Consider the following 67,083-nt stretch of genomic DNA (forward strand, 5'->3'; position numbering starts at 1 on the left):
TTCGTTCGTTTTGCCGTTAATGCTGTGTGCATCGAGAAGTGCTCCGTATGACGGTCAACCGTCAACTGAATGTTGAATTCGGCTGAAAGTGTTTTCTTTGAATATTGTTCACAGTGTCAGTGGTCTCCTTATCCTCTGACTGCGACTACATACGAACGCTTGTGTGCGTGCGTGTCTCTCTCATAACTAGTCTGTCTGTGTATTTCAATTACACTATCCCATCGATGTGTTTAATTTTTTCCGATTTGTGTGCTGCCGTCGCCGCCGCCGCCACCGTTGCCGCTGCCGCTGCTGCTCTGCTCTATGTGTGTATGTTGTTGTTGCCTTTTTCTGTATTATTATTATTTGCCTTTTGCTTACTACTCTACCTCTTCTTCTTCTTCTTCTTCTTCTTTTTCTTTAAAAATTCTTGCCTTTCGTCTGTGGCCTGTTGTCTGTGAATATGTGTGCCGTGCCGCTTTACCACAATCAACATGCGAAGAAGCAGAAGAGTTCGATGGATGCGTCAACATGTGAAAAATGTCTAGCGCACATGTGTGCGTGTTATGCGATAATATGGATGTTAGACCAACGAACCTAAACACACGATATACAACCATACCGAAAAACAACAACAACAACAACAGCAGCAGCAACCAACAAAAAGAACGGGAAAGAACGCAAAGCACAAGGTACTTTTGTGCATTATTATGCAAGTGTATGTTTGTACGTGTAACACACAAAGAGCAACAACAACAATAATAAACAACAATGTAGTGACGGGCACGGCACACGTATGGTGTAATACAGTGACTAATGTCGATCATATTTGGAACTGCCATCGCAACTTTTTTGGACAAAAAAATTTCTATTTTTCATTTTGACTGAACATTAAAGACTTTTCAAGCCCTTTGTTGAAATTGAAAATAAAATGAGAAATTTTCTTCAAGAAAATAATACAAAAGAGCATTTGTTGGTTTATTAATTCAATTCTATTTACAGGAATATTCTCGCGAATGTCATTTTTTGCGTTGAAAAGTTAAATTTAAATATTATCGTCGTTTGAGAAAGTTATTCATTACCCCAATCTGCGCAATGCAATAAGAAAATCTCATCGTCAGCCGTAATTCATTTCGATGTTAGTCGCTGATCCCAAGTCGTGCTTGTAAACAGACCGTATGCGTGTGTGGGTATAGCAGTAAATACCGTGTAGAAGCAGCAGCAGCAGCAGCGTTTTGAATGCTACGTTATTGCTGTGTTGTCATTAACCAGCTGGGGAAAAGGAAACGTGAATTATCGTCATTGTGCCGAGCAGCTAGTATGCACAAACACAAGCACTACCACATTCATACACACAGAGAAAGATATGATCCATATGAGCGCGTATGGGAATCAAACAAAAAATAAAATGCTTCGCTTTGCTTATATACGTACACTTCTTCCTTATCGGCTTTACACGCGGAATAAACATTTCAGATGATGGCTGTGTGCGAGTTTACTCTTATTCGCATTTGAAAATACTCTCTTCTCGTTATGTGTTGTTTGTTGTTGCTGCTGCTGCTGCTGTTCGCTGTTGTGCACACGGCATGGCGGAGTGTGTGTCTCTGCATGTGATTTTCTCATTTCATCGTCAAATTCTATGCTATAGATAATGGTGTAAAAAGCAATGTGTGCAGAGTGTTCGCTGCTTTTTTGGATAATAATGGACCCAGTGCTGAACGTGAGCACGATGCGGCCAGTGTAGTATACAGGGTGTTTCCCTAGAAAATGATTCTCTTCTTCATTGAAAAATCGAAAATTTCATACAAATTTCACTGATTTTTTTCGTCGCTGCATCCAGCAGCAAACGAGAATGTAAAAAATAGGGTATTTTTGCTTATGGACATTTTTTCGAATTAAAAAAATTACTCTGTAAACAGATTCGAAGAATGAAAATGTTAAATTCTCCAAAAATTTTACCTCAGAAAAATATCACAACAGCATGTGAAAAATGAAATGAAAAATTAAAAAAAAAACTGGAAGAAGTACAACGAACAACATAAGCACCTGGTAAATGTATGGTGAAATATTCGGAATCTAAATTCGGAAGGAGCGTATATATACAACACACTTGGTTACGTTTGATCTAGATTCTTTTTTGTAGTTGTTGTTGTTGCCGTTGTGTGTAAATATGCTTAAGCTGACTCTCTTTCGCACCCATTCACAGCCGGGAGCGTCTTGCGTTCGTGGTTCGCATTCACGTTCCGTGTGTGTGTGCGTGTGTATGTACGTGGTGCGTATGTGTTTGAGTGTTAATGACATTTAATGCAAAATCTATCGTAAAAACGGCATGGTATTGTGTCGCGCATTGTTTATCCTGATGTTTGTTGTTGGCACATTGATTCGTTTTACGATGGAGTGCGAGAGAGAGAGAGAGAGAGCTTAAAACACATTATCCATCGGACTTTAAATACATACGGTTTTCATCGTTTGGAAATGTTGGCAAAAACCGCAGAGTGAATGAGAGCTGTGTGAGTCGAGCCATATATATACACTTATCGTGTATGCATTGACATCGACGAAGGTTTGTGTTTTTATTTTGATTTTATTCGATCGGGATTGTTTGTCTGCTGATGATGCTGCTGCCAATGTGAGAGTCTGCTGAGGATGGGGCTACTCATCGTCGTCATCTTTGATTTTTGAAAATGTTGCTTCGTAACGTAATTTGATTGTGAGCAAAATCCAATATCATCATCGTCGTCGTCGTCGTCGTCGAACCTATGTACAAAGCACATACGGCTGGCTGAATCGCCGAAAGAGAGTACTGAGCCGAGCGAGGAGCGGTGGTGTTGGTGGTGATGATGATCTATGCATTGTTCGGATTTTACTTATTCAAAATACTTGTGTCAACCGCAAATTTGTGCCGTGCGCGCTCGTTTACATTCGTACAGCCCATATTATTTTTTTTTATGTTCCACACAAACGTGTATGATTTTTGCGTGATCGTTATTTTTTCTTTGTTCGTTCTCTTTTCGGCCATGCCATTTTTGGTTTTGAAATTGTTGAAAGAGCTATATTTTTCGCTAAAAGTTTTCGCTCTCAATTGCTCTCACGCATACATACACACACACACACTCCTCGACAACGAACGTGAAGCCAAAGTTTTCTTTTTATTCATTTATGCCGTGAATTTCTTGGTCGTTGTTGAGTGCCAACGCATTAAATTCTAATCAAGTGAGGCGAGAGCATGCTAACGCGCCTGTGTGTGTGCATGTAAGAGAAGAAGAAGAAAGAGCGAACAGTTCGAATGCGTCGCAACAGAATATCTCTTCACATCGCCAATATTCAATTGAAAGCATTTTTCAAATGCGCACAAAAATTATCCCATGCAAATTGAATGAACATAAATTACAAATGAATGAGTTGATTTTCATATAGAACGGAACGCGCTATATCGCCTGCACACGTCTTCCATTCTCTCTCATTCTATCGTTGTTCGCTTTCGGTGTGTGGTATATACACATATAGAGAGAACATGGTTCCTCGTTGCTGCTATTGCTTTTTATTCATCATCTGCTTTCGATGATTCTGATTCTATGAATCTCTGCGTGTGTATTCTCGCCGCTGACACACATACACTTGCAACGGAATGGAATGACTGGTCTTAAATTCAATAGCACGCTTACAAAGTTGTACGGTATTTGAAAATTTTACAGAACGAATAGTATATATCCACCGTGAGGCAACCACCACCAGCAGCAGCAGCAGTAACGGCGGCATCGACAACAGCGACCGCAACAGCAGCTATCACCCACACAAACGTGCGAGGAGCCAGTGAGAAGAACACTCATTCGCATTTATCGCATGACAAAAATGTATTTCCCTATTTTCCCATTCATTCCAATTTTCTCTCTCTCTCTCTCTCTCTCGCTCTATCGTTGTAATGGTGTAGGCGAGATTCGTTTTTAAGTTCGATTCCAAAAAAGGAACACTCGCTGGATATTCTTTCGATTTTTGTACGAACATAAAAATATCCGTTCAAATTACATGCACTTAACCAATACTATTGAATAAAACACTAAAATCAATGTTTTGAAGAAAAAATGTTGACAGGGTTTTTCGGTTGGATTTGTTTACTCCTTCCTTCGTTCTTGATCTTTTTTTTTGATTCAGTATGTATGGATGCATTCATTCTCCTCCAGCTGCTCATTAATATGTTTGTGATGAAAGCCATTTTTTTCCGAAGCAAAAAACGCATTAATGAAAGCTCATCAAAAAGAAAGAAGAAGAAGAAATCCAAAACATTTTGAATGAAAGTAGTGAATTCCCGAATGTAAGCGAAAAGATAGTCATAAAATTGCTCGCATAAAATGATATGGTACAAATATTGCGCGTATAGAGTCGTTTTTCGTGCGGCTCACTCATGAGTGTGGGTACGGTGCTGGTTTTTTGCCATCAGGGTGCATTTATTGCGCCATACGTGCTAATACAGACATCGTAGCAGTGAGAAAATAGCGCAACGCATTGCGTGCATGGATGGCAAGTGAGAGCGAAACGTGCGATGTGTCGACGCGACACACCAGCAGCAGCAGCCAAAACCATACGAAACGTAAAATGAAACGGGCAACAAAAACAACAACAACGTCGTTGACGACGACGATGACAGCGATGAGAAGAAGAAGAAATAACAACAGAGAGTATGTTATGAAGGAAACGGTAATAAATATTCGGTAATTGCAACGGCAGCGAACGCCCGTCACACAGCGCACCAGCGAGCACAGCACATTTATTGGTGAGAGATGGAGTAACATAGTTATGTGTGCTGAGGCGCTCAGCTCAAAATGACTAGGGCAAACGTTGAAAGTAGAGTAAACGATAAAAACCTTTGCAAGTGTTTGTTGAATCGCTAGTTTACAACTTTTTTCTTCTTCTTCTTCTTCTTCTTCTTCTTCTTCTTCTTCTTCTTCTTCTTCTTCTTCTCTTCATTCCTTTTACGTTCGATTCATTTTTGTGTATAGAGAGAAGAACCACACTATGACTTGTACATGGAAATGGAAATGTCGTGGAGGAGAACTGTGAAAAAAAAGCGGAGAATCTTCGTTTGGATTCTTTGTGCAGGGATAGAAAGAGAGGGAGAGTGGGAGAGATAGAAACAACGAGTAAATATGTGTCTGTGCATCGATGTAGCTAACTCGTCTCATATTTAGTAGGTAGTTTGGTTTGTTTGAATAGACATTCGATACACATCGAATCACACTGACATGAAAATGAAGAAGAAGACGACGACGGGAAGGCAGAAGAGAGAGTGGGAGAGAGAGTGGGAGAGAGAGTGGGAGAGAGAGTGGGAGAGAGAGAGAGAGAGATAGAGACGGAGACTTGGAGGAAACGGCTAGAGCATCTCGCATTCAACGCATTCTGCTGCGCTTGTGTTTGCCGAAACAAATGATAATTTATGTTTATTATATTACTCGATATTCTTTTATCGACTAATTGTATTATGGGTATTCTGTGGAAGTTGGCATGTTGGTTCGATATTAGCTGCTGCTGTTGCTGCTTTGCTTTGTTTGGTTGGTTCGCTCTCCATATACACTCGTCTTCTATTTCAATGTAATGGTTGTGTATGTGGCGCGCGCGAGTGCATGGTTTTTTTTTCTCTTTATTTCGGGATTTTGGTGTGTGCATTGTCTTCGTCATATTTCATTTCATTTATTTCTCTCGAAACCATTTTCGAATAGAATTCTTTCTTTCTTGCCTCACTCTGTGTCGGTTGCTTTGCTGTGTGCTTCGATTTTGAATGGATCTCGAAACACCTTGATTTCGAATCCATCCGATGACTGAACAAAATGCACGTGCATTGTAAACATGAAAGCGCTGTGTGACATGATAAATGAACGAAAAATTGCGTCTGCATTTTTTCACTCTCTGTCTCTGTGTTCAACACACAAGAAAATAGGAAGAAAAATTGCTCTTTTTTGTTTGACATACGACCAAATGGCCACACGAAACGAAATATGATTACATACACGCTCTCAATTCCAAACCGCCTGCATAGTTTTCTACCAGATTCAAAGGTATTTTCGACGATGGAAGCTGTTTTTTCTGTTTGAGAAATTAGAAAAGAGAAGAAAAAACAGTTAGAATGTAACGAATTGTGAAAAACTTTAAATTCGCATGCGCTGCGTTTCCGATCAAAATATCACTTTTTGAATGATGAAACTTTGGTCGAAATATGGTCGAAGCTACTAAATGCCCGACATCGTTATGTCTTATTTCGCGCTCTTGTTCTTCACTTGAAAGATGTGTGTTCGGTTTGTTTTTGGGGAATATTTTATTGCGGTTCTTGTGACACCGCTCAAATCAATTACAATTTATGTGCATTTTTATGGGTCGTCTTTATTTTCGTTTGTTTCAATCGATTTGACTCTAAAAGGAAAGGAGAGCGCATAATGTACATCGTTTTGAAAACGATAGAGTAGTAATAATCAGTCGGATTTAAGTTTGATAGCGAAGAGCAACTTATGTTCCGCAAAAATGTTGCATTCGAACAAAAGAACAACTAAACTTGACAACACTTCTTATTGAACCATTCCAAGAGTGATCCAGTATTTGGTAGTTCCAAAACTCCTTATTTAAATTCGAATCATTCTCCGAACCCATAATAATATATTGTAATTTAACTGGTAGAACTGGCTTCCCCTCGCTTTTCTACACTCTCCTTAGCACTTTTGCTCGGCATGGTACCAGTTGTGGTGGAAAAGCTTAAAATTGTTGGGGAATGCATCGAATTTAAGTGTTTGATAAATAGCCTCCAAAATTTTTTTTGACCTGGGCGCATGAACAGTGGCAGTGCTATGCATTGGCTAATGCAAGCTGACAGATTGAAAATGAGCCTGATGGTGGTAGCAGCACCAACAGTAGCAGTAAACACCATTGCCAGCCTAGCTGAGTGATCATCATTTTTTGGTTTATGTGTATGCTTGATGAATTGATAGCACATGAATTTACGTCAGTTGAGGCACGTACCCAAGTGCTCACATATCGCATAGTCTAAAAAATGTTTGTTCAGATAACGGATAAATTTGCATTATTAATTTGGTGTCATAATAGCATAACGCACGTCATATTCCAAAAGAAAGAGAGCGATAGAGCCGAATACCAACTGGAGCCATAGCAAAGATATACAGATAGCAGAGAATATGAGTTCATAGGGCAGTTAATAACAATAATAACAACAACAACACCCATACATAGCACGGACATAGCGCTCTTATGGAGCGGCAACGGTACCAACAGCACGGCACCGTATTCAATGCAAAATATTGCCACAATCGCAATAGAAACAAGAGACGGGAATCGTCTTGATTATAAATTTCTCGTCGATTATAAATCTCCTTAGCATGTACATATTCATAAGTTCGTTTATTATTACCATACCACCGTTTTTATCATTATTATTTTGTGTAAAATAGTGGTGTTTGCATGAGTGTGGATACGAATCAAAACATGGATACGAATCAAAACATGGCAATTTTCAATTCACAAATTTCATCAAAACAACAATAATACTAAAGCGCACTATTTTACCGCGCTGGAAAATGAATGGCGCAGAAAGAGTTTGGGCAATGCTGGTGAATAATTGAATATTGAAGCGATAGCGAACGTCAGCTCGCAGAGAAATCATCGTTAGACTATTAATTTATGCGAAAGTACAATTGTTACAAAACATACGACTCAAATATATGACACAAACATTCACAGCGATGATTTTATTTTCTTGTAACAATTGAAATAGCAGCAGAAAAAAGAAGAAATCGCAAGGCATCGTTTTTCGATCGAAAAACCAACCGAAACTCCAACACTCTGAGGTCGATATCAGTTCCACTTTCTTTTTATCAAAGCTGAAACTGATTTTAGCTTGGTGATGATGTTCAACGATTGAATTACATCACATGCCTTGCTCAAAGGGCAAGGAAAGTCCATGATATCAAATGAAATTCCTTGAGAGTGATGAAGAAAAATGAGGCTACAATTTTATGGTATCTCTCTCTCTCTCTCTCTCTCTTGCGTTTTGATATCTGTTTACATATGCACCGCGTCAGTTGCTCCCTTTTAATGACGTTCCAATTTTGTCTATTGCGTGCATTTGCGTCATTACCGAATGCCATGGCAAATGATGAAGTTTGAACAATTTAAAAGTTTTTAACCAGAGTTGACAATAGATGTTGATTAAGCAAATTGTGAATTCAAAGAAATTTCCAACTCAAACTCGAACGATAGTTTATTTTGCTGCTACTGCTCTCAACGAGAGAAATAAATACGACGTCTATGATTTCAAAGCAGGGGGATTTTCAAACGGTTCATAAAATATGAACGTTCATTCATTCAAGTTGCTACAATGAATAATTCGTATTCCGCTAGCATAACGGCGTGGATGAGGGGAGCCAATTCTAACGAAAGCGCACATTTGTACGAGGAACAAACACATCAACACCTGAAAAGTAGAAAAAACAACCACACAAAGTTTGATAGCAATGAAAAAAAGCCCCTAGTCAACAAACCATATGCGAAGCTAAGCTGTAAAATGAATGGAGCAGTTCTTTCGAGCGGTGCGAGACGATGCAACATTCTCCGTTGTTTCTCTTCCATTTTCTTCAAGCTGATCGATGTTTTCCTGCTATTGAAACAATTTGCTGGAACAATTGCAAACATAAAACCGATGGTACAAATGGCCGAAGAGAATAATCGAACGAGAATTGAATGCAGAAGAAGGAGAGAAATACGACGACGACGACGACCGTTGGAAAAATGCCAATATCATCCCGCATACGAATACACAAGCAAAAGCATAAGTAAACATCTAGCGCCAGTATCCAAATAAATTCACATTTAAATGCGTTTTTGTCATGAAAACTAAACAAGACAGCTCAACCACTGTTGACGGCACGGTTAAAATAACACAGCGCGACAAAATACAATACGCCAACGACCGTTGTAATGAAGAAGCAGCAGCAGTCAATACGATGGAACAATAATAATTGAATGTTGCGCCTGCGTAGCATGAATGCTATACGAGAGCGATAAGTATTGATGATAAAATTCGCATTTGGTTTTTATTCACATTGTAAAGAGCATCGTAGCATTTTGTTTCGTTCATTCGCTCGCTCGCTTGCCTCAACCAAAATCACACACAATGACATACAAACTCTTCATTCGTGCTCTCCTTCTCTCTATGCATGTCTCCTGATACAGAATCCAACTCTTGCGATGTTTGTCTCTGCTTTGCTTGGTACCCATGATGATGCCGTACCATGAATGTATAAGTAGATTTTCGTGTGTTTTTTTCCCTTTCGCACTGGATGTGGAATAAAATTCGCTGTTGAAAAACTGTCTAAAAATTTTATTTTCCAATTTTTCGCTGCGTGTGTGTATCTATTCAATAGTCTCAGTTTGTACGTGTGTGTGTGTATGTGTGCTTGTGCGTGCGATGATGTACCTCCGTTTTTCATCGAAGAAGTATAAACTCTTTGGCCAGTTTCACCGAGTCGAAGCCGATTTTGAGCAAATAAGCGAGTGGATTGCAAAGCTTTCCCATTTATTTCAACGGCTACGGCTGCCGCAACAGCAGAAGCCCTGACGAAGGATACATGCTTATATTGTGCATAAATCATTTGACGGTCGCTCTTTTGTTCGATGCTGTTCATTTATGTGGTTCTTTTTATTCGATCGTTTATTTGTTTGCATTTAAGATTTTAGACGCATGCGCCTCTCCTTGATCATTTTCTGCATCAATGTAGTTGTTGGATGAATACATACATACAATCTTCATATTCTGTATTTTTTTTCGGTAGTTTTGCTTTTGCATGAAAAAAAAACGTCCATTTGTTTCGTACATTTGTTACGTGTGTAGGAGACAGGGAGAGTGAGTGATTGAAAGAAAGAGAGGGAGAACGAGAATTGATGCACGCACACGAATGCTGTTCATTCGGAATTTTTTGTTTGTGTATAATGGATACGATTGCGAAGGTTGTTGGTCGCTTTTAGTTCGAACAATTCAATTATTTCCGAGTTTAGCTTGGATTCGCATTTGAAGTTCAAAGAAAAAGCGAAATCCACAACGAACAAACGAACGAACGCACACAACCATACCGTACAATACATCCACACACTTATACACAGTAATTCCCTTACAATTCTTTTTTTCTCTTATGCATTCATACTGCCAGTGCATAATAAAATAGTCGGGCAAGAATGTAATGGTAGCATTTCCGCAGAAATTTTCGTTTGAATTATACAATCGCTTACGTGCAAAGTAAACTAAATAGTAAACGACGGAATTGGAAATGAGTGGATGAGCCGGAGAAGGAGAGAGAGAACGCGAGTGAGAACTGAGCATGGAATGATTGTATTAATACCGATTCGCTGATTATTATATAAGTATAGGTGTTTGCTTCATCTCAAACGTTTTTTTTTTCTTCTCTCAAACTTGAAAATGCGTTTCGGTTTAACATGTTCTGGAGTAAAGAGAAAAAAAGGAGTTTTTTTTTTGTTCGTGAGTGTGTTTGTGCGTGTGTATGGAGAAGAAGAAGTGTAACAGAATATTTTGCAAGGGGTATTCTATACTAATGAAATTCCTTAGGCTCTCCTACCGTTACCGATTTCAGCATCACTTTCACACTTTTTGTCAGCAAATATTCTTCTCTTCTTCAGCAAATATTCTTCTATTGTTGTTGTTGCTTCATTTTTATGACATTGTTCAACATTTCAAGTCAAATTACGCATGAGGAAGTAAGAGATACATAAGTCGATGTGTTCGTTGCATTAAATGTTGCGGTGAGCGTATTTTTTGTTGCTGGTGTTTTGCCAATGGAATATGTTTCGGTGCTTTGGAATGCCAGCTATTAGAAATTATTGACACTTATAACGTTCCCCAATAAACCGTGGAGTTTTACGGCCCAAATTGACTGCCCCTTGGTTTATTCCCTCTTTTCCTCAAATAGCACATGACGGCACATGGCTCATCATCGCATGGTATTGTAGACGATATGACATGGGAGTCTGTTACTGACAAACTCTCTTTCGCTCTCCGACACTCACATTGATCTGACATTCGACACTCTTTTATTGTTGCTATTCACACGTTGATTGTTCGTGTATTATTCATTGTGGCAACAACACACCAGGCAGAATGGTCTCGCCAAAGAGATGCGGCACTCACACACTGTGTGTGCATTACGTTCGACTCAAGTCCACCTGTGTACTGAACGACTACGATGACTGCAACGACGACGACGACGACGGTGTGGAATATTTTCGCCAGATGATTCAGTTTCGAATGAAATCAGCGTATTTTCCCTCGTTCGTCTTACACACTTCGCACATGAAAACGAACAGAATGCGTTGCTTTTAATTATTAATATTCTTGTGAAATGACAGCCATTTCCATATTTCTTTTATACATGATGATGATATTCAACTGTGTGGCTGTTGTGTTGTGGTTTTATAACAAATCCATAAATGAGAAGCAATTTTGGTATTGGTCAATACGGCATTTACTTTTGACTGCCAAAATCCATAAAACCATATATATCTCACAATTACAAGCGTAATTTGGCCGTTCCGCAGCTCGGAACCCTTTCAAACCAGAGAAAAAGAAGAGAGAAAAACACAAAACCAGCGAATTTGAAATGAAAAATCGGGAGACATGCATATATGCGAGAAAGAGAGAGGAAAAAGAAGAAGAGAGATGAGAAAAAAAACGCAGCATGAATATTTGCACGATCCATACGTACGACGACATATTTTTGCTAGACAAATCCAAATAAATTCTATATGCAGGGTGTGGCCTTAATCATAATTTATTATGCACAAAGAGTCCTTATTTTTTATGCCTAAGTTGATGATGGTTGGTTTGCTGTTTTTCAGTCCCGTACTTACACGTACGGCGAGAGAAAGAGAGAGAGAGAGAGAGAGAAAGAGAGAGAGAGCGAGCGAAAGCGAATACGAGGAGAGTTTCGCTTCACTTAAGTCAAATAATAAACAGAATTAAGGGAATTGCCGTTGAATTGAGGGCACACAACACACAAACGCCAACGAAGCAGATGAATAAATATAAAAATGGGAAAAATAAACGTCGGTCTGTGTCGACATGTGAAAATCGAAAATTGCAATCAAAAGCACAAACACATCGATTTCTCTTCATCATGAAAAAGCCATACCGGCAATGGAAAGCTGATAAAGTTTTCTGTTTTATCAAAAACAAACACACACACACACACACACATAAATGAAGAGAGCAAAAAACAGCGACGGTGATTCGAATTATTGAAAGAAAGTCGGCGATAAAAATTACATGCTCATGAATTGAATGCAATTCAATGGCACAATCCACTTTGCTATGATATTTTATGGATTGCTTGATGTTGTGATGAGCGCGCATGTGTAGAGACATTTCTGATTTCAGTAATTTAGATTTAATTATGTTCCATATTTTATTTGAACAGTTGCGCATGCCAAAATTCACCAGCCAACACATTAATTAACGGCTGAAATGCGAAAGAAAAAATTCTGAATCTAAAATTAACGGAAAAAAGAAGAAGGAGAAGAAAAAAACATTGACGCCGCTAACGAAAACGCTTTCATACATGCAATCATCCGCAAAAAAAAACCTGAGAAAACCAAGTGAATTGAATACGTGAAAAATTCTTACGGTCGATAATCCAAATGCCGAATCGAAGCCCGAAAGAAGGCATCCAACAACTAATTGACTGCGGATTTTAAAATGGCTAAATGCCATTACACAAATACAAAGTCTCGAACACATATGCACACACACACACACACACACATGCCGAAATTCGCACTCGATACACATTGCCTTTTGCATTTGAAATGTCACCATCGCACATCGGGAAATTTATATATCGGCAAAATGCGATTTCGTTCGAAGCCCAAACTCTTGCGAATATACCTGCCAAAAAATATACCGAAGAGCCGTGTACAGTACACGGTGTATTGGCGAATGTGGCGTAAGCGCAAAGAGAGAGAAGTTAGCGCAGAAAAGAAAGAAAAAAACAACGAAACGCGTTCAACTACGGTTACTAACAGCGAAATATTTTCGCCGATGAACGCTAAACATTGCACATTCGCATGTGTATTTTGCTAACGGCGCGCATATACGATTTCGATTTATTGTTTTATACTCTTTTTTTATTATTATATTTTCGGTTGAATGGCAAAAAAGGGGTTCGTTTTGGGCCATATTAGGTGTGTTGTTATGTTTTTGTTTTACTTTGTGTGCTCTTGTTGGATGGTTGTGTTTGCATACTTCGGCTACATAGACGTAAATGTTGTTTTAGACCAGGCACTACGATATGTGTGTTGCCTGTCTTTGCCTAGATGTCTATGTGTGTGTGCTTCATTTTGATTTTGTCATTCTGATCAGCGGCAGGCAGTTCCGTTGCTTCTGTGTCTTTTACTTCACACCATCAGGGCCAGCATCGGCGTTTTTAGCTCGCTCTCTCGCGTGCTCGCATCAGTACTGTTGCTGCTGCTGCTGCTGCCAATACGCGCTGCTCTTCGCGAACCCCGTTCACCAACTACTTTTACAAATATCCTCCATAATTTATGGATACTTATTTTATTAGCTTCGCTTCGTGCAGATAAATTAAATTTATAGTCATTTGTTCTTGCAGTTATTTTGTATATTTAGCCCGATGCTTTCGACGTTTTGTTTCTATACGACACGATTTGTATGTGTATTTGTGTTTGGCATTGGCCACTGTCAACATTCGATGCGCATTTTATTTAAAATTCGTTCGTTTTGAATGCCGTTCTCTCTCTCTGAACAGCATACACACAGAGAGCGAGATACACACAAACAACATGATGCTCGCACTCTCAAGCCAATACAAATTGGCTTTCAAGTGTGCCCATTCGAACGTGTACTTCTGGTTTGTCGTTGTCCATCGATGATGTTAGCTGATTAGCCTGAAATTTATCTAGGTTTATGCATATAATTTTATTTTTTTTCCCCGCTTCGTTCGCTGGCTCCATTCCATCGTAGGCACACACACTCACACAGTAACTCGTTTTTTATAATCATTTTTTTGTTTTGGTTCTTTGTTTAAATATTCTGAAAAGATCTGGTTCTTTTAAACGTACAGAAAATATGAAAGATGTAAGGGAAAAAGATCGAATTATGAAGATTTAATCAATCACAATGGAATTCATCGGATGACAAAATTTCCACTTTGAAGTAAAACTGATTAGAAAGCTATAACTTGGTTAAAATAGCATGGTAAAAAAATGCGACACATCCTTGAAGAAAGAAAAGAATCTGCGTGCAGAGAAAAATCAAAACTTTTACGATGAAACTAGAAAATAACAGAGTGAAAAATAGAGAGTGAAAGAAAATCGCTACAATTGAACCAGGCTCTTGCCAAAATGGTCCGAGAATCTGGTGAGGAAAATATTGTTGTGATGTTTGTATCGCCATTGTATCGTTAATGCTGAAAATCCAATTTCCCTTATTTCATTTTATTTTAAACTTTGTTCTTTTCAATTTTCGGGCTTTCTCTACCACATATCGCGTTTGATCTGTGCGAGCCACATCATCAGAGCCGAGCTGCCAAGTGTTGCGCGTTGATTTTCGATTAGAAAAAAATTCATATTAAAGAGCTGATGCGCGCCAACAAACAAAGATGCGGGACCAAATCCGCAAAGACTCGATCAAATTGAGAGTGATGAGAAGAAGAAAGTATAGGTTGAGACGAAACATCTAAAGCATCGACGAGAAAAATAAACAGATTAAAAAGAAAACTGACTTTGAATACTAATGTGATTGACTTGAAAAGGAGAATAATAATGCTAAAGCTCAACTCCATTAAAAATTGCACTTGTAGGCTCTCCTTCTAGTTCTGTCCATTTCTTTCATTCATTCATTGCTCCTGTTTTTCAAGACCGAGGGAGAGAAAGAGATGGAGCGAGCAAGAGTGGTCCGATGTATTGAAAGCGAACGAATCATTGAGCATTAGATTGAAGTGGAGGATAGACTCGATGCAAGCACGAATGCTTATTCAAAAATACCACACAAACTTTATCAAAAGTCTTCTCGATTAATTCTTATTTGCTGTGTGCAAAGAGAGAACCAACCGGGAGCAGGCTCAAAGAGAGACACAGAGAGGGTAGTGAATCGATAGAAAATTAATGGCCACCAAAACGACAAAAACAGACGAACCAAATGGAGTATACATTGAAAGCGTTCACAGAAAATGGTGTTGTAGTAAATGATATAGGGAAAAGAGCTGTTTGACATGGTGGCATGAGGTGTTTTCAAAACAAAGAGACACACCCTGCACAATCTAATTTATTTTCATTAAATAAAACCAAACGTGCACTGGCTACAGCTCACTATCGATCGCTGGTAAAATTTCCTTCGTTCTTCAAAAGGAAGTCAATGGAAAATGTTCGAAGCGAAGACACACAGTGAAAGAGGGACAGAAGACAAGGAGATCTCTTTTGATGTGCATATGATGTGATGTGCATGAGAAAAACATTGAAAACTGATTTCGAGTCCGTGTTATCCTAGGGGCAATTCACATTCGCGAATGCCATTGCCATTCGCAGAATAAAAGGCATTCGTGCCTGTTTCGCCATGTATTCGGAGTGCCGTGCGATCATTCGCGCGACGCTCCATAGTGAATGTATTAACACATTCGCGAATGGCTACGAATACTTGTGTTCACTCAAACGTCATAAGCAATGAGTTCACGTGTGTTTCAGATATTAGAAAAGAAATTGGGCGAAAAACTACCGGCAAATTTAGAAAAAATCATAATAAGTGCTGGATTTGAATGCGAAACTGCTCTGTTATCCATTGATTCTAAAAGCATTGGCGATATAGACGAATTTATAAACGAACATAAATTTTATTTGAAAGATACGGCATACGAATATTGTCTGGCAAATAATTCATTAATTTTGTCGATACTAAAAGTCTTGAATCGCTCCACCATAAGTAAAAAACAAAACAAAATCAGTGTAAAACAATATTTTTAAACGAAGTATTTTTAAGTTTTTCCAAATTTTCGTTCACAAATTCTTCAATATCGTTGATAATTTCACGGTCAATTAACATTAGCGCTGACTCTGTGTCAAACGCACTTATTTCCAGAATTATTTTGATATCAACTGGAAATTGTATTATTGGAAAATTTCACTAATTCAGAAAAAAGTTTTTCGAGGCCCTAAAAATAAAATGTATGATATAATTTTTATATTAAATTAGCCTCAATAATGTTCTGTTTACCATTTTAACGACTTGAATTTGCACTATTTTGACAAGTGTTTTGAAATGTCGTTCAGTTCTGGTTGCATTCGTGCATTCGCAATGCTACACAGTAAACACGATTGTTCTAACTTTTAGAACCGAAATATGAAATTTGGCACTAAAATCCATTTAAGTACCATTTGTACTAGAAAAAGTTCAAAATGTACTAAATCACAAATCAAAGCTTCATGTATTTATTATAGAACTTTTGAACTTTTTCTAGAGCAAATGGTACTTAAACCAAGTTAAGTGTCAAATCTCAACATTGCTAGAATCATTGTGTTTACTGTGTATTCATTTGAATAGCACACTCATTTGCAGTGCCATTCGTAACCATTCGCGAATGCTTGTATTTAAATACATTGAATGATTCCATTCGCATTCGCACGCATTCGTAGCATTTGCAAATGTTTGTATCTAAATGCATGTACTATCATTCGCCCATTCGCACAACTGGCACCATTCGCAGGTTGTGAATTGCCCCTAGGTGTTATCTGCGTTGTGTGGAGCATATGGAAACAGGATGAATGCATCTCGGTCGATAGTTACAGTTGAATGGGATAAATACATTGAATGGCGAGAATGTGATGTCCTCTTCGCCATAATACGGACGATTACCATGCTAACTAGTTGTCAGCATGTATATTTTAGCACACAATTTTCTGCGATATCAAATTTCGATTGGATTCATTTTGCCAAAGCGAAAAAACTATTTTCGCTCTCTGTATACTGCACTGGCACGGGCTCAGACACACACACACATAAATATTTGTAATACAAGATGGCTGATAGTGGAGAATTGTGTGGTTCAATGCACACGGATTATGCCGTGCTTTTTTCAATCGCTCCTCGGTGATATTGTGTGCTTGTACATCATTAATAGACATAAACTTATGTGCGAATGTGCATAACTGTTCCGAGAAGCGGGCCCCATGAATGTCATGAAATACTTTTACTGAATGTGCACATAGCGAACAACGCGCGTTCGCTTGCTCGGTCGCGACACAAAACCCAGAAAGAGAATGATAGAATGAGCCAGTGCACACAACATGATCGTGTAACCTACGCTCAAATCATTGATTGGAATTTCTCGATTCATGCAGCTTCTCTCTCTCTCTCTCCCTCTCTCTACAACAACGATATACATACAATTTTTTTTCGATTATTTTATAATAATCATTAATTTTCTCTCGGTTCTTATCTTGCTATTGGATTTAATGGAATCGGGAGAGAGAAGAACGAGAGGTGGGGAGACAGTGTTTTAAACAGAAAAAAAAACGACGACCAAGACATTTAACGATGAAATGCAGTAATGATCACCCTTCGATTTAATTCATTTTCCTATCGCTTAATATGATCTATTCGATCAACAACGATTATTTCTGCATGTTAAGCTATTTGTGCTGTGGCTGCTGCCGCTGCCGCTGTTGCTGTTATTTGTTATTGTTGCTTTTATCGAATATGTAATTTTAGCGATTGTGCGCACGACGTCCTCTCCGTTTGTGCAACAAGATCAACGGGAAGAGTGAGAGCGATTCACTGAAAAGCACACGCCACGCATAGCCAAGCACCCAATAAATCAAATAAGTAAATATCAGGAATAATAAAAAAAATGCACAGCAACAGCAACGAAAAAAAAAAAGAAATAGTCGTACTCATATAGTCTACTGGCTGAGCCGATGTTCACACAGATATTTCCATGTAACGAGTGTGGAAACGGCCAAGAGGAAAACGATTACATTTTCACAAGCGTCGGAAGAGGGAGAGGGAAAGAGAGAAAGAGAGAATGAAAGAGAAAAAAAGACGCGAAAATCACACACACACACAAAGTTTTAGATAAACCCATATCCACATGAAAAGTATAAATAAAAACCGATAATCATTTCGAATGAAATATTGAGTGAAACAAAGTTTTGCACACACGAACCGGGCGAGCAACAACAACAATGGTAAACAGGACAGTGCAGTCTTTTATGCTTCATCACAAATGTGTGTGATTGTATTTGAGCATTGGAGCGAATGATGCGAGGAGCAGCAGCATTAGTAGGAAGAAGGAAAAAAAAACTCCATGCGATGCGAATAATGTTTTGTCATGGAACGAGCATTGAACATCTAACCAGAAAACAATACCACTATATGGCCCATAGAGATGATGGAGACACAAATGAGCTCACACACGATAACTCCAGCTCATATTCACACAGACCACAGCAAGCTAAATTACACAGAAAAGCCAAAAAAAGTGACAGAGACACATTTTTTTCTCTTTCTTCTCTCTACATACTGCTGTGTTGCTGAGGCAGCCTTCATTTCGCTCCCAGCTCCCGGACTATATTCAATAAACAAAGTGAACTGCTTTTATTATCCAAATATAGCTGGATTTGGCTGAATCGGTTTGGATTATGAGCAGAGTTTTCTTATTAAAACTTGGCAATATAGAATCTATGATGTGTTTGCGTGCGTGTCTTTGTATGTTTGCATTTATGTATAGTGGAGAACACAAGTCCGTTGGAAATGCTGATGTTAATGATGCCATGCCATTTTTAGCTTTTTGCAATATTTCTATTTTCTCTCAACCATATCACATCGAAACGATATGAATACCAAATCGGAGAGTGCATTATTAAACGGTATTTGCTGCAAGAAGCTTTTCAACAGCAACAGCAACAGCAACAGCAACAGCAACAGCAGCAGCAGCAGTAGCAGCTCAAATACAGTGCAGTGTCAATAAAAGCAAGAGTATATTGTGTTTAGCATGATCGACACAAGCACTCTCTCACATCCGCATAAGGGTGAATGCATTATGTGTACATATATACACATACAATGTTGTAATTCGTGTAATCGATTACGTATGAATCCGTCCGTCCGTTTGTTCGTTGTAAATAAGCAAGAATGAAACGAAAAATCAATGCTATTTACTTGTGTGAACACAATGACACAAGTCACACATCACTCTGGTCTCGAAACACTCAAGAAAATGTTTCTTTCAATCACAATGTCGAATTTGAAGAAAAAAAAATCGATTATTATTTCGAAATGAAAGGAACAATGTGTTGGTCGCTGTGAAATTGAAAACTAATTAAGACGATGAAAGGATTTTCATGTCAATCACATACAAAACAGAAAAGCCATTATGCAATGTTCGCATTTTCCTCAGTGTGCACAGTTACGATTGATAGACAGTCGTTATTTACATTGGCTTATGTATATATGGGCCCGACATAGCGTACATAGAATGGATCCACTTGAACTGTCGTCGTCTTCGTCATCATCATCATCATCATATGCACGGTTCGTATGCACCTTATACATAGAAACGAGGCGAACGAGCCGCCGACAACGACGACCACGACGACCACGACGTACACACAGCCAGTTATCGTGCGAATGTAGCACGAAGTATGTTATTTTAGCCATGTTCATACTATATTTAGCATATTTGGGTATACGCGCATCGTACAGACGCGACACTACACAAAACCGTTCTATATATTTGATGAGTATATATACATTTAAGTGGAACAACACGAACGTAGTAAAAATTTCGTCGAGTATTGAGTGCGAGAGCAGCGTCGAACGTTGAATCGATGTACTGCTACTACTGCTGTTGTTGTTGTTTCGATCGGGTGTTTGGCATCTGTGTGAAAGAGAGTGCTTGCGATTGCGAGAGTATGTGTCTCCCTGTGTCTCTCTCTCTGTGTGTGTGTGTGTGCGCGTCTACGTATGAGGCGCAGAAATCGGTGTTATGGAGAAAAAACAGCTGATAAATTGTTGTGTCAGAAAGTCTTTGGATAATACATAAGGTGAAACGAGTTGCAACATAGTCGCTTTTTGTCATTGCCCATTCTCGACAGCGGATTCCGTACGTAATTGTTATTGTTGCCGTTGTTGCCGTTGTTATTGCTATATATAAATATATATATATATATATATATATTATTACGATTGCTATTACTGCTGCTGCTGCTGCTGCTGCTGTTGGTGTTGTTGCTGCGGCTGACTTCGATTCACTGTACTTGATAATGCTTACGTTCTTGATTTCGTTTCGAGTATCATGTGCATTGTGTGTATATTTTTACTCTTTGTCCTCATCACACTACGTTCAATTTCATGCCTCTGTTTCCGTTGAAATTCAATGATCGTTCTGATGACTTTTTTATTCACTGTGCTTTGCCTTTTTTTTGCTCTGTATGCTTTTATAATTGATATTGTTATATTGTATGGTTTTGCTGCTGCTGCTGGGGATGGCGTGTGTGGTTGGGTGTATTTGTTGCTACACAATACAACTGATTGATGCCACATATTTACAATTCGTCCGTATTCATTTTGAGAACGTGGGGTATGCCACCTTATAACCTCCTATTTTCTCTTCTTCAAATAATCAGTTTCGTTTTATTTGGTTCTGTGGCCGTGCCGTTCACTGTTCAACACACCAAGTTTTTTTTTTCTTCATGCATACATTATATGTGTCTCTATGTATGTGTATAGCGTACTTTCGTTCCGCGTATTCATACAATTTCGCATCCTTACTTGATTTATTGCACTGAAATTGAATGCAATTGTTACATCGCGAATATGAACTAATAAATTCTTATAATTGCTCGGTAAAATATTTTCTTCGTTTCGCAGGTTATTTTGTATGGCGATTTTTCCAACATTGCTGCTACTGTTACTGCACTGGTATCGCCGCTGCTACTATTCAGTGTAAGCAGCTTTCGTTCGTTCATTTGATCGCATTTTCCCCATCTGCAATTACGTTATTTATTCAACTCATTGCATTTTTGGTTCGTTCCGAAAAATGGACATTCATATTTGATTATGTTTGCCAATTTTCCAAACTTTATTACCTTTTTTTTACTTGTCCGTTCACTCACTCACTTACTCACTTGGTCGGTCGTTCGTTCGCTCTCTCCGCATTACCGCTATCGCCATTCATTTCCGAATAAGTTTGTTTTTTGTACGCCATTTATTTTTATACTTACTGCAGTAAGTTGATGTGTACTTCTTCTGCTTTTTTTTATTTTATATGGTCTCATAATTATTTCGACGAATCATCTGCCAGTATTTTATACGCTGATTCTTCGATATTTTACAGGTTTTGTAGCCGTACGCTGTAGCTGTTTCGTTTAATATCACTAATTTTGCTCTTTTTTTTATCTACGTCGAAGTGGTTTGGGGCTTTTTTTGTTGTTGCGAATTTAGCCATAAGTTGCTAGATCATAGCAAAAATTATCAGCTTCTCGATCTGAACACAAAAAAAACTTCTTTTAATTTGTTTGTTCGTTTCTTTCTTTCGATTGTCGTTGTTCTGCTTTTTTTTCGTATGCACAAACGGAATATTACCATTTATTCAACTTGAGAGCCTTGATATTTTTGCATGCACCAAAAATGAAGTAAAATCACCCATGAACATTAAGTCAAAACATACACATTATTATTTAATTGCAATTTTACGATTTGATCGCTTTATTGGCTTTGAACTGTGCTCATAACAGTACATGGTCATTTGGTATTTGGTACGATTGTAACACATACATTAGAATTATTTGTTTCATTCGACTTTGTGATTAAATTGGAAAGAGAAAAGAAGAGTAAAAAAAAAATGCTCGTGTATAGCATATTAACGGAATAGAAGAAAAAAATGAACCAAATCGAGTTTTAATTTGCCCCAAACGGCATAGAAGCTCAATTGGCCAAAAATTTATTCGTCATCGATAGCGGCAGCAGTGTTGGCGGCATCATGAAACGCGATGATGCAAATGCAATTCAGTTTACCAACGTTTCTCTCTCGTCAATGCGTGAGATCTCTCACTCGTGGGCTAATGCAAGTGCAATGAGATTAACTGAATATACCATAAATATGTACGGAGGAGAGAAAAAAAAGCCTCAACGGAACGAGGAAAATTACATGTGGCATAAAAAAGTAGGAAAAAAATAAATATATTTATATATGAGTGTGAAACACTAGTGTAATGTGCCGTTCGCGTCGCTCATCATAATTTCAATAAATGGATGGCACCAACACTTGATGCCACCAGAAAACGGCAATCATCATTAGCGCATATATCAATTTTCATAAAAAAAATTCTCTTCTTTCTCCTCTGTGCTGTGTCCGTTCTGTTTTATTCTTGTTCCTACTGCTAGCTGTTGCTGTTACTGTTTTGCCATTCAACGCTGTTTTTTGTTGTTGTTGCTCTCGTTGCTGCTGCTGTTGTAGTAGTTTGTTCTCATGCGACTATAGATCTTTGCTAAAATTACACTGATAAACTGATACCAATAAATGGTGTACGCTCTTTTTTCTACTCTCTTCAGTGTGCTTGATGGATGCGACATTCTCGTTCAAAGCTCATTGCATACACACGCATTCATTCGCTATGCATGGTATTCTTTCTCACTGTGTGCCTCGCACTCACTCGGTGTGTGCGTTTATTATAAATTTGTGGCTGATGAACACAAGCCAAATGGATATTTTTCATTAAAACAAATTTATAATTCATGATGGAATTTTTATTAGAGTCATATAAAATGTGAGCACGCTCGTTTTGGCTATGGCTGCTGCGTTCGCTATAAAAACAGGAAACTCTCCCTCTCTCTCTCCTTCTCTCTGTCTCTCCCGCACAGGCAACAACAGCTACAGCAGCAGCAAATAACATTCTCGGCCCAGCTCTCAGGCGGCGAGATGCAGAGAAAATAAGAGAATGTTACATAGTTTTGTGTGGACATGCCATGCTATGCCATCCATACGGTTTTATTTAGTTAGCTTCAGTTTTCTGAGTGCGATTCCGTTGCATATAAAACATTAAAATAAAATTAACGACGCTCCACTCGCATCTCTCACTCTAACTCTAACTCCTTCACTCCACTGGGTGTGTGTATGTGCTGTGGGCACATACGGAGGAGGATGCGTGACACTCTTGTCCCTTCCTGGGGCTTGGTCGTCATCATGACGACAATATGCACAACATAATTGGCCGTAATACATTTATATTTCGTAAATACGCTTCCAGATACACTCGAAAGCAGAACAACCACCCGTAATGAAAGCCATGCCAAAGAGCGATATAAACTCAAAGTGCTCGGGCCATATAACGGTCGCACACCAACAGCAAACATTTGCCGATCGATTCAATTTGCCCGTTAAAAAAATCTTCGCCAGCACTTTTATTGATGCTTTTCATGTGCTGAACCAATCCAAGTCCAGCCAAGTCAAGTCAAGACAATACACGCACACTTTGTCGCACTTTTGCTGCAATACCACATAGTTTGCATAATTTTTTTTTCGTCCCCATTTTCTATCTCCCCTACCAAATAATGAATTTCGAGAAATAGTCGATAATCATTTTTTTCCCCGTCAAATTCGTGTTCAATTTCAAAATGGCACTAGAAATTCGCGGAAATTGCATGTGACGACACATTTCATGCAAATCAAATTAGTCGAGCACTAATTGACAGCTTGAATTAAGTTCCCTTCGAAGAAATTAAAATGAGTTTTCAAAAATCACGCCAACCATTTTCAACACTGAAACCGAGCAACAACTGGTGAATATAAAACAGAAAAACGGTGGATATTCAACAAAGGCGGCGCTGCGTACATATTCACCATTGTCAAAGCCTTTTGCATGCGCTTCACTTCAACTGTCAAACAAAAGCATAACATTCGATTTCGTGCCGATGCCAAAAGACCGAGTTTCGAACGTTGTGTGAAATTCAGAGCGGATTTTTCGGGCATTTTTTTTTAGTATTATTTTGTTCGAAAATTACTTTCTAACCACCAAAACAACATGGATGATGAAGCTGAAACTTACAAATTGTGGAGAATCCGCAAAACTGTTATGCAGGTATGTTATTGAAGTTGTGTGTCCAGTAACTAACCTTAAAAAATGTGACAATGTGAATTTTTTTGCGCGTAAAGCATTACAATTTTTTTCATAAAAAAATTTGGTTTACTTGAGGAAAACTACGATAATCAATTTTCCAATTTTAGTTGAGCCATGACCGAGGCTATCTCGTAACGCAAGATGAATTGGATCAAACGTTGGAACAATTCAAAGAGCAATTCGGTGATAAACCAAGGTAAGTGCTTGCGATCACATTTTATCGTCGGCAAGACACAATTTTTCAAATCTCGCCCTCATTTTCTCTTTTTGATAGTGAAAAGCGTCCAGCTCGTTCGGATTTGATTGTGTTGGTGGCTCACAACGATGATCCAACGGATCAAATGTTTGTTTTCTTCCCGGAAGAGCCGAAAATTGGCATCAAGACCATTAAAACCTATTGTACTCGAATGCAAGAAGAGAATATTCACCGGGCCATTGTTGTCGTACAACAGGGCATGACACCATCGGCTAAGCAATCTCTCGTCGACATGGCACCCAAATATATTCTAGAACAATTTTTGGAATCTGAACTACTTATCAACATTACCGAACACGAATTGGTGCCCGAGCATGTGGTGATGACACCCGAAGAGAAGCAAGAACTGTTGGCCCGTTATAAATTGAAAGAAAACATGTTGATGCGTATCCAAGCTGGTGATCCGGTGGCACGATACTTTGGCTTGAAACGTGGTCAAGTTGTAAAAATTATTCGACCATCCGAAACAGCCGGTCGCTATATTTCCTATCGTTTAGTGTGCTAATTCTGTTTTTTTTTCATACGATACAAGACCATTTTTTTCATAGACTCGATTCGATTTAAGATTAAACATTACCGATATTGTCGTCTTTCTTTGATGAAATAAAACGATTCAAGAGATTTAAGAACAGAATTGTATTTTTTTATTTTCAATGGAAAACTTGAACAGGTTGAGTTAACTGGAAAATTCATAGAAAAGATCTGAACTGAACTGAACAGATTGTATTGACATTTCAGATTTTGGTGAAATTCGGTTCGGCATAAGAGTTATAAAAGAAAACCATAATATTCGGAAAGAATTTCATTGAGAAAATCAATTGAATTGAAAAAATGAGAAAAGCCTTTGTAAAATGAAAAGAAAGGATTTTTAAACTAAATCGATTGCTTGTTGAACGAATCAGTTTTTATTCCAATGACTTCAGTGAAAAGTTGAAGCTCGCAATTGGCTACTTGTTACTAACTCACACATTGTGCCATTTTTGAGGTTATGTCAACTGTTGTGTGCGAATTCAATGAAAAATCTAATGAGATTTCATTGCACATGGTAAAATCATCGACGTTTCGTTTCTCTCAAGCTAAAATTGAATTTGTAAATAAAATAAAACGCAGTTGATTTTTTGTCATTTTTTCCCTTTTTAATTAAAAAACAATGTGTTTCTTAACAGAGTACACTTAATAACTTGTACATCGATCTGGACTGGTCGATAAATTTGTGTATTTATTCTGAAGGGATTTCAATAGCGCCATCATTGATGTCATCAATGATGTCGTGTGGTGGACGTCCATCAACGGTGCAGCCGATGTTTTGGGCAGTACCCAAGATTTCTTTGGCGGTTCCGCTCAATTCACGGGCCATTGAACGTGGTCGCAATGTGCGGGCAATGCTTATAATGTCATCCAATGAGATGTTGCCATTGTGCTTAACTGCAACGAGAAAAATGGAGAGAAGAAGGCATTAGAAAATGTGGAAATTTGAGGTAATAGAGTTATTAGCTACACAGTGTTTTCATAAATATAGTTCATTCGACGACATCATTTGTAATTGAGTGTTCAAATCGATCTCTGTTCAAACATGCACTTTGATGTATTATTCGGTTATGAACACTGGTGGATTTTTGCACATGTTCCCATAGAAATAAATCGATGAAATGTGATCAACTTACCGTTCTTGACCTTCTTTCTGTCACGTGGTGGTTCTTTCAATGCCTTGATGATAAGTGAGGCAGCTGATGGAACAACTGAGATGGTGGCTTGACGATTTTGGATGGTCAAGCACACGGTGATTTTAAGACCTTTCCAGTCACCGGTTGCCTTGGCAATGTCATCACCAATTTTCTTTGGGGACTGTGGAACGAAAAAAATGAACACACAACAAAATTCCAATTAGCTTTATTTTCGTGGCATTTTTTTTTGCACGCATTTCCACACACTTGTCACACATCACTTGCAAATGTCATCCAACACGCGCTTTTTTTTGCGAATAAACGAATTAACGAAAACTTGAACTTACCAAACCCAATGGACCGATTTTTGGAGCCAATGATGAGGTGGCACCGACTTCGCCTCCAACACAACGGAGGTATACTAAATACGAACAGAAGAAACAAGCGGAACTATTAATTTTATGCACTCGTTTAACAGCAACATAACCAAACCTCCCATAGGTATGGTAGTTGGTTTTTGCATAAAAATTTCATCCATCCTCATTCGCGGCGGCACAATTTCCGAGCGTAAATTCACGAATCTCCCTACACTTACCCTTCTTAACTTCAGTTGGGTCAAACTTTGGTGGCATTTTTATTTAATTTAAAACGATTTAATCGTTGCGATGACAAAGGATGATTAAGATTTTTTACGATTTTCGGCGAGAACGAATCCGCGATCGAACTTATTGCATCGACGTGCGATGTTGAAAAGAATGATGGACGATTCGAATTTGACGTTTAAGCGTTGAACGTTCAAATGTGTCAATGTGCTCGCTCAAACACTTTCACACATTCAAAATATCGGTCAAACAGATGTGGTGATGTCGGTTGCGTAGATTTTTCTTCTTCTTTTGAATGAATATTTATTTCCATCAAATTATCTCACACGGTTTGTTTACTTCAATTAATTGATGAAAATCGAAATTGGAAAAGTCAATTTTTGCTAGATTTTTTTTCGAATCAATTTCGAAACAGCACAACTGAGTTTTTTTGCGAGATCAAGAGAGGATGCCAAGTGTCAACGAATGATCTTGTGTATCCTATACAAACATAGACCGGCTATGATTATACACTAAAGATGAATACACATTTTGTTGCTGTTGTTGTTGCTATGTTTCTCATACAGACGCACACGTCCATTCACATGAATAACACTTGGACTCTCTCTCTCTCTCTCTCTCGCGCCGCTTTTACACACATTCAAATATCGGGTAGCGCAAATCGTCGTTCAAGAGCACATCAAATGGGCACTTGTCAAAATTTAATTAGAGACTAGGAAACGACGAACGAAAGAGAGCGGAGAAAACTATATGTAAAATATCTATACATACACGGAACATTTGAAAACACTTCCCTTTTTAGTTTGATCATTTTGTTCACGCTCACTTTTCATTTCTTATTTTTTCTGTGTATCGTTTGGTTTCGGTTTCGATTCGATTTTTTTGTTGTTGTGTATGGTGATTTATGGGTTTAAAATTTTCAGTTTCGTAATTTAATCAATATCGAGTGTTTCGAACTAATATCGGTTTTTTTTTTGTTCGTTTCGTCTGTATTTCAGTTCATATGAACTCAATCACTCGAAGTGGTTTGAATACGGCAGAATATGTCGAAATATTTGAATGGTTCATTGAAACGACCACTTAGTTTAGTATGCAAAAGTGTTTGATCTTTGGTGTTTCCGTGACATTTGAATAGCATCAAAAGAGAGAAGAAGAAAACAATTCGTTTGGTTGACCATCAAATTTCTTGTTGCATTGAACACGAAATTTTGTGTACAATTATTTATTTTTTCTCGCCGAGCATCACATCCATAACCAGTGTGCCAATTAAAAAGACGGCGCATTGTTTCGCCGCACAAGTGAAGAAAAAAGAGAGAGAGAAGAGAGTGATTTATTGCAGAAAATTTAGAGAAATCGTCCCACAAATCGCATAAAATTCAAATGGTGAACAACGACAACGAACTGGACCATTGCTCAAAAGATGCATTAACTGGTTTCCTGGGGCTGGTGCTGCAAGCCGTCTTAGCTGGTTTAGCTTTCACATGCCTAATTGGTACGAAACCTAATGCTAGTTTCACACTTTTTTCCGTTTCTTTCTTCTTAGTTTCTCTTATCTTATTGGCCAATACAAATTGCTGTGCGAATCGAATAAAACTAACAACAACTGATGACGACGTGTGTAATCAGTAATTGAAAACACATTAAATACACATTGAACGTTGATCGATTGATTGATCTGCGTAATTTAAATTGAGCGCGCGCGTGTGTCTGTCTGTGTGTGTGCTGCGCAAAAAGAAAAAAAAACGATCATTTCGATGATTCAAAGTTGATGATGTGTTTTAATGCGTGATTTTCGTTTTTTTTTGGGTATTATTTTAGCGAAGAGATTTCGTGAGCCGCCCGGAGTTCGTCGACCATGGCAAGTGTGGTGGTACGATACATCGAAACAGGGCATCGGCGCGATTGTAATCCATTTGACCAATGTCTATCTGGCAAAACTGTTTCAGGGTGATCCATGCACTTGGTACGTGATCAATTTCCTATTAGACTCAACCATAGGACTGTTGATTGTGTTCATTGGTATTCGATTGTGTCAATTTCTTGCGTTTTACAAAAAATGGCCAGCCATCAATTTTGGCGTTTATGGTAAGAATTCCACCCATTTTTAGTTTCATTCATGATTTTATCACAGGCTCAACTTAATTTCAAATCTTTCTTCGGTATATTTCAGATGCGCCAAAATCATGGATATATCAAACATGTATTTACATTGGCCTTATGGCCTTGGTGAAAATAGCGACAACATTGTTCATACAATGGAAATTTTGGGAAGGTGTCAAGAACCTGGTGCTGTCACCATTTTCAAATGCAACTCTTGAAATAACGCTGGTCATGCTGGTGATTCCGTTCTTTGTGAATCTACTCATATTCTGGGTGACGGACAATTTTTTGATGCGACACGATCATCAACAGCACAAACGTTCATTTCTCATCAACTATGTGAGCAAATTGAACAAACACCAGACGAATGGATTTACGAATGGCACCAACGCACCGCAATATGCCAACGGCAACGGATCCCTAAATGCAAACGGTAAATTTGGACAAAGCAATCTATTTGAACGTGCCAAACTCTATTGTCCCAATAGGCTCGATATTATTGATAGTAGTTATAGTAAATTTGACCAAATTGATAAACCAACCACACGTAGATATAATGAATTAATTGATAATGATTCTGAATCGGATGCCCTCCTTACAGGCGATGAACGCTTTGATGTTGAATTCACCGACGATGATTGCGTTGCATTGGAGCCACGCGATCCTCGACTGAATTTGTAGTGAACGAAATAGAAATTAACGCATTACCATTATCAAATCTCATCTCAACAACACACACACTCATCCACAAACACACATCACTCACAGCTCAAATCTAACCAACGCCCACAAAAAAACATGACCATAGCATACATATCCTCAGACAGACGGAGAAGCAAAACAAAGGGGCCGATAATTCACTTTTGAGACCATTGAACGCTGAACTCATTTCGCTAAATGCGCATCATTTTGGCATCGAAACACAAATCACCACATGGAAAATATCGTTTTGAAATTGGAAATTGGGAAAACACATTTTCACACTCGAAGAAAAGATTTTTCGCAAATTACGGGCCATTTTTAAAATGCGCTAATGATCCTTATGTAATATTTCAACAAAAAGCAATTACAAAGCCAAAGACCGAAAAAAAAAATTGCAAATAAAACGAAAAAATGCGATTGCGTGAAGAACGGCAATTATCAGAAGAAGAGTTAAGACAACGATCATGATTATAAAATGAAATTTGTATAAATCATGATTATACTTTGTTGGAATACTATATGACGCTATTATTAACTAATCTTTATTGTGTATGTATCGTAAAAATGCCCCAAATATGCGTGCAATTTTATCTGGTAAAAAAAAACGATAAAAAAAGGTTCGTTAATTTGCCGGAGAAATTTCGTAGGCTTGAATAGGTTTCATGTATTCAAAACTATTTTTTTTTTTACATTTTTGTTCTATGTAATGTATTGAATCACACGTCTACAGTTTCATTTAAATGTTAAATGTTGAAGACTGTCCGAACTGTTGGGTCCCCCATATATGCGAGAGCTAACCATCATAATATCAACTTCATGCATTTTTGCCATCAAACACTACAAATTAGATTAATCTAATGCTTAATTAATTCCATAAATATCTATTCATTTTTTTCGGTTCTGCTGTTCATTTGTTCAGTACTGTTACACTTAACTAGAGAGAATAATAATTGTTTTGATAAATTATTTGTTAAATGAGAACAAAACAATTTCACGTATTAGCTTTGGATCGCCTCTTTTGTGTCATGTAAACACTCCCAAAAATCAGCCATATCCGTTATTAATATACCTTGTAGTAAACGCGTTCATAGTGTTTCACTGTAGTAGCAAAGTATCCTATTAAATTCCACTGTGGTATTACTACAAGAAAATTTAATAGGATACACCGCTACTACAGTGAAACACTATGAACGCGTTTACTACAAGGTATATTAATAACAGATATGGCTGATTTTCGAGAGTGAACGGGATAGAAAAATCATACAGTTGTTCGTTTTTTTTTGTATGAAAGAAAATGGTATCTCTTAGGCGCTAAAATGACCTTATGATTAGAATTCAAACTTTACTTAAAACGGATGAAAAATGCAGCTGTAACGCAAGAAAAAATCAGTGAGATTGTTGGAAAAAAATTTGAATTCAGTATGAATTAGAAGGAAAAAGAAAAAAATGTTAAAGTGGAATGGAAGACAAAATATGCCGTGCCAATTAGAAATGATGCAAATTACTTTTAATTGACATGTGTCGATATATATCGGCATAGATACACGGTATCGCGTGGGTTAATATTGAAAATGTTAAATTATAATATTGAGATTTAAATGGCTGTGTGCTGATTTTAAGGTAGAAAACAAAATAACAGGAAAAGAATGTTTTGTTGTTTTTTTTTGTAATTTTAGTCTTTTTTACATCACATTTGTATACCGATTTATACCAAGAGAAATGCAAATTTACATCGAAAAAACAAAATTTACATCGAAGTAATGTGCCCAAATATTTAGATAAATTAAAAAAAAAATCTACCTGAATGATACTTCCAAGATCCCTCTTTTTTCCTGAAAAACTTCCTTAACGTCAGTTTTTAAAACTATTTGTTAAATAATAAGAGATGTAGATACTTTATAGGAAATTTTTTTTAATAGTATAATAATGAAAAACCTAATCATAAGTAAAGAATAAACTTTTTCACACAAAAAAATTATCTTTATCACAAAGATAAATTCCATTGTGGTTAGAAATTGCGGATATTTTTGTATAAACTGGGAATTTTGTAGAATCGTGCAAAAAAAAAGCAATAAAAAGAATTGTTAGATAAAAAAAGGAAGCAGCAAATGTTTGGTATTGCTTAATGTGTTGCGTGATTTCTGTGAATTGATTTGGAAACCAGTTTTTTTTTTCTCCTACGAACACTTGACAAAATATGCAAGTATCTGCAGTTCTACGAAAGCTGACCCATAAAGTGACAACGAAATTCTCATTTTCTTTCTTCCCACTTGTTCTTTTTCTTGTCCTAAGTTCAGGGCTATCTCTTCGATCTCTGGCTCTTACACTCGCTCTCACCATCTTCTTGGCGAAGCATTAAGATAAAGCGCAAAAATCTTCTTAGTTAGAAAAAAAAATGTCATCTGGTCGAACAGAACCAGAAAAAAATTGTGCAACGCAAAAGAAGAGAACTGTGTTTATAACGTGAAATTGCATAAAAACCAGATGGATTGGCCAACTCATCTTGATGCTAAACCAGTTGACGGCGCGATTCTATTTTCAAATACATCAAGGTATATATTATGAAAAAACATGAACCGAACATCACACACCATATAATATACACGACGCTTGCTAACAACAATATATTGTTGTGGTGTTCCCAACCGAATGCGGTGGAAATAAACATCGAAAATCACAAAGCGAAACATGTTAACTACCAACACGTATGCAGTATACACACGGCGACGATCATCATTTACTGCGTTGCTATTTTATGAATGAAGAGTTTAGTTGGCATCTTGCTATCGCACATTGAACTTGAGCATTACTATTCCTCTGGCGTTTGATACAACGAACCATCGTGTGAAATTTTTCTCTTGCTGGGTGAAACAGTCTTGAGTGGTTAACAGTGAATTTTGTTTGAGGAAAAACAAAATCATCATCTTTAAATTGGTAAGCATATTAAGTCATTGGAAAAACACAAAAAAAAAATTCAATACATTAGAATCGATATTTTCATTATTACGTCGTTCAAGAATAGTGTTGAAAAAGAAGTGTGCAAAAAGCCTAAGAGCTACGTGGAAACCCAAAAGAGAAAGAACGAACAATGTTGCAGATCAAATTAGCACTTGTTCTAAAACTGTCAGTTCATATATCCCTACTGATTGACTTAAATAGTTTGCAGCAGACAACACATACATGAATAAAGTGAAGTAACCGTGTTTAGAACATAAAGCTATACACAAATCTTCTTTCTCCATAGTTTACTCAATTATTCTATGATTCGCATCACGTACGTGTTGTGCTCTTTAAAATTATGTAAATAAATTTCGGTAAACGTTTCCATGAAGAAGAAGTCTCGGTTTCTATTGTTGATTTCTGTTACTAATCTATCTTACGTATTCTAATGATAAAATTCCATAAACCGGTTTTTTTTGTTTGTCGTTTGACACATTTTTTTTTCTATTCGCATGCATAGTTGGTTGTTGGTAGTGTGTTGATTCCTGTGAATGAGCCGGTACGATCGGAATAGATGGAAAAAGGTGTTAGTCGATAATAATCGTTTGTTACGTTCGGTTACACAGTTGTCATCTTGAGTTGGTGTTAAAAGGGTGAAATGGCTTCAACGAATGGAAAAACGGTTCTTGTGACAGGCGGCGCCGGTTACATTGGATCACATTGTGTTGTCACATTACAAGAGGCTGGCTATGAAGTTATTGCACTGGATAACTTTGCTAATTCGGTGGATGATGGTTACGATGGATCGCTTGCGCTGAAACGTGTCGAAAAAATCACCGGCACACCGGTCAAATTCTACAAATGCGATCTACTTGACACCGTACAATTGGAAAAAATCTTTGAAAATGTAAGTTGAACGTGTGTTCAAGGCTGCCATTAAATCTTTTGATGACTTATTTGATTTTTTTATGTGAATATATTCAACTATGAATTGTTTGTTTGTTCTGTATTTAGCACAAAATTGATTCGGTCATTCATTTTGCCGCAATGAAGGCCGTTGGTGAATCGATGCAGTATCCAATGTTGTACTACAAAAACAACATAATTGGCATGATCAATTTGTTGGAAATCATGAAAAAGTACAACATTTACAATTTGGTATTTTCGAGCTCGTGCACGGTCTATGGTGAACCGGAGGAATTACCGATTACCGAAGAAAAGCGAATTGGCCAGAGCATCACAAATGTATATGGTCGCACCAAATTTTTCATTGAAGAAATTTTGAAAGATGTCACACATTCGGAGGATAAATGGAATATCATTGCGTTGCGTTATTTTAATCCGGTCGGTGCACATGAGTCCGGTCTCATCGGCGAAGATCCAACCAAACAGTTTACAAATTTAATGCCGTTCATTAGTCAAGTGGCAGCGGGCAAAAAAGACTCACTCACCATTTTTGGCAATGATTATGACACACCAGACGGTACCGGCATTCGTGATTACATTCATGTCATGGATTTGGCCACTGGGTAAATATATATTCAATTTGGAAAGAAAAAACAGAATTGACCCAAAAAAATTAACCTGAAATATTCTCATTCCTCGTGTTCAATTTATTTCGCTTGAATGTCACAACAAATGGCAATAAATTTTTAATCTTTTTTTTCTAGTCACGTCGCCGCCTTGCACAAACTCGAAAAATCACACATTAAAATTAAGGTAAGCATCGTCGTCTAAATGCAAACAAATTTATTCATTTTTTCTGCTTCATCTCTTGGTTTGAATATATTATTGGAAAAAAGTCTTAATACTCAAAATTCTATAATAATTACTATATCTGACTGATCAGATTAAAATCAAAAATGTTTCAATCAATAGACGAAATTAGCTTCAAATCAATGGAAAAGTTGCAAATCTGAACAATTTCCTCTTGTTGCAGGCCTATAATTTGGGTACAGGTCGCGGTGTCTCTGTCTTGAACCTCATCAACACCTTTGAGAAAACAAATAACGTATCAGTTCCGTATACATTCGAGGCTCGCCGTGCAGGCGATATTTCAACGATGTATGCCGATCCGTAAGTGACCATTTTTTCCATTACCTATCGTTTTAATTGTTATATTGATTGACAAAATCTAATAAATAATAAAAACTTGAACAAAATTCGAATTGATTCATGAGATGAAGTAATTTTCCGTTTCTTTTGATATCCTGCAGTTCTTTGGCCGAACGTGAGCTTGGATGGAAGGCGAATCGTTCGCTTGAACAGATGTGTTCCGATTTCTGGCGATGGCAAAAGATGAATCCAGTCGGCTACAAAACGGTGCTCACAAATGGCCACAGCCACTAAGCGTCACCACTCTTCACTGCAACATTTTCTTTTTAAATTCGCAATGCATTCGATTTATTCACGTGTTTACATGTTTGTCTTATGGAATAATTGTAAATTTTGTAGTTTTAACACCTCCAAACCGATCGATGTACAATTCGGTAATAAATATCTGGCGAATAGCTCCAAGCATGACACTTCGTCGGCCGACTTAGTAAAGTATGGTATAAATAGATCTGAAAGAGTAAATTATAAATGCGATGATTAATAAAGTAAGATATAGTACATTTTCATTTAAATTGACACAAATTTCTTTTTCACACCTTGAAGTGGTGGCTTGTGCGAGTGAATCGAACTTGGTACACTGAATATCATCCGTTCGTTGGGGATATTGAAGTCGTGTGTGTTGTCTTTGTGACAGGCAATGAAAAGTCGCTCAAATGGTTGTTTCTTCAGTGGCAAATCGAAATCACAAATTGGCTCGCCGTATTTGGTGATCTATGGAGGAAAATGAAAGGAAAAATTGGGGGTCGTTTCAATTTTTTTTTAAAATGAAAACCGATTCATTTCAATTGACAATAAAAAGTATAAAAAAAGCACCTTCATCCAATACCAAGTTGCCAAGAGCTGCAGATTCCATCTGGAAAGGAATGTTTCTTTTACGGCTTGAATCATGGACGGTGCATTCGTGCACCAAATGGCCACTAATGTTCTGTTTGGCTGCGTTACCATTTCGATTGGAATGCTTGCGATGTGGTCGTTGCTTAGCATTTGATAACTGAAAGAAAAATTAAGGTAAAAATGAAACTATGTCCAGACTTCCGTTTTGAGACCAAGTTTTTCTTCCACGAGTCTTCAATTAAAAATCTGGTTCAAAAATAGCCCAACTCACCTATTGTCACTATTGAATTTTCTCGATCGTCGTACGTACTTATTCCACCATGGTGGATCCATTACAACCAAATCATAACCATTGGCTGGTTCAATTCGATCAATATTTTGTATGTTTGCATTGGAAAATGTGCACTTTGGTGGAACGATATGGCTTGTGCCGTTCAATTCAACGACGACTGGTTTTTTTGAGTCATTTCCTCCTTTAAAATTGTCCCCGTACAAGCATTCAACCGATTGCCATTGATCCAGAAACAATTTTAGCTTTTCATTAGTCATCGTTTTTGCCTCATCCCTTTCGAAACTTGGTAATACATTCTGTTCGTGGCATTTGGCTATGAAATTGGATACATTTCGTTTAAGTCTTTCAATCTGCAAACGAAATAAAATGTTTGTAATGATATTTCTAAATGCTAGAAAAGGATAGAAAAGTACCAACTCAAATTCTTCACGATGCTCTGCAGCCACCACAATGTTGGTTTTGTTGATTATTTTCCGTTGTCTCTTTTTTGTTTGGGCTTCATCGGGAGTTTTGTATCGATACGGAACATTCAATTCAAATAAGTCCGGATTGATTTTATAGCTAGCACGTTCACTGTCACTGGAAGTGACCCCATCGTAAATTCGGTTGATAAAATTTTCGTGTGAAATCAACGAACAATTTTCAAAAGAAAACAATACACTCATTTCCAACCGGCAGCATAATTCACCAAAAAGTCAAAGTGGAATTGAGGTTATGTTTACCACACAAACGTCAGCTGAGTTGTTGAGATTTTGAAATAATTTTATTCGTTACATTCAATACAATTATATATGAGTTCGATTGAAATTACAGAGATTTGGCTTAAAAATGATTATATTTTTAATAATATTTTCCGTTGCTTAGGAGCGTTGCTTTCGTTTGTTATTCTTGGCGAAATAATCGTCAATGTCTTTGAGCACTTTTTCTTGCTGAACAATACGGTATCGTTCGCTCTTCTTTTCACTCTTATCGAGACAGTATTTGCCAAGACGAACGAGCCCAATGACAAGGAATACAGCGATCACCGTCCATAAAAGGCATGCCTTGACATCGAATTCTTCGTTTAATAACTTGCTAAACGTTCTGGGATACGTGCTTATTGTTGGCTTTTTCTGAAACAAATTGCAAATGAAAACGATTGATATGAATAAAACGGGTGGATAATGGATAAATACAAACGAGTTTAAAGCAAAAAATTGGAAGATGAAAATTAGAAGAAACAAAAATCACCTTTTTCCCATTTTTAGATGCATTACAATCCGTGTTGATAATGACAATTTTTCGAGTTAATGGCCATTTGGTTGATTGTCGATAATCCAGGCACTCAACTTCTTCTATCAATGGTTTGGTGGAATTTCCATCTGGAAATCCATCAAATTCGAAACCAAATTGTAAATTGGAAACTAAATGCTCCTTTTTCGATAGGGCACTCAAAAGCCATGAACAATTCCATGGGTTATTATTCAAATAAACACTTTCAACTGTTTTAAATGCCGATAGATTCATTTCATGGTATTGATTATGATGTAAATCGATGGATTTAATCGCGGCTGCTTGTTCAAGGAACTCATCTGTCTGCAAGTGATTTGATGCTAAATCGAGTGTTTGCAATGTTTTCAAGTCGGTGAACGTAAACGGTTGAATTGAATTGAGTTCATTGTGTGAAATGTTTATCGATTCAATTGAATTTAACGATGCAAATTGATTATCAAGTATATGCGTCAATTTATTATTGGAAACATCCAAATGTATTAAGCTTTCGAGGTCCTTCAATGCAATCGATGGAATCGACGCAATTTGATTGTGGCTTGCATTCAAAACCTATGTTTCAAAATATTTGAAGAAGAAAAAAAAGGACAAAATCAATCAACCGTCTCCACTCAATAAGTTAAAATGAAAGTTTTTTTTTTTTCGTTTAAATTGCCTACTTGAAGTGCTTTTAATCCACTCAATGCATACGTTTGAATTGCGATCATTGTATTGTGACTGACATCCAAATGAAGTAGTTGTGTATTCTGTTGAAAGGCATTTTCTTCGAGTCCATAGTCGTTGAGTGCATTTTCGCTTAGATTCAAATACTCCAACCGTGCCAAATTGTAAAAAACCATGGTATTTATTGTGGTTAGTTGATTGCCATTCAATTGCAATGTTTTTAGGCGTGTCGTCGTTGTTAATGCATACGAATCGATAAAATTAATACGATTGTTTGCCAAATTCAAGTCGATCAACCGCAATAATGCTTTGAACGTAAACGATTCGATGCGTTCAAGTGAATTTTTGGCCAAGTTCAACGTTTCAATGTTCAGCGAAAAGTCAAAGAAACCAACCGGAATCTCAGTAATAAAATTTCCGTGCAAATTCAACGATAACAATTTTGGATATCGACGCAATGCAAACGTATCTAAGTCACGTATGCCATTGTGATACAAGTTTAATTGCATCAATTTGTCTAAATTATTTGCCGCCCACGATTGAAGCGCTGTCAAATTCGGATTGCCAACGATGGTCAATGACTCCAATTTGGCCAAAGCACTGAACGCAAACGGGCTTATTGTGAACAGATTCGAGCGCACAAATTCAATGGACTGTGTATTGGCGACGTTCACGAAGAATGCATCCGGCAACGAGGTCACATTGCAATCGGTAAACACAAAACTCAAGGACAATGGCGAATTTACAGATTTATACTGATCATTGATGTTACGTAAATCGTCCAAAGTACAATTTGTTTGAATATTTGATTCGATCGATGCACTGTTTATCCATTGGCAATTGAATGCCAAGATGACAAACGCGATAAGAGGGTTTTGACCCATCACTACCGGACAAATCAATTTCGATTTCGATTTCTTGGAAACGGAACTTTCTCGAGTACTTTTCAAAACACACTACAAACTGATACTGACTGTACGCACATACAGTTCCTGGTGTTGCGGGTGCAAATTAACTTACACACACAGAGAGGGAGAGATAGAGAGAAAGAGACTTAATAGACATGTTATTTTCATGAGAACCGAGAAAAAAATGCTCAGATATCATGTGTGTATCAAAGATAAGATTAAGTAAATCCAATGCAGAGATCGACACTGATTACCCGACTGATACGAATCAAAAGATGTACATTTTTTATCATTTTGTTTTCGTCAGCTGAGACACGGCGCATATTTTAAGAAGCACAAAATACAAAGAAACCGATAAACTCGCCACAAACAGTTATCTTGAAGTTGTGACTTAAACAATTCTGTAACTCAAATGCAGACCGATTATTATTGCCCCATCAATGCACATTCTACGTAATGAATTTCTATTTTTTTTTCTCTCTTTTCGAACGAAGTTTTTTTTATTTACATCATTTCGAAATTGTTTAAGAGATTAAAACAATGATCTAGCAAATTACTGTAACTTATCAATATTTTTTTTACAATAGGAATGAATTTAACAACCAATAAATGAATTCCAATGGATATACGTGACAATGTGTCTGTTTGAATATTCTCTTGAGCGAATCACGCTTGAAATAAAATTGTAATTTTTTGTGTGTGTTGCGAAGAATGACTGAAACCAAATGTTATAACCTTCGATTTACTTTGTTGAATCATATTCAATATTTGATTCAGATTCACCAAGTGTGAGTGACTTTTAGGCTTCCGCTTTATTTTGGTATTGTACGAAGGTCCCCATGTCCGAATTCATAGCGAACATTTGTACTCACTTCGACTTTTGTGCGTCCATCTTTGCTTTGCCAAATTTTACCAATTTCGGCTTGAACATTTGTCGTTGGACCGTTGATTTGCACTTCAAAATTTACTTGGCCGTTGCCAATTGGACTTGATTGACGAGAAAATTATCTCATGGTTTTGGCAATGTTACAAACAACAATCAGGATTAAGAAAATCACGAGCTTCATCTTTTTTGTACTCACTTTCACTTGTTACTTTATTTGTTTATTGATAATTATATTGTGATTCGACCGGTTTATATATTTTTTTCATTAACTTTACTTATCGCTATCGACTGACGTCGTACGAGGGATAATTTTCTTCGAACCGATTTTGTTGTTGTTTGATTCGTTACCAAGATCAATACACAACGTAAACAAAATGATACAAATCATGGCAAACAATTCGATATAATAAGGTGAATCAAAGATATTGCTATTGCCTTGCCGGTTTTCAGGTCTTTATAAATAAAGACAACTTTGGCGAATTTGAATAAATATTTCGATGGAATTCAATCATTTTCAAGGCGTCACCTGTTAACTTTAATCAATCCAGATTTTCAAAGCTCAAAAAGTGAAAAAAATAACGATAAAATTGATATAGGCCACTTGACACAAACGAGATCAACACATTGATTGCAGAGATTCAAATTTCAGCATTTTAAGGATAAAAAAGCGAAGAAAAGTGCATTTTTAATGCAGAGCGAAAACAATTTGAGTTTTGAATACAAATTCAGTGTTGAGCTTGGAATAAGTTGAAACAGTGGATTATACTTTGAAAAATAAATCGCACTTTTTCTATCCCATTTTGTGTTATTTTCTTATGGGTAGAATAGGTATGGGTCGATAGCTTATAACAGGTCAAAAAGTGGAAAAAATGATGAAATGAGTGAGAATCGTTATAAGAACCAGAAGAAAGCATGAAAAATTGTCGAATATCCATCAAACGGGAGTTTTTTTTTTGTTCAATGAAAATCTGCCAATTTCCATTTTCTATGTTACAAAAATTTTTACAACATTTATTGTCTACTTTGTTTTACGTTCACTTTTTTCGATGCTGCATTCTTCAGGCGATGACGAACAATAATTATATGGACATCATTCCATCCACAACAAAGAACATTCAGTTGGTCACGAACACCACAGAATTTGTGTAAACAAAACGCGCAAAAATCGTCATCGACATACTCTTGATTTATCTTCGTCGGCAGCATATAGATAAAACACAGTAAGACGTGCCCCCTTCCACAGATTATAATATAAATAAACAAAACGTGCTTTTAAAAGCCAATCAATAATTATTTCATTGTGAACGTTTTTGAAAAACAACATTTATTTTTATCATTTTTTGTTTCACTTCTGAGATTGATTGGAACTTTCGAGAGCCGAAAGAAATTGCATTACGAGTAAAATTCTGCATAAGATTTCATTTTATCATACAAATGCTGTGTCGAAAAATGTTTGATTGATTCTATCGAATTGATTGACATAATCAAAGAAAGACCACTTCAGAACCAAATTTATGATTTGTATTTAGAAGTCATATCGCATTTTTTTTCTCTTGGAAATTTTACGGCAGCAAATTTTTCGGTAGAGTGCCAGCTAAATTTCAAACCATCAAAAATTTCGCAGCCAAAAAAAAATGATAAAAATTGTATCTTCAAGTTATAAGCTTAAAAATGTCAATATAGTAATTCAAGATCAAAATTTCGTGTTAAATCGATAACAAAATTTCAATTAATTCACAAAGCGGTATAATTTCGGTTGATACTTTGATGGAGTCACGCGTTGCGACTTATGTGAGCATCAATCGTTTCATCTTCGTGCGATGAGCCATTCAAAATGGGTTCTTGGGGTATGTGTCATAAAACAATTTCGCCCGCATTTACTAATCTTTTATCAATTCAGTCACTATTCTGGTCACATGAATCAGACCCGCTGCGACTTAATCTGCTGTTGTTGTCGCTGTTCTGCCGGGAAATGTTTATAAGCTGCAAAAATTCACAGCTAGTTCACGAGAACGTTCAACTATATCAATTCGGACAAATCGATATCATCGTTGATTTGAAGGAAGGGTCACGTTTATCTCGAGCGTGCACGCACTCGTTCCACGTCAACAGCAATAAAATAATCATCAAAACTAGTTGCTCATTTTTTTTTTTTGGGTGAGCTCATAAAAAATAATGTCACATATGACGGATGAGAAACCACCTCATTTGGGGTGTCGCATTCGAGAGAGAGAGAGAGAGAGAATTCTGGTGTTCGCATCGTGTGAAGTGTTAAGTCAACCACATAATCTATAAAAATTAATTTTAAATATGCCACTTAACGTGTGACGGTCACGTGTCAGAAAGTCAAGGATATGCAACAAATTGCATGATATTTGGCCAATGAATAAATAAAATCCACGATTCTCCTTCCGTTGTCATTCTTTTTTTCATCTCTATGTGTGCGATAGAACACATTTTAGTTTTGATTTCTCTTTATTAATGCTATCACCTCGATAAACAAATACAATATATAGAGAAAAAAAAAGAAATGCATGGGTCGAACGGCGGTGCGGAATGAGGCAGTTTAGTGCGCATCAATGCTGCTCTTTATCGCACCCTATTTATTATTATTGAATAACAAACATTATGTGCTATAGAGGCATTGCACGAAATCGTGGTGCTGTTTTCTCCCTTTTGCCCGTTGAATTCGCGCGAGAGAACGAGAATGTCGAAACCACGCCCAATTCAGGATTTCAACCTGCAAACGGTGAAACACATCATCCAATTTTCCGAATCGCACAAACATTGGACGTTGTATTTGGCTTTTCCCATGGACGTCGACGCAAAACAGTAACACCGTATTCAAGCTAACCATACTCAGTAAAAGCAGTTGCCAATGAGATTTTGAATTCGATTTCTGAATTCATTTTGTCGCATTGAAACGGCTCGACTGTGACTGCACAGAATAATGATGTACATACATGTTACACAGTCGATGTACCTTGCGACAAATCATACATACAAAGGGGTGGATCTTTTGTCGAAGCTTTGTTTACATTGGCCAGCCTAAACGTATGGATGCACTGAGGCTCGTATTTGTAGGCTCGCTTGCGAGATAACCAGAAAAAAACACCAAATGCCACACGATTCACATTTTCACACCAGTTTAGTTAACAATTATTATTATTATTCTCTTTTTTTTTAACAATATCTCTTAAAGTCGGATTCTAACCGAACTCGTGCCATATCGATCGAAATCAAACGGGTGTGTGAAAAACTGTGCTTGGGTGAAAGGAAACAAATTATGACGCGAAACGAGGATATCACAATACAAAATATTATTTGCATCTACCGACCAAAACGTAAATATCGTCATTCGCTCAACAAACTCCACAGGACGCAGAAGTCTCTCTGAACACAATCGCTTTTGGAACGAAAAATATTTGGATATTCGGATTGAGTGTGCAAAAGAGTGTAGTGATAGAACATTCAAGCAAATAAATAAACAAAAGCGAAAAAACAAAAACCAAAAAGTTTCGAAAGAAAAAAAAACAAATAAAAACTTCCACGTGAAAACGGGATACTCGCTGAAAATTTGTTAAAACAAGAAATCTAAACATTAAAGCCTCGAAATTCCGGAAAAGTTTTTTTTCTAGAAAATCAATCATCATGGAGTGGGCAGAAAATGAAGAACTAACCAACGATCGATGCTCAACGGCATCATCGATTAGCAATTCAGGTGATGTAAACAGTGGTCTATCGACGCATTCGAATGGGCCAAAACCAGTGAATAGCCAAAATTTAAATGGAAATCAAAGTAATCAAACCAACAGCAATACGTCATTGAATTTGGATTCAATGTCTGATGGCGAACTCTCCGATTTTTCACTAAACGACAGCGATGACGAAGAATTTCGATCGACTTCGAATTCGGGTAAGTTTTTTGTTCCGATTTTATTGACACGAATTTCATGATGCAATTCGATCGTATTAGCTTATTTTATTGGTTTTTGTTACCATTTTGAACGCTATTCATTCACAAGATTTGTATGTGAAATTTTATTGAACTTTTGATGTAAAATGTTCAATTTGTAAGTGAAAAAAAAATAGTCGTAATACAAACAGTGGTATCTTTTACGTTTACTCTTCTTACTTTGAAAGTTAGGTAGCTTTAAAAACGATTTTTTGTTTGTTTAATTGATAAGTGGATAAGGAAAGAAAAGTACAGAAAAATATGAATTTTACCCTTTAAAGCTTGAGATTTCAAGTCATGCATGTAGTATTCATTGGATACATGTTCCAATTGAGACTTGAGACAATCATTTTTTCCGTATCTGAATTGGGTAGAAGTTCCTTTATTAATAAATTTATGAGTTTGTCAGCAGCAAAGGGAATTTTTATGGATCATAAGAAATTTTTGATTTGAAAGAAATACAGCACTAGAAGCAAACAGGAATAGAAGAAATTTAAAACATAAACTACTTTCCCACTATTGAATTTGAAGGACTTTGCGTAGGAGATAAATTCAAGCTCACAATCTTCTGTAAGAGATTTCTCGGGAAGATTTCTTTTGGAAAAATGAATGAAACTGCATTCAAAATGTCAACTAAATTTATTTATCTATTTTACGAATCATTTTTATTATATAGATTTTAGTATAGCCTATGGTTTCATGCACATATTCCACGATTGAAGCAGCATTAGAAAAGTGGCCAAATTAAAATGCCGAAAATATGTCATCTTCATGGATAAATCTTTTCGAATGTTTCAAAAAAATGTGCTTATTGTAACAAAAGCTTCATAGAGCAAATAAAGAATGAAATGTTTTGAACAACTTACGAAATATATACATAGCTTAGTGGGAGTCATTGTTTCAAATAACTTAGTGGAAAGTTTAAAATTGATAATCCTTGATTAAAAATTATGAATCATCATTTTTGTCTTCTCACATTCGAAAAACATGTTCCCACGAGGATCTCATTTCTTTTATCTATTTTCTTTCGTTATTTCAGGAAAATCTTATTGAATCCAGTGGATTCAATCCACATACTTGCAATTAATAAACGAAAAAAAAAAAAACTAATCCAAAATATATTTGAAACATTACAGGAGATCGATGTCGTCCGCTGTCTACAAATAACGCCTCAAATGTGCCAATAATATTCACCGGAACTCGAAACGGTCAAGTGGTACGAAAAATCTTCACAAACACTCGTGAACGATGGCGTCAACAGAATGTGTCCGGAGCATTTTCTGAACTGCGAAAACTCGTTCCGACTCATCCACCCGACAAGAAGCTATCAAAAAATGAAATTCTTCGCATGGCCATCAAATACATTCGATTGCTAACGAATATTTTAGACTGGCAAAAGAAGCAAGAGCAGCAACAGCAATGCCACGAACGAAATAACAATGTGATTGAATCGGTTAAATTCGAGCATGCGGAACGATCGGTCAATAAAGAAACAACAACCAAAAGTACGGTGAACACAGTGTCAAAGACGAATAATGGAAATGCACAGCGATTGCTTATGATTGCACCAAACTACCTCAATTGTGACACCAATGCATCGATGAACACAAGGGAAATGTGTGCATCGAGCAAAACTGAAGCGAACGATGTGAATCGTCGATTGAAAATCAGCGCGGAAAACTATACAAATTCATCAGATCCAATGAACAATCCGATTTTGTGCAACTTTCGAAGTGGAAATCTGTTGTCAGTCAAAGTGGAAAATACATCGTCAATGCTGATGCAACAACACGATGCAAGTAAACCATTCGAAAATGGCCGAAACACATTTGCAAAAGTGAGTGGATCGTGTATGATGGCCAATAATAGTGTTGAAAATGCCAATCGAAATGCCAATGTAAGCCGATTTTTCGATGACAAATCTCACAACAATGCCAATATTGTCAATCCTCCGAAAAGTCGAAACGCATGTAACAAACGTAAAATTAATAATGACCGTGATGTCCACCAAGTTGAAAAGAAAAAGAAATAATTTTTTTTAATGTGACTACAGTAATTTGCGAAATGTAAAAGGATTTCGAGATATTTAGGAAAAAACAGATTTTGAACCATTCCAGGAAAGAACAGTGTCGAGAAGAGACGAAAAAATTTTATGAAATTATTCAAACACCTTTGTAATGTGTGTAGAATAAAAATCAAGCGAAATAAAGTGAATAAAGAAAACGATGAGTCTGAGAGTGTTTATTTGGTCTAAAATTTGAGCTTTAAATCTGCAGGAAACGAGCGTTTTCATTGGGAAAATTTTCATGCGTAAAATTTGTCATGTTCAAGCAAATCTTTGCCCGGAAAAAGATAATACGGTCTTAAGAAGCACAAGTTTTTTTTAAAGCTCTTGAATGTAAAATGTTTTTGTTGTTTTTTATTATGCCTAATTATTGTCATTGCTAACAATTTTGAAACCCTTTTTTTCGTGGAACCATTTTTTTTTGGTGAGGCGGCGCATCTTTTCTAAATTCCCATGCAAAAAAAAACAGTTTTTTACCCATTCCATTGGATGCGCACGATCTGAGCATCTGATAATATTTTAATACAAATTGAATATTTCCTTATCTACGTCGCACACTCGCTCCTCATCCTTTACACATTTTTCAAACCGTATTCATTCGCTCGGTGCGACACAAATACAACGAAACATTTGCGTAGACAGGAAATGTACGAGTTGGTTTTATTGGTTGCATTTACGCATGCTGCAAGTTGTGACTCGGAAAATCTGTAATATTTGTACAAATATTTGGTATACAGTTATGTTTCATTAATCCTTTTAAGAGAGAAAAACCGTACAACTCGTTCAATTTGAAGCGTTCAATTGAAGGCGTTCAGCATGAAAATCGGGCGTCTCCATGCAATACATCAAAGCTATGTGCTTGGATACGACTGTCATCCAATGGATAAACATAACCTCTTATTGGCCATGTGTTAATAAACACAAGTGTTTGAATTGCAGTGGATGTGTGTATCAAGAACAGTTTGGAAACATTTTTAGCTCTTTTGGGGGATAATTCGTAAAAGATGGGTACCGATCAGCAAGCGCATCGGGCCGGTGCCTTGAAACAAAAGAATAAAGTGCACAAAACGGGAAGACATCGTTCGAAAGGTGCAATCGACAATGAATTAAAAGGTAAGTTGTGTGTATGCTGTAAACAATGCTGTCTTCCACGTGAAAAGTGATTGGGAGGGAAGCAAATGAATCGGCGAGAAATTAGTTTTTATATTCAAAACTAAAATGTGAATGCATTCTAAATTTTAGGCAAAGCTTCGGTCAAAACAATTACAAAGAAACAAAAAAATGCGATGACAAAGGAACAACGTCGTCATCAAGCACTTCAGGTATGTTGTTGCATAGAAATCGATGCGACTGGGCTTGAAATAAAAATGATGCATCTTTCCAATATAGATTCGCAAGAACAAAAGAGACGAGGTGATGGATAGAAAACGCTCGCTTGGTGGCTCATCGTATGCACCATTTTTGGTTGCATTGATACCATTGAATGAACAAATTGATCCACAATCGGCGCTTAGCATTCTGAAAGCATGCGATCCAGAAGCTGTTGTGACAACAAGTCAAACGGGAACAACTCACATCACGTAAGTCAATGCGGTATTTGCTTTGGGTTTTTTTTTTTAATTATCTGAATGTTTTGAGGAATGTCTCCGTTAATTTTCACTTTCGCCTTCAATCATTTTATTTCCATTCTTCTGCCATTTTCAGAATCCCTCGTTTCAAGCAGCGCTTTGCATTCATCATACCACCAACTGGTGCTGGAAATGAGCTGGCCGCATTGGATTGTCTCAAAGTGTGTGACACAACGGTGTTTCTGGTGTCGGCAAATGTCGACGAAGATGATATCTATGGCAAATGGGGCAAACGATTCATTAACATGGCCATTGCTCAAGGTGTTCCAACGCCAATCATATCACTCATGGACTTAGAATCAGTGATACCGAACCGTCGTGGAAAAACCAAGGCTGCCATTCAGAAGTATATTCAACGCACATTTCCAATTGAGAAAATCGTGAGCTTGGACACAAATAGCGAAGGTTTCAATTTATTCCGACGCATTGGCGGTCAGAAGAAGAAAATTTTGCATAACAAAGATAATCGGCCACATTTGTTCGCTGAGAATGTTGAATACGTAGAAAATGCCTCCGATCCGAGTGCTGGTGTGTTGAAAGTGACTGGACACTTGCGTGGAATCGCCCTAGATGTAAATGGTTTGATACATATTCCAAATCTAGGTGATTTTCAAATGTCACAAATCGATTTGGTGGCCGATCCATTCAGACATGATAAGGATAAGTGAGTGACATTTTTTTATTTACAATTGATTTATTTTTTTGGTGAAAACAATTGATTTCGGAATCTCGTAATTAGAATCAAAGATTTTTCTTGAATTTTTATGAAACAGGTCAATATTTTTGGCCAACCAAAAATATATTCTAAACATAAATTTCAACCTAATTTCAGAAATGAAGAGAGTCGTGTGCTGTTGCGTGCTACACCATCGACACAAAAGTCTCTGCAACGTGAGAACATACCCGATGAAATGGATGCTGAACAAACGTGGCCAACGGAAGAAGAAATCGCCCATGCTCAAGCCGAAACGAAGAAAAGTAAATTGATCAAGCGAATCCCAAAGGGTATGAGTGATTATCAGGCGTGTTGGATTCCGGATATCGAAGAAAAGGAATGCAGCGACGAATCGGATGGTGACAGCGATGACGATGATGATGGCATGGACGATGATGAAGACGATTTCATGTCGTGCAACAGCAATCCTGATTCGGCTGATGAATTTGAGAAGGATGATGACAACGCAGACGAAGAATGCGTGTCTATGGTACAGTCCGAAGTTCGTTTCAATGACGATAAGTATGATATGGAAATGGATTTACAAGAAGAGCGTGAAACATGGGAGAAAATTAAGGAGGCTCGATCGGATAAATTGTGGCCCGATGAAATTGACACGCCATTGAATATACCGGCACGGTCACGTTTCCAGAAATATCGAGGTCTCGAATCGTTCCGCACATCACCATGGGATGTGAAGGAAAATTTACCAGCCGATTATGCTCGCATCTTCCAATTTGTTAACTTTGATCGCACAAAGAGACGCATTTTGAAGGAATACAAAGACGATGTTGATGGCGCCGAGGTAAGATAATTGGTGAACATTTCTTTCGATTCAAAATCATAAGTTTAAGATTGAGGACTTTATTTACATTTTATTGAACCACCCATGAAATAGTTTAAAAATTTCATTGAATACGTTTCTAAAGCCAAGTTTTTCATCCGTAGCCTGGATCATACATTACAATCCATGTGTCTAATGTGTCGCTGGGACAATGGCAACAATGGAAAGCCATTGAAGATGCAAATCCAACTTTGATCGTTTACGGTTTGCTGCCGCATGAAAACCAAATGTGTGTCATGAATGCCGTTCTGAAGCGAGCACCCGATTCAACCATACCCATTAAATCGAAAGAACGTCTCATTATTCAATGTGGCTACAGGAGATTTATTGTCAATCCCATATTCAGTCAACACACAAGCAGCGATAGACATAAGGTAATTCAACAATTCTTTTTTTTTGTGGTGACACAGAATTTGGTGAATTTTTCTATTCAGATTTTTGATTAAAAATTGATTTTTTTTTCTCATAACAGTATGAACGATTCTTCAGGCCCGAAGAAACGGTTGTTGCTAGTTTTTATGCACCAATTCAGTTCCCGCCATCGCCCATTCTGTGTTTCAAGGAGAATCCAGACACTACATTGCGTCTTGTGGCCAATGGTATCTTGTTGTCATGCAATCCAGATCGAGTGATATTGAAGCGTGTCGTTCTTAGTGGTCATCCATTGAAGGTACATTGAGTGATCGCTAATTTTTCACATTTATTTCTTCAAAAATCATGTTCAATATTCATAACCTATTCATTTTTCATTTAAATCTCAATTTAATTTTGAAGAAAAATTCCAATGTTCCATTATTCAAAACGTATTAATGTAAATATTCCCAACAGATTAACCGAAGAACAGCCACAATCCGTTATATGTTCCACAACAAAGAAGATATTGAATACTTCAAACCGGTGAAGCTTCGCACACGTTGCGGTCGTCTTGGTCACATCAAAGAATCTTTAGGTAAATTTTATTTCATTCTACAGCCTCTGTGAAAATCTTATTCTTTTTTTTCTAACCGTTTGGTTTTCACTTGATTTCAGGTACTCATGGACATATGAAATGCTTTTTTGATGGTCAATTAAAATCGTTCGATACGGTGTTCATGTATTTGTATAAGCGGGTATTTCCAAAATGGACCTACGAAGATTGCATAGTGTCGGTGCGAGATGAAACCAATACAGCCACACAAAATGACACCGAAATGATTGAATAAATGTAGAGAAAATATTGTCTGTAAAACAATTTGCTTTTTCCATTCACGAGTGGATTAATGTAAAGTTTTTGTTAAATAAATAATTTCAAAGTGTTATTTGAAAAATTGTATAAAAAAAATTTATTTTCATGCATTTTTTTTAACAAATTTATTTTATTATCAAAATTCGAGTTGACATGAAACACTTATAATCATAATATCATACAAATAATACCATCTATCGCCCAGAATATATTCACCTATCATTTCGGAAAAGAATTTTGCCAAACAAGAATAATAAAACAGAATAAAACAGAACGGAGCGGAATGGACTGTTTTTATCGACAAATTTCAACAAAGTTCAAACTGCAGATGATGTTTGGATTTCATTTTAATTACATTTGATGGCGCCGATAGTCAATTGAGTACGCAGCGTCAAAGCACTCACACATACAAACACCTTTTTGTATACCATGGTAAACAAAAACAAACAAACAAACAAAATTTGATTGGAAACAAATAATCCGTCTGAAATATATTTGTATTTTGTGCAGATAATTATTAAAACGGTATTTTCTTTGAAAATTCTAGGGAATCGGTGGATACATCTTTGTGCTTTTGTATTTTGTACTTTTTGCAATGGTTTATTTATAATTGTGGCAATAAATTTTATTAGTTTTCATTTAGTTGAATATTCGGACAATACAGTTGAAATGATGGTAAAGGTTCCGACATATAATGAATTATATCCATATGTATGGAGTCATTAGGTTAGTATGATCGTACGCTATCGTGCGACACATATTTGGTCAATATGAACCATCCGGGTGGTGAATCAGGGTCGTTTGAATGACCACGAAAAGAAGTTTTTCCAAAATTGTTTATTTCTTGGGGTCGGGAATCTTTTTAAAACAGATTTAGAGTTTTTCCTTCACAAATCAACAAGAATTTCCATTTCCAGTAGGCCATTTTTATATCCATTTGCCTAGGCCAATTTTCCAGAGCGTGTTATGGGCTGATTTAAGCAGCACTGACTGACATCAGTTGCTGATATCAACTGCTGACGAGTATGCGTTGCGTTGAACGAACAATTCTAGCTGTGGATAAAATAAATGAAATTGAGGGTTAATGACTGATATTCCAAAAAAGAACCCATTTTTAAATGTTGCTTTTGGAGTGAGAAACACTTCATTGACACTAAACGAATTCATTTCATGGATGTGCCGACAAATCAGATTTGAAATTTCCAATATTTTTTTTTGTTGATCTAATTAACCATATCATGAAATACTTAAAACTAAGAATCTTCCCAAAATTGCATGTCTTTTGCGGTAAATACAAGAAAATGTTCTTTAATAAAAAGAAAATTTGTGCACCCATCTGGATTGCGAGATATATTTATGCATTTTTTCAAAAAACACATTTGATTTAAACTCAACATTTCATAACAAATTACTCGGTTTCACTTTATTCAACCGAATTTCCAGCGTTTTCGAATTGAATTTTGGTGCTGTTGACCAATTATAATTTTTGATGACTTTCACCTATGCAGTATATTAAAAAAAAACATATTTGTATTTATATAAATGAACGTCTATAAATAAAATTCATGTTTAGTCTTTGATGAAAGAATAAAAATGGAAATCTTATTTGAAAATAAATCTGCGAGCGATTAAAATTCTTTTTAAATATCCTTATAGAAAACACCACGAAAAATGAAAAAAAAAGTATTTCATCTTAAAAATGTTCCAGTCAAACAGTTAAAAAGATCATTGTGATAAATGAATACTGTTACTGTCATTGAATTTTTTATTGTCTCAAAAAGTGAGTCTCTTTCTCGAAGCGTCAAAAAAATTTCAAATAAATCCACAAATCAAGTCTAAAGGTGAGGCTCATATCGCTAAAAAATGGCTTGTCGTTGATCGTTCGGTTTCATATAAAAGTTGTATTCTTCAGACTCGTAATTTCCATATATGTCGTTTGCTTGCCGATTATCATGTTTCTCGAATGTGAACAGACCGTTGGCGTATTGGTGTCGCCAATTATTAACACACAGTTCCGATTTCGCTGTGGCCTTACATAATTTTTATCAATTGAGCTCAATATTTTTTGTTGTCTTCTTTCCGTTCTGTGCTATATATTATTGTGTCCCTTTCTCGAAGTATTCTATATGTATTGCGGTTTTTTTTTTGCTATCATCGTCTTATCTCGCACACCCTATATACTCGAACGATCTGTTTACGTTTCAGCTACAAGTACACAAGAGATTACAGTGAAAAATTGAAAGAAATAGCTCAACGTAAACTTCAGTAAAACCGGAATGTCGTCTGATGCCTGGCTTGGTTCACTTGTGATGGTATTGTCTGCATATTGGTTGTTGTCCTCTGTTTTGACTGCTATCGCACATACGGTGTACGAACGAGAGCTGTTTTGATCCACTAACACATGTACACACCGTCGCACATGCACATGCAAACAACGCTACTTGTAGCCAACACTCCATAAACAGAGTGTCTTTCTCTCTGGCTTCGTTGTTATGATTGTTTTTCAACTATATGCTGTGTATTTCAAATCAGTCTCGTTTTTAACACAGGCGCAGTACCACTGGTCGACAGTGAATTTCATAATTTTACACCGTTTTTTCAGCAGATTTTTCACATTTTGATACATTCATATTTGCATCCAGAGAAAATTAGCTAGAAAGTTTGCTACATATCTCGTGCATTTATATTTAGATATTTTTTAAAGTCACATTTTTGAGAGAAGGAGAAACGGTTCAAAATGGTCAACTTTAAAGTAAGTTACAGTCTCAGTTTCAACAATTAGTTTGTAATCGGTGTAAATTTCGTTAATTGTTTCAAAACGAAAAGTAAACATAATCGTACTCAAAAGGATGGCATTGTTTTAATGCGAAAACCGTTGTGATATTAAAATGGTATACGTGCAAAAATACACACTCGTTCGTCGATCTGTATCGCCATCTCCTTGGTTTCGATAGTAATGTCAGAGGTTTTTATTCCTTATTCTATATTCTTTTGGCGTTCTTCGATCGAAGAAAAACAACAACAAAACTAACGATGTTTTTTTTGTCTCTTTATAACTCATTCACGTTTATCACAAGTCTGCATTTTTGTTGGGCTACCATTTATCACTACGTGGTTTTGTAGACGGTTTTTTTTGCTGGTTATTGCTAATGAAATTCAAAACTAAACGATCTACTATTTTTCCTCTCTTCTTGTCAATTTACAGCAAACATCAATCGCATTGCAACGTTTATTTGTGTATGGAACATTAAAATCCGGTCAACCAAACCATAATATCTTACGTGATCCGGCAAATGGCTTAGCAAAATATTGGTGCAAAGCGACGACAACAACAAAAATGCCACTTGTGATTGGTACACGCTACAATATTCCATTTTTAATCAATAAGCCAGGTGTGGGCAGCTATGTTACGGGCGAAATATACGAAGTGGACGACAAAATGATGCATATTTTAGACAATTTAGAGGATTGTCAACGCATCTACAAGCGTGCAATTCAAGATATGAATTTGGGCATTGGCGAAGGGTAATTGCAGCACTGATTTTCTCATTTCTTTTTTTTTGAAAAGACATCGACAAAGAAGGAGTTTTTTCTAATTAAATTTTGATATGTGTTATTTCAGGGTTGTTCCATGCAATGTTTTCTTGTTGGATAAATACCCAGAGCATCTGCTGGATTTGCCACACATTACCGAGTACAAAAATTGTGCCGAACATCCGTACATTAAGAAAACATTACGAAAGCATGTGTTAAATGATGAAGATTTTACACCAGCTACATCAGCGGCTGGTGCAGCCTAAATATCATCCGTTTTATATCCGTTTTTTTTTTCATTTCTATTTCCATTTTTTCTATTTTCAAATGAAGAATAAGCAGCACATTAAAAAAAATTTATAATAAATTTCTTGATTGCGATTATTACTATTGTAAGACAATAAACGGCGATCTGTTTTTTTTTTGTTGGTTCCAATGTCAACATTACTTTAATAAAGTCAATCCGAATCGGTTTATTTTTTTATCAACAGCTCCGCATGTGGTTTGTGTTTTTCTTTCTTTCTTTAATGTTAAACACTCCGGCGACGACAATCATAACAAAGCGAGTTTCTTGTATTGGTTCAGTTCAAGTACCTACTTTGATGTACTAGATTTAGTTTTTGGATCAGTTTTTCAACTGACATTTCGAAATCGGAATAGAATTGGGAATAATGTATTATATTAATACATGCATTTGAACCACTATTACCGCTTTGTTTTCGTTGAACTTCCAGAAACAAACAAAAGAGATAGACAGTATGTTTGGAAGGAAAATCGAAATATTTTCGCATTTATTTTCTATCATAAGAGCGGTTTCCCCTCAAAAAAGCTTCCAAAAGGGAAATAACACATGTTTATGTAAGCTTTTTCGTAAGTTGAACACATATTTTCAATTGAATTCAAAATAATTTTGGTATTTTCTTGAAATTCAACATAATTTTGAATCTTTTCAACAGATGAATTTGTTCGGCAAAACGGAATATGCCATGGACGCAGCGATACCTATGAAACTGGGGGTCATCTTCATGCTGACTCGATGCGGAAGGTTCCGACGTTGAAAGTTAGATTGTTGCAAAAACTGATTATCATCACATGATTGATTATTATCAATTTGGTTATAAACTAAGTCATTTGGTCGTAAAAGGCGGTGAAGATTATTGAAACCAAAAGCTATGCCAAAGAATGATCAGTCTTGACTTTCATAATTGGAGCAATGAAAAATGGAAGGAAAGCCAAGCCAAGCCAACTGAGCCAATCAATGAAGAAATTAGAAGAGAAAGTCAGCTTCATGTGATATGAATTCGAAAACAAATTAAACTACCACCAAATCGACTACTTCCGCTTTACCATGGAGGAATCAAGCTCGATCGCGACGACTATCTTCTAGAAGGGACAGCTATCTTGTATAAAATTGGTAAAATAAATAGATTGAGCGTCTTGAATGAATCAAAATTAAAGTGTGGTTTCAATCAGTCGGAGGAAATGAAAGAAGAGTCATAAACCGTCAACAAATGACGCAATGGATAATTAGACACTCGACTATCAAGGTTTCCTTCAGCGAACGTGCTCTGGACGGAAAAATGAACTCGAGTAAAATGTCTGGAAAATATCTCGATGAGATTTACTTATATGCAATCTTCTACCTTTTCTCTAATTCTAAACAGATCACTTTATCCGAAAGAATGTCAACTGTCTAACGAAAATAAAACAGCTGTATTAATAAACAGATTGTATTTGTTTTCTCCCGAAATAAAGAAAGAAACAAATCGCCAGCATTTTTTTTTTGTTCAACCTATTTTATTTAGATCAATTTTTAAAAAAAATTTACACGATAATGATATTTGTTTGTCATCTTAAATGGCTAACGTTGTTTAGTGGTTTTATTTTTTGTTCCAAGTTCTCTCAAAGTGACTTGATTTTCGTTCATAACGAACATTTATTACATATTTTTTGTTGCCTTAATATTCTTTCGACTGAAAATGCCGCACAATTCGCCGTTCGAAGCAACGCCATTTCAAGTGAGCCGATTTCTTATCATCCTAATAAATAATGCTCACAGTGCTCGCTTAACATTGTTATTGTTTTCGTTTGTCTTTTTTTTTCTCACAGAATTGGAAATTGATGTGCGTGATTGGCGTGTAGGTTGATGAAAAGTTGCCTCAAGATGAGTGATAATAAATAAATTAACATAGTGTTCAGTTCAGAGAGAATTTGGTTTTTCTTTTGTGCAACAATCAAACTTATCACTATGTTTTGTTGTTTTAATTTTTTTTCTCTAAAACACTCAAACCAACTGAAAAAATGATGAAAAATTTTGGACGCTGTCGATATGCAACTATTCAAAATCTTTTTTTTTTGTTTTTTTTTTATTATTGTTGTTGATTAAATGTTTCATTTGCTATGAACTCAGTGAAAACCAATAAACTCTGTTACAAAAGCACATGAAGCCGAAAAAAATGGTTCCCTTTTGTTTCATATTATCAATGTTAGCAGACGAAATTTGGTGATAATATCTCTGTATTTCCTGCTGGATTTTCTGGACTGAATGGCTTTGAACTGGTTTACAATGTATGAATTTGGTGATTTTAGATAGACCAAAATTTTAATTCTATTCATTGAGCAAAGCCCAATGAGCATATATGAAGTTTAAATAATCGGAAAATGATATTTAAATATTTAAATATTTACACATTTGTTTCTTCTCTCTCTCTCTCTCTCTCTCTCTCTCTCTCTCTCTCTCTCTCTCTCTCTCTCTCTCTCTCTCTCTATCTCTCTCTTTCTCTTTTCAATTTGTTCAATATCTTAACCTCACTCATCTCACACATCTCTCTCACCATGTATGATTTTTTTTTGTAATACTCTCCCGAATTATTCGTTAGAATTCACAAGAATGAAGCTCATTTGAGGCTATGTAATAATTTTTTAGACTCTTTTTCTGTTTGGTTGTTATTTTCAATCGAAATAATGTAAAATGCTAATTAAATATTTATAATTTAGATTTTTTTTTGTTTTTTTTTTTTTAATGATGGAGGTTTAATGGAAAGCCTTGACGTGGTCACTTTCGATTTGTTATTTTTTTCTATCACACAAGCGAGGGAAAATACGTTTTAAATTAGCAAGACCAAAACGACATAGTGTAGTTTTCTAGTTGTTGTTTTTGTTGTTAATTTTCTGGTTGTTATTAATGCCATTTGATTTGGTTCATGTATCTACTGCATTTTCGATACTTCGAATCGAGTGTTAATGATTTCTTCGTCGGAATCGAGAATGGGTAGCGTTGCATCGGCAATGGCCGTTGGTATATTCTCTTCCACCCATCTCAGATCGTCTTCATCGGTGGTGGTTGCTTTGTGATTGTTAAATTTGGGTGAGTTGGTATTTCGTGAGCCACGCATTTTCACGCCATACACATCGGCCACAAATTGATCCTCTTCATCATCGTCGTCCTCATCTTCGGGACTATCGAGCAACGGTGTGAATGCATACCGTTGATTGTTGTTTGTTGGACGCCATAAAATCATTATCACTAGCAACAGTAATGAGAATAAAATGTGCCAAAATGCTTCATCTTCCCATAAATCCTTCCAGTCGGTCAGACACTTGGCGAGGCGATGTGTTTTAATGGAGAACAGCATAAACACAACGGATGCCAGAACGGCAAAAATGAGCGTATTCGTAAAGTGTCTGTACAATGTTAGTTTGACCATATTTCGACGTAATCGAAGTGTGCGCGTTGTTTGCACCAATGACGTGAATATCCACCAGCAAATGGCTGAATCGAGAACGGCCAACGGTATGCTCGCCACAAGGATTTGATTATTTGGATCACTTTTTATGTTCATCACACGCAAATAACTCTCAACACCGGCCTGTAAACGAATGAACAACAACAAAATGGGTTTTAATTAGTTAAAATGGACTTGTCGCTGTTTTGCTTCTCCTTTTTTTCTGTCATCAAACTTACAAGAACAAAGTATAGGCCACCCGTTCCGACGACTCGATGTAACATTGGTCCAAGACGTGGTTTGACTATGCCAAAGCCGAGTGACACAATAATCACAAGCATTCGGGCCAACGTTCGTTTGGCGCATGAAACCCATTCGGCGAGTAATACTGCACCGCGCACTGAAACTCCCGTCGAATTGATGCTCTGGTATTCTGCATAGAACATTGCCTTCTCTAACATGCCCAACAATATGACGCCACCAATCCAAAATTGAATACGTAACAAATCACGCCATTGCATAAATGAAACCATCAACCAAATTACACCGAATACCACATAAATCAAGCACATTACACCGTAAAATGGTAACAGTGGCCAATCAACAGCCGATAAGAAACCATATGTGCCACGCATTTCAATGTGAACAGATGCATTGTAATCTTTGTTACTGGTAGCTCGAATAATCAACGCAAACAAGTACACGCCATCGGCTTGAATTGTATAAACGGGATTACTGGCTCCAATCGCTTTGCGATTCAATATGTGCGGATGTATTTCGTCGGCCAGCAATAAATCATTTGCACGTTTCGCTCGACTTTTCACATCCATTGGCCCATTGGCTAGTCCAGCCGATGATTTGATAGACGAACGATATTCGGGCAACGGAATATGACCGCCATTGCTGCACTCTCTTATAATTTCCGATTGTTGAACGAAATTTGTATCGTTTGATGTGCGCGGCACAACATTTTCGAATGTCATAAATGAATCTTGCCAACATTCCGATTGTATTAGCATCCATGCAATTGAAATATTTGTATTCGTTGGCTTTGAGTCACACGTAATGGTGACATAGATTTCGGAACCGGCAAACAAGGACTTTGGAACGGTCACCGACTGTACATTACGGTTCATTATGAAGTCCCATTTGCCTTGGTCAGGGAAACAATGTGCAGCCGGAGCACAGCTACTGAGTACCAATAGAAATGTCAATGATATGTGTTGCCATATCCGTCGTTTTGATAAGCTCCACATTTTATCAATCTGTTGAATTGTCATCGTCGTCAGTGTGCTTATATGGTCGACTGCAAATTCTGGGAAACACACCAAAAATTACGTACACCGATTCGGAAACGGAAGAAACACACAAAGAGAGAAGAAAAATAAAAATGCTGAATTTAGAATTGAAAATTATATAAAATCGACTGATATATGTTGTAATAAATGTGTGACTTCATACGTTTTGCGGCGAATTTTTTTTTTTTTACTTTCGTTCGTATCGATTTTGCAATCAATTGTCACAGACTTGTTCCTAGATTTTGTGCGATAGGATTTATTTCATATTTTATTTTCACACATTGCTCATCGTACTCGTATTTATAACTGCATGACTGCCAATCACATACACACACCACACACAAATTCCCCCAAGTAGAACCAAATGTCCCGAAAGTAAAAAAAAAAATAATCAAAATTGCAATTAAACACGGGGCCAATTTCTTTTTCTTAAACATAAACGAGAATAACACCGAATGGAATCAGCAGCTCGAAGAAAGATTTAAAAAAAAGAAAAATAACATCAACCAAAACAGACAATTAGAACATTGGCAATTGCTCAAGTGTTTTTTTTTCTTTCTTTCTCTTCTTCTTCTCTTTTGTGTATTCTTTTTTTATCTTGTTATTTCAACTAAAATTCCGCTATCAAAATTCCAAATTAATCGATGTATGTGTTTGCACTTCGACACACTGAAAACAAAAATTTTTTTTTACACCGAATGATATATTTTCAATTTCAAGTGCCTGTCGCTCATTTCTTTTTTTTCTTTCATTTACACTTATTTACGGTATTTCAAATGTTTAATGACAAATGAAAACGATACGACATGCGGCGCACATCGCCTATCGATGTCGACAATGGGCAATAATACATTTTATTACGACAAACTAAACTAATATGCAAACACATACACACACACGCACAACAATACCGATGGCGCACACATACGTGCGGCGAGAGCGTGTGTTGTGTGTACACACATTACAAAAACCGATAATGTTATAACTGCTGACTTGAGCAAGTTATCTTCAATTCACCTCTCGTTCGGAGTGTAATGTATGAAACGTCAAACTCACTTTGTGTGCGTGTACAATCGGAACAGTTGACAATTTACCGGACCAGTTTGTTCTGGGTCCGTACATTCATGTGATTTGGATTTGGATTTAAATTCAAATTTCACTTACACTCTTATCGTATGTAACATGCTTTCTTGTCAGAGTTTTGAGAGTAAAATTTCCAATTAATGGCACATTCAAGTCCTATTTATGATTAGATCTTTCTTCATGGTTAAATACATGTGACTCTATTGAATATATATGATATTCATGAGAAAAAAAAATGAATAAAAACGTTCGGTTTAAATTCGAATTTGGTTTTTTATTCGATATGTTTTCGTTTCCATAGAAGAAAAAAATGACAAAAAAAAAGAGAAATTGTTTGAGCAGAAACTATTGTGAACCTCGTTCAAGTTGATTTCGGCGTTCAGCAATCTTTTTGGTCAGTTCAATTGATTTAGCCCGAAGTTTTTCTAACATTTTGGCGTTCATTTCCTGGAAATCCTTGTATTGTTTACGTGCCGAATTTCGTTCGATGACCAATCTGATCAAGAATTCATCGTTTGGCTGCTTATTTTCATAGTCATTTTTCTCGTCTTCATCGAGCAACGATGCCACTGTCAAACGCTGCCCAACATTCGATCGACGAGACTGGCGAGACTGAAAGCAAATTTACACAAAAAATGAATGAAAACATCAAAAAAAAAAAATACACAAACACATCATTTCTCTGATGAAATACAACATGAATTCTCACCATTTCAAATCACTTTCGATCGATACGAACAATTCCAGCAGCCAAACTATGGTTGTGTTTTACGTTGAATTATTGATAATGACAGTTGCAAAGTAAATATTCAGACTGTGCTATTCTCTCGGTGGTGCGTGAAGGAATGGCCCATTTTTGACACAGTAATCTCAATTATTCAACGACTCATCTCATAATTTATGACATTACCACTTTCAAATGCGAACGGTGATAGAAGAACAACAATGCAAACTGTCAAAGTTACGATGAATGGAATGAATTGTGCTATCACCGGTACATTTCCATTGTATAGCAGTATTCAAACAGCAATGTATAAGCAAATGAAACAGAAATAGATGTCTCAACCAAAGATACACTAAATTTGTAAAGAACTTGGTTTTTTTTTTAAACCAAAAATACACTCGGCAACTTCAACAATTTGAAGAGACATCAATTCGTGATAAAATGATTTATCAATTTGAATTTGATAGCATATCTTTTCGTAGCTCATGCGCACGAATTCGCATCGTTTTCTGCTCCCGTAGTCTATGGGATTTGTCAAGATTGGCAAATTGCATGTGCAAAATGTAAACAAATCAAAGTAAATTTGTGTGTCTGTTCGTAATTTCTTCATTAACAATTCAATACGTGAAAAAGGTGAACGTGCCGACGATTTTCTTGTTTATTCAACCATTTACCCAACCAATTAAAAAGAAAATGATGATTTATAAGGAGCTACTTATGGTTTATTGCTTGATTTGTTTGAGTTGGTTCCTTTGTTTGACTAGTAATGTTGAATCGTTTACAGTGAAAAATGTGCGTGGACGTGATTTAGCAGGTAGATTTAGCCAAATTGATTGCACAATTTATGACATTTACATCAATGTGACTCGAATTTCTTTGCAAACTATTTTAGGTGATAGTAACTTTGAATTTGATTTACTCAATCAATCGTCTCGATTCAAAAGCAATGTATTTACGGAAAATCGAGACTCAGACATGTTAGTGAGGCTTGCTTATCGTACATTCCCAAAATCGGTTCGCGAATCGACAATTGTTGCAACGGTTCAAATGAACAACACCAATGGCGGCTATTTATTTAGCATTTTGAATCCACTCGGTACTGTGGTGCAATTTGGTCTTGTTCTGGTGCCAACCAATCGATACATTTACAATGTATCGCTAATTTATACCGATGCCAAACTGCATTTGAACAGCCAGAATTTGGCTACGTTTCAAGTGCCAGCGTTCAAAAATGAAACCACCGTTGGCGTTAAAGTCTTTCTGAACAAAGTGACATTGTACCTCAATTGCCACGAAGTCCGATCGGTGATTGTGAACAATGTGGATCCAGTGGAAATTAAAATCGATTCAGACTCTCGACTGTATGTCGGAAGTGCTGGACCATTTTCACCAAATAGGTTCGATGTGAGTTAATGCAACGCTTGGATTTTGAATTACATTTTTGAATTCTTGTTTTTGTTTGTAAATTAGAATGAATAATCTTAATTAATTTGACTGACTTTTTAGGGCAAAATTATATCATTGAAATTGTACAGCGATCCGGAAACCATGAACAAAGTGTGCGCAGGGAATATTTGGGTAAGTTTGAACTATTACACCGAATAGTAGATTTGGTTTGGATTTTTTCTTGAAATTTTCTCCTTATAATTTTTCAGGCTGATCGCCCGATGCTATTCACTATGCCACCAAGTTTCTACACAACACCACCAATTTTGACTCCAGCCACCTTGCCGCCAATACCCTTCATCGAAGATGAACTTAACAATTTCCCTGTTACTGAACCGGCCGATATATCAACAGTCACACCGAAAACCAAGTTCTTTGTGAGTCGAAATGAAATGGAAATTGCACCAGGAAAGAAAATGATTGAAATGTGTAAAACACTTTTTTATTGATTTCATTTTATTAGCTTCGAATTGCAGCATTGAATGAACCTTACTCAGGAAATTTGCACGGGACAAGAGGTGCAGATTTTTCATGCTATCGTCAAGCGGTTCGCGCTGGAGTGGTTGGCTCTTTTAAATCATTTTTATCCACGCGGTAATTTATGGACTCTCGCTTACTTAGAAAAAGAGAACATTTTAGGTGTCAATTAATATGTGATATCAATTAAAATTGTGATTGCTTACAGAATTCAAAGTCTTCAAGGGCTCGTCAGCTATGCACATTGGGACGTTCCAATTGCAAATATCAAAGGCGAGATGATATTCCGTTCGTGGAAAGATTTATTTGATATCAATGGTGAATTTTCTTATCAATCGCCACGATTGTACAGCTTCAACGGTCGAGATGTGTTGCATGATAGTACATGGTAAAGTGGAATTGTTGCAATTCATGCATCAAGAATCCAATTCTTATTTCTCGTTTCATTGTCATCTCAAGGCCCCGAAAGCAAATCTGGCACGGTTCAAACATCAACGGAGACAAATCGATCGAAAGTTTTTGCGGTACTTGGGAATCGATTGGCATGGATAAAACTGGTATGGCCGGTAGTTTATCGCTTCGAAGGCTCATAAACAACGAAAAAGTGTCATGCAAAGATGAATTGATTGTGCTCTGCATCGAAACAATCCCAAGAGAATTGAATGACCTGCCTGTGAACAATTGAACAAGGCTCAATCAAAGAAACAAAACAATAATAATCTAGCTGTCAATTCAATTGTGTCAATTATTTAATCAATAGCTGCTCAAACAAACAGAAAACATATCATATGTGTAAATGATATCATCCGTAACTTTATTTAAAAAATAAAATGTTATGGCCTCCTAGCGCGTGTACAATGTAAATTCTAATGCTTATTCTTTGGTTAAATTTTATTTCCTTTTCAGACTGAATGAACTCAAGAACGAGTATTAATCGTATCGAAATAAAATAAAATACAAAAAAAAATAATAATTAACAAAGACTGATTTTCTAATTAAACGAAAATTCAGTTTGTTTCATCCAAAATTGACGGGGGATGGTGTGCAATTTCTTGTTATTTAGGCTGAAATCGGTTGAGATTCATCTTCTTCTTCTGCTTCGTAAATGACGTCACAGTTGAGAATTGGTTTTTTCATTTTACGTGAATGGGTTGGTGATTGTGGTGCAACTGGTTGCATGTCTTGCATCATTTCGTTTTGATCATAGTTCAATTGGTCGTACGTTTTGCCACCATTTTGGCGCATTTGCATTTTACGTAATTCCTCAGTCAATAGACGAAGGTCTTTGTCCTGCGCTTCAATGATGCTTTTTAGCTCTTCAATTGTGCGAATATCTTCGGCACGCGGCTCACGCCGTTCATATCGAATTCGCATCTCATCAAATCTAGTACATGGCAAATGAAAAAGAGAATTAACAAATCAAATGCATCGGTCACTTGAAATAATTGGTACGCACAATTGAGTAAGGCACCGGCATTTTCTGTGCAGCGTTTCAATTTCCTGAGAATTTTGAAGATCACGCTGTTCTAAACTTGACCGTTCCATGGAGTGGGCATTCTGTAAGTCTTTGATCTCGCGTTGATGGAGAATTTCAATATCGCTGTCCAAAATACAAAGAAAAAGGAATAATCGGTTTTCATTAGGAATTGAAGTCAAGAAAGAGATTCATTTTCAACATTTCGACTCATGATGCAGCAAAAAAAAAAAATGTAAACAATGGGGGAAAACGAATGTAAAATCCTGTTCATTACCGCATTTTCACGTCGGCATCCGACAGTTTTCTCTTGTAGTTTCGTTGCATGTCTATTTGCTCTTCTTCTTTGTCTGCCTTGAATTTCTCGTAATTCAATTCTATGCACACAGAAAGAAATAAAATTAAACAATTTTCTCGAATTTCATTGTGATGCCAGGTAATTCTTACCATAGTCTCGTTTTAATTTAGCTATCATTTCAGACTTGGTGGTGCTCAGCTCATCTGAAGACTTCTTCTTGATTTCATCTATTTTGGCTTCAAACTGTGCTTTCAGTTCAGCCTCGCGCTCTTCAAACTCGGACCTTAGTTTATCTGAAAATAAAATTGTCATGAATAGTAGGGTCAATGATGTTTGATAAAAATTCATTGCATTTATGGCTAAACTTCGAGTGAAAAGAAAAAAACTAAACTGAATTCACGCTGGTGACCCTGTTCGGATTTATTTAGAATCATGCGAATTTGCATAATTTGCTTATCAGCTTTCTCATTTGCTTCGTCCAATCGACGATTCCGGTCGACCAGTTTCTCTTTGATGGCCTCGATCTCATCTTGCAGTATTTTCTCACGAAAAGCAAACGATTCCTTCAACTGATTCACATCATCTATATGCTCTTTTTGTGCTTTTTGCACGGCTTCCATGCGCTCTTCAGCAAAACAGATCTCCAGCTCATCTTTCAAGCGTATCATCTCATTTCTGTAAAATGATTAAATGATCAACTGGTTTGACCATTTTGTTTTACATTACAAACAATTGAAATACGTACAATATTCGGTCTTCCCACATCGATGCCACTTCATAGCGCACTTCATCGATTTTCGCAATCATTTCCCGGTCTTTATCACTCAAATCCCTGCAAAGTTTATTAAATTGTTTAATTCAAATCCAAACTGATTTCGATAAATCAAATTTTAAAACTTACGAAGCAAATCGAACAGCCATTCGGTGAATCTTATCGTTTGCCTCTTCAAGTTGACTAGTGGCTTCGTCCAGCCTTTCTTTTATCTCTTCTAGCTGCTGCGTCAAATAAGCAATGGAATAACGTTGCTCGTTTGATAGGCCACGTAATGCCGCCAATTCGGCTTCAGTTGTTTTTAAATGCTTCATCTGGTCGAAAAGAAATAAATGATAGTTTTGGTTTAATTTTTCCTCAACCGAAGCGTAGATTTGGTTAAATCCAAAGTTTGGAACTAGAATTAAAAAAAAAATTTGGTGATTTTGGAATTCAAACACACTTGGTCCTGTTTTGCTTTTGTATCAACGGCCAATTTTTCCGATGTTTTGATTGCCTCCTTTTTCGCTTGTTCCGCTGCATTGATACGCTCCTTACAAGCTCTCTCTGTCGATCTTATCTTCCACTCACAGTCCTGTAGCAAAAGTTCTTCGCGATCTGAAAGTCAGTCGGCAATTTGACGGAAAAAAATCTCATTTATAAAGAAAGTAAATCTCAGAAAATTGAATCTCGTTAAAAATGTGGATTCATTTAAGCTTTCCTTTCGAAATTTGCTTCAAAAATGACATAATTTATGGCTTATGTACCTGAGTTAAGTGTTCGCAACTGTTCAAAATCCCTCTGCCATTTCGCATCGTTTTCGGCCCGTTCGATGATCGCCGCATCCAATGCATCCTGTAGTGCTTGACGTTCGACATCTCGTTCGCCGATCAATTTTTCCTTTTCAGCTCGCAAATCAGCCAAATCATTTTGCGCCGAGCTCAATTGTACTTGCAACGATATGGCCAGTGATTGCATTTGGTCAAGCTTTTGTTTGAGTTCGATGTGATCGGATTGAAGATTGTCTACAAATTGGAATTGTGTTTGATTAATTTCTTCCGAATTTGCATTAAATCCAAATGACAGCAAATTGTTGATAAATTCAATTCAATTCTATCATTTTCAATCTAGAATGAATGTGGAATGCTTGAAATGTGGAAAGATCATTTTCACTTCGACTTAAAGGCATAGTGCCGTTGATTGCTTACTAATTTTGATATTGAAGTCATCCTCTTGCTCCGAGTATTTTGCCCGATTTTTATCTATTTCATCCTCCTGATGTTTCAATTTGTCTTTGACACAGTGCAATTCCTTATATGCCGCTTCTAGTTCGGCTTGCAAACCTTTGACCAAATTAAACAGAAAACCAAAATATTTGTATTTTTTTTTCTTCAAATTTTTATTACAAAATGACGGATTTTCATTGAAGAAATTGACGAAATAGAAAATCGAATTGAATACTCACGTTCGACATTCCATGATTTCACCGTTAAATCTCGCTCAAGCTCACTGATTTTGTATGTTAGATCGGCGATTTTTTGTTGACACTCAGCAACATTGGTTTTGGCTTCATTGAGCTGCGCCAATAGGTTAAGTTCATGTTGTTTCCTTCGATACCAAAAATAAACGCGCTTTTGTTAATATGCTCGGAAAGAAATTTTCGAATCTGACATACAAATCATAAAATTAACTCAAAGGTCTCAATCATTTTCAAGTGACCGAATGTGTGAATGCCATCAGTCGCATTCATGCAAAGTTGAAACGGACAGAGCTATGAATGTTTATGAGATCTCGATCCAAAAATAGTTTCCAGTATAAATAGTTGTGATAATTTTATATGTTCAATCAAGCGGTGAGCGAAATGTTGCTGAGGGAAAAAATGACCGAAATTTCGATGTTTTGAATGCAAATCGAAAATAAATTGTTATGCAATTAAACAGAAACACGACCATGCGCAAATCATTTCTCCTTTGATTTCGACCAAATCGTCTGAAACACATTCCAGTGTGTGAGTGTGTTTTTAAATTGCTTTGCGATAGAAAAAAGAATCAAACATTTCTTTCATGTTCCGTGCTATTGAGTGCGACTGTTCTATAAATCGCCTTGTGGCGATCGCACTCTGTTTCTCTTTTCTCGATAAAAATAGAGAAGAAATTTTGAAATTGTGAAAGCAACCTTGAAAATCAAACATGACACGCCAATCATCACTACACAGGATTACTACGCACTTCAAAACTAGCGTGTACGCGTGGCGTCATTGTTATGGCTATATAATTGCTTGAGATTCGACGGAAATTCGTTCAATAGAATCCGTAACGAAGAAAAAAAATCGGAGGCATCGAACAAAATAAGTAAGTGGCGCCGGAAAGAAATATTTTAATTTGGAATCATGATTAACACGTGGAACATAACAAATTTCTATGATTCCGAATATTGGTATCATTT

General features: G+C 36.7%; 13 protein-coding genes and 1 long non-coding RNA gene across 25 annotated transcripts in view; 7 read left to right on the forward strand and 7 right to left on the reverse strand.

Annotated features, from left to right (window-relative positions):
- The window catches only part of LOC129577449 (uncharacterized), a 56,678-nt gene extending 56,537 nt beyond the window's left edge, over nt 1–141 (reverse strand). For 4 of the 6 annotated variants that reach the window (XM_055464477.1, XM_055464475.1, XM_055464473.1 and 1 more), the window contains exon 1: nt 1–104. This exon is cut by the window's left edge. The gene's annotated coding sequence lies outside the window, so the exon portion shown is untranslated. The other 2 variants (XM_055464476.1, XM_055464478.1) reach the window with 2 other exon arrangements.
- A 23,775-nt stretch (nt 142–23,916) lies between these two features.
- Nucleotides 23,917–25,055, forward strand: LOC129577452 (DNA-directed RNA polymerases I, II, and III subunit RPABC1). Its single transcript, XM_055464480.1, has 3 exons — nt 23,917–24,126; nt 24,273–24,361; nt 24,440–25,055. The coding sequence occupies exons 1-3, from the start codon at nt 24,070–24,072 to the stop codon at nt 24,924–24,926; spliced, it is 633 nt and encodes a 210-aa protein (XP_055320455.1). The 5' UTR covers nt 23,917–24,069; the 3' UTR covers nt 24,927–25,055.
- A 480-nt stretch (nt 25,056–25,535) lies between these two features.
- On the reverse strand, nt 25,536–26,847 carry LOC129577664 (60S ribosomal protein L12). The gene is made up of 4 exons (XM_055465091.1): nt 26,681–26,847; nt 26,433–26,506; nt 26,086–26,266; nt 25,536–25,846 (listed from the first exon to the last, which is right to left on the reverse strand). The coding sequence occupies exons 1-4, from the start codon at nt 26,715–26,717 to the stop codon at nt 25,641–25,643; spliced, it is 498 nt and encodes a 165-aa protein (XP_055321066.1). The 5' UTR covers nt 26,718–26,847; the 3' UTR covers nt 25,536–25,640.
- A 212-nt stretch (nt 26,848–27,059) lies between these two features.
- On the forward strand, nt 27,060–31,586 carry LOC129577663 (store-operated calcium entry regulator STIMATE-like). Of its 4 annotated transcripts, none has more exons than XM_055465089.1 (5): nt 27,233–27,579; nt 27,686–28,179; nt 28,506–28,772; nt 28,858–29,220; nt 29,389–31,586. In XM_055465089.1, the coding sequence occupies exons 2-5, from the start codon at nt 28,068–28,070 to the stop codon at nt 29,466–29,468; spliced, it is 822 nt and encodes a 273-aa protein (XP_055321064.1). In that variant the 5' UTR covers nt 27,233–27,579; nt 27,686–28,067; the 3' UTR covers nt 29,469–31,586. The 4 variants fall into 4 exon arrangements, with proteins under 4 accessions (XP_055321062.1, XP_055321064.1, XP_055321065.1 ...); XM_055465090.1 differs by having other exon boundaries at nt 27,377–27,439; XM_055465087.1 differs by having other exon boundaries at nt 27,060–27,579; nt 28,858–31,586.
- Nucleotides 31,587–32,242: 656 nt separating this feature from the next.
- On the forward strand, nt 32,243–35,056 carry LOC129577661 (UDP-glucose 4-epimerase-like). 3 transcript variants are annotated; one of them, XM_055465084.1, is made up of 8 exons: nt 32,243–32,423; nt 32,512–32,763; nt 32,950–32,988; nt 33,056–33,336; nt 33,444–33,958; nt 34,100–34,148; nt 34,369–34,505; nt 34,646–35,056. In XM_055465084.1, exons 4-8 carry the CDS (start codon nt 33,088–33,090, stop codon nt 34,776–34,778), a joined length of 1,083 nt encoding a protein of 360 aa, XP_055321059.1. In that variant the 5' UTR covers nt 32,243–32,423; nt 32,512–32,763; nt 32,950–32,988; nt 33,056–33,087; the 3' UTR covers nt 34,779–35,056. The 3 variants fall into 3 exon arrangements, with proteins under 3 accessions (XP_055321059.1, XP_055321058.1, XP_055321060.1); XM_055465083.1 differs by lacking the exon at nt 32,512–32,763 and having other exon boundaries at nt 32,950–33,336; XM_055465085.1 differs by lacking the exons at nt 32,512–32,763; nt 32,950–32,988.
- LOC129577660 (DNA N6-methyl methyltransferase) lies at nt 34,144–36,407 on the reverse strand. The gene is made up of 5 exons (XM_055465081.1): nt 36,084–36,407; nt 35,650–36,020; nt 35,358–35,535; nt 35,081–35,255; nt 34,144–34,993 (listed from the first exon to the last, which is right to left on the reverse strand). Exons 1-5 carry the CDS (start codon nt 36,333–36,335, stop codon nt 34,845–34,847), a joined length of 1,125 nt encoding a protein of 374 aa, XP_055321056.1. The 5' UTR covers nt 36,336–36,407; the 3' UTR covers nt 34,144–34,844.
- Nucleotides 36,408–39,605, reverse strand: LOC129577659 (insulin-like growth factor-binding protein complex acid labile subunit). The gene is made up of 3 exons (XM_055465080.1): nt 37,599–39,605; nt 36,901–37,491; nt 36,408–36,782 (listed from the first exon to the last, which is right to left on the reverse strand). Exons 1-3 carry the CDS (start codon nt 38,484–38,486, stop codon nt 36,531–36,533), a joined length of 1,731 nt encoding a protein of 576 aa, XP_055321055.1. The 5' UTR covers nt 38,487–39,605; the 3' UTR covers nt 36,408–36,530.
- A 2,400-nt stretch (nt 39,606–42,005) lies between these two features.
- LOC129577404 (probable basic-leucine zipper transcription factor E) lies at nt 42,006–45,538 on the forward strand. Its single transcript, XM_055464371.1, has 2 exons — nt 42,006–43,312; nt 44,488–45,538. Exons 1-2 carry the CDS (start codon nt 43,048–43,050, stop codon nt 45,381–45,383), a joined length of 1,161 nt encoding a protein of 386 aa, XP_055320346.1. The 5' UTR covers nt 42,006–43,047; the 3' UTR covers nt 45,384–45,538.
- Nucleotides 45,539–46,273: 735 nt separating this feature from the next.
- Nucleotides 46,274–50,339, forward strand: LOC129577402 (pre-rRNA-processing protein TSR1 homolog). The gene is made up of 9 exons (XM_055464367.1): nt 46,274–46,529; nt 46,659–46,738; nt 46,806–46,996; nt 47,121–47,708; nt 47,877–48,564; nt 48,708–48,977; nt 49,076–49,273; nt 49,432–49,552; nt 49,633–50,339. Exons 1-9 carry the CDS (start codon nt 46,421–46,423, stop codon nt 49,803–49,805), a joined length of 2,418 nt encoding a protein of 805 aa, XP_055320342.1. The 5' UTR covers nt 46,274–46,420; the 3' UTR covers nt 49,806–50,339.
- A 1,987-nt stretch (nt 50,340–52,326) lies between these two features.
- Nucleotides 52,327–53,850, forward strand: LOC129577405 (troponin C-akin-1 protein). The gene is made up of 3 exons (XM_055464372.1): nt 52,327–52,580; nt 53,034–53,353; nt 53,451–53,850. The coding sequence occupies exons 1-3, from the start codon at nt 52,566–52,568 to the stop codon at nt 53,626–53,628; spliced, it is 513 nt and encodes a 170-aa protein (XP_055320347.1). The 5' UTR covers nt 52,327–52,565; the 3' UTR covers nt 53,629–53,850.
- Nucleotides 53,851–55,137: 1,287 nt separating this feature from the next.
- LOC129577403 (transmembrane protein 87A) lies at nt 55,138–59,418 on the reverse strand. 2 transcript variants are annotated; one of them, XM_055464370.1, is made up of 4 exons: nt 59,079–59,346; nt 58,549–58,699; nt 57,327–58,402; nt 55,138–57,231 (listed from the first exon to the last, which is right to left on the reverse strand). In XM_055464370.1, exons 3-4 carry the CDS (start codon nt 58,365–58,367, stop codon nt 56,572–56,574), a joined length of 1,701 nt encoding a protein of 566 aa, XP_055320345.1. In that variant the 5' UTR covers nt 58,368–58,402; nt 58,549–58,699; nt 59,079–59,346; the 3' UTR covers nt 55,138–56,571. The 2 variants fall into 2 exon arrangements, with proteins under 2 accessions (XP_055320345.1, XP_055320344.1); XM_055464369.1 differs by having other exon boundaries at nt 58,549–59,418.
- A 303-nt stretch (nt 59,419–59,721) lies between these two features.
- Nucleotides 59,722–60,411, reverse strand: LOC129577408 (uncharacterized). Its single transcript, XR_008688997.1, has 2 exons — nt 60,178–60,411; nt 59,722–60,080 (listed from the first exon to the last, which is right to left on the reverse strand). It is a non-coding gene; the product is annotated as an uncharacterized LOC129577408 (long non-coding RNA).
- A 27-nt stretch (nt 60,412–60,438) lies between these two features.
- On the forward strand, nt 60,439–62,982 carry LOC129577407 (collagen alpha-1(XV) chain-like). Its single transcript, XM_055464374.1, has 7 exons — nt 60,439–61,006; nt 61,085–61,596; nt 61,699–61,770; nt 61,848–62,015; nt 62,102–62,232; nt 62,324–62,503; nt 62,575–62,982. The coding sequence occupies exons 1-7, from the start codon at nt 60,886–60,888 to the stop codon at nt 62,798–62,800; spliced, it is 1,410 nt and encodes a 469-aa protein (XP_055320349.1). The 5' UTR covers nt 60,439–60,885; the 3' UTR covers nt 62,801–62,982.
- LOC129577406 (putative uncharacterized protein DDB_G0282133) overlaps nt 62,905–67,083 on the reverse strand; it is an 11,012-nt gene continuing 6,833 nt past the window's right edge. The window contains exons 4-14 of the mRNA XM_055464373.1: nt 66,104–66,246; nt 65,847–65,981; nt 65,406–65,663; nt 65,102–65,256; nt 64,789–64,973; nt 64,633–64,719; nt 64,279–64,562; nt 64,037–64,180; nt 63,867–63,966; nt 63,572–63,715; nt 62,905–63,499 (exon numbers count right to left, since the gene is read on the reverse strand). Coding sequence (XP_055320348.1) covers nt 63,175–63,499; nt 63,572–63,715; nt 63,867–63,966; nt 64,037–64,180; nt 64,279–64,562; nt 64,633–64,719; nt 64,789–64,973; nt 65,102–65,256; nt 65,406–65,663; nt 65,847–65,981; nt 66,104–66,246 — 1,960 coding nt within the window. The 3' untranslated portion in view covers nt 62,905–63,174. The remainder of the gene's footprint in view (nt 63,500–63,571; nt 63,716–63,866; nt 63,967–64,036; nt 64,181–64,278; nt 64,563–64,632; nt 64,720–64,788; nt 64,974–65,101; nt 65,257–65,405; nt 65,664–65,846; nt 65,982–66,103; nt 66,247–67,083) is intronic.

This window comes from Sitodiplosis mosellana, unplaced genomic scaffold, assembly GCF_009176505.1.
Source record: "Sitodiplosis mosellana isolate CC-2019 unplaced genomic scaffold, AAFC_SMos_1.0 Smas_scaffold_6197, whole genome shotgun sequence".
NCBI lineage: Eukaryota > Metazoa > Arthropoda > Insecta > Diptera > Cecidomyiidae > Sitodiplosis > Sitodiplosis mosellana.

Excerpts from the sequence above, each read along its gene's own strand:
- LOC129577660 (XM_055465081.1), bottom strand. The coding sequence starts at position 36,335 with ATGAGTGTATTGTTTTCTTTTGAAAATTGTTCGTTGATTTCACACGAA. Across the intron at positions 36,021-36,083 it reads ATCGTGAAGAATTTGAGTTG|ATTGAAAGACTTAAACGAAA; the intron begins GTACTTTTCTAT and ends TTTCGTTTGCAG. Across the intron at positions 35,536-35,649 it reads AAATTCAATAGTGACAATAG|TTATCAAATGCTAAGCAACG; the intron begins GTGAGTTGGGCT and ends TTTTTCTTTCAG.
- LOC129577403 (XM_055464369.1), bottom strand. The coding sequence starts at position 58,367 with ATGACAATTCAACAGATTGATAAAATGTGGAGCTTATCAAAACGACGG. Across the intron at positions 57,232-57,326 it reads GTGGCCTATACTTTGTTCTT|GCCGGTGTTGAGAGTTATTT; the intron begins GTAAGTTTGATG and ends ATTCGTTTACAG.
- LOC129577402 (XM_055464367.1), top strand. The coding sequence starts at position 46,421 with ATGGGTACCGATCAGCAAGCGCATCGGGCCGGTGCCTTGAAACAAAAG. Across the intron at positions 46,530-46,658 it reads AATCGACAATGAATTAAAAG|GCAAAGCTTCGGTCAAAACA; the intron begins GTAAGTTGTGTG and ends TCTAAATTTTAG. Across the intron at positions 47,709-47,876 it reads TTCAGACATGATAAGGATAA|AAATGAAGAGAGTCGTGTGC; the intron begins GTGAGTGACATT and ends ACCTAATTTCAG.
- LOC129577404 (XM_055464371.1), top strand. The coding sequence starts at position 43,048 with ATGGAGTGGGCAGAAAATGAAGAACTAACCAACGATCGATGCTCAACG. Across the intron at positions 43,313-44,487 it reads TCGATCGACTTCGAATTCGG|GAGATCGATGTCGTCCGCTG; the intron begins GTAAGTTTTTTG and ends GAAACATTACAG.
- LOC129577661 (XM_055465084.1), top strand. The coding sequence starts at position 33,088 with ATGGCTTCAACGAATGGAAAAACGGTTCTTGTGACAGGCGGCGCCGGT. Across the intron at positions 33,337-33,443 it reads TGGAAAAAATCTTTGAAAAT|CACAAAATTGATTCGGTCAT; the intron begins GTAAGTTGAACG and ends TTCTGTATTTAG. Across the intron at positions 34,506-34,645 it reads TCAACGATGTATGCCGATCC|TTCTTTGGCCGAACGTGAGC; the intron begins GTAAGTGACCAT and ends GATATCCTGCAG.
- LOC129577407 (XM_055464374.1), top strand. The coding sequence starts at position 60,886 with ATGATGATTTATAAGGAGCTACTTATGGTTTATTGCTTGATTTGTTTG. Across the intron at positions 61,597-61,698 it reads TTTCACCAAATAGGTTCGAT|GGCAAAATTATATCATTGAA; the intron begins GTGAGTTAATGC and ends CTGACTTTTTAG. Across the intron at positions 61,771-61,847 it reads TGTGCGCAGGGAATATTTGG|GCTGATCGCCCGATGCTATT; the intron begins GTAAGTTTGAAC and ends ATAATTTTTCAG.
- LOC129577663 (XM_055465087.1), top strand. The coding sequence starts at position 28,068 with ATGGTGAACAACGACAACGAACTGGACCATTGCTCAAAAGATGCATTA. Across the intron at positions 28,180-28,505 it reads AGCTTTCACATGCCTAATTG|CGAAGAGATTTCGTGAGCCG; the intron begins GTACGAAACCTA and ends GTATTATTTTAG. Across the intron at positions 28,773-28,857 it reads CATCAATTTTGGCGTTTATG|ATGCGCCAAAATCATGGATA; the intron begins GTAAGAATTCCA and ends GGTATATTTCAG.
- LOC129577452 (XM_055464480.1), top strand. The coding sequence starts at position 24,070 with ATGGATGATGAAGCTGAAACTTACAAATTGTGGAGAATCCGCAAAACT. Across the intron at positions 24,127-24,272 it reads TCCGCAAAACTGTTATGCAG|TTGAGCCATGACCGAGGCTA; the intron begins GTATGTTATTGA and ends TTCCAATTTTAG. Across the intron at positions 24,362-24,439 it reads CAATTCGGTGATAAACCAAG|TGAAAAGCGTCCAGCTCGTT; the intron begins GTAAGTGCTTGC and ends TCTTTTTGATAG.
- LOC129577664 (XM_055465091.1), bottom strand. The coding sequence starts at position 26,717 with ATGCCACCAAAGTTTGACCCAACTGAAGTTAAGAAGG. Across the intron at positions 26,507-26,680 it reads CCCAACTGAAGTTAAGAAGG|TATACCTCCGTTGTGTTGGA; the intron begins GTAAGTGTAGGG and ends GTTCGTATTTAG. Across the intron at positions 25,847-26,085 it reads CAGAAAGAAGGTCAAGAACG|TTAAGCACAATGGCAACATC; the intron begins GTAAGTTGATCA and ends TTCTCGTTGCAG.
- LOC129577659 (XM_055465080.1), bottom strand. The coding sequence starts at position 38,486 with ATGGGTCAAAACCCTCTTATCGCGTTTGTCATCTTGGCATTCAATTGC. Across the intron at positions 37,492-37,598 it reads GTGGATTAAAAGCACTTCAA|GTTTTGAATGCAAGCCACAA; the intron begins GTAGGCAATTTA and ends TTTGAAACATAG. Across the intron at positions 36,783-36,900 it reads CATCTAAAAATGGGAAAAAG|AAAAAGCCAACAATAAGCAC; the intron begins GTGATTTTTGTT and ends AATTTGTTTCAG.
- LOC129577405 (XM_055464372.1), top strand. Across the intron at positions 53,354-53,450 it reads AATTTGGGCATTGGCGAAGG|GGTTGTTCCATGCAATGTTT; the intron begins GTAATTGCAGCA and ends GTGTTATTTCAG.